Source organism: Pristis pectinata, chromosome 13, assembly GCF_009764475.1.
Source record: "Pristis pectinata isolate sPriPec2 chromosome 13, sPriPec2.1.pri, whole genome shotgun sequence".
Classification (NCBI taxonomy): Eukaryota; Metazoa; Chordata; class Chondrichthyes; order Rhinopristiformes; family Pristidae; genus Pristis; species Pristis pectinata.
Window position 1 is genome coordinate 38,689,081 of NC_067417.1, and position 66,231 is coordinate 38,755,311.

Sequence of the window (66,231 nt, forward strand, 5' to 3'; positions counted from 1 at the left end):
TACAATGTACTTTACATATTGTTTTGAACCTTCTATATGTGTTATTTTTCCTTTTTGAGGAGCTTTGTGCTGCTCCTGACCATATAGTTGATATGTAGGTCGAGGCCCCTTTCTCTTTTGAATTTCTTTAATTGAAAATCAAAAAACTGCAGATTCTGAAAATCTGAAGTAAGAATAGAAAAAGTCAGGCAGCATCTCTGGAGGGAGAAATAGAACACAGAACATTACAGCACAGCACAGGCCCTTCAGCCCACGATGTTGTGCTGACATTTTACCCTGCTCTAATATCTATCTAACCTTCCCTCCCACATAGCCCTCTATTTCTTTATCATTTCTTTATAGTCAATGTTTTAGGTCAATGAGCCTTCATCAGAACTGGGAAAGTGGGGAAACATGTGTTTTAAGTTACAGGAAAAGCAGGTCTCGGAGAGAACAAAGGGAATGTCTGTGACAAGGTGGAGACCAAGATTGTCCGGGTGACACAATTGCTTCCAGCGGTCATTGAGGAGGGAAAAGAATGTTTGTAAACTGTAGCACCAAATGAAAAACACTAAATTAGAAGAAGTGCAAGTGAATTGCAACTTCACCTGGTAGTTGAAAAGGAACAAGGTCAAAGATAGGGAATTGTGTAGTGCTCACAATGTAGTGTCCTCTCCACTGGAAAAACTAAACACAGAGCGGTGACTGCTTTGCAGAAAACTACATTCAGTCCACAAGGGTGACCCTGAGCTTCCAGCTATTTGTTAGTTTAATTCTACTTATGTGACATCTTTGTCCTTGACCTCCTATACTGTTATATCAAAGCCCAATATAAGCTGGAGGGTCAGCGCCTCATGTTCTATCTAAGTACATCACACAGCCCCTTGGGACTCAACAACTTCAGCTAACCAGCCTTTCCTGTTTTGTTAGAAATGGCCAATTCTAATGTAAGATCATTCACCTGTAACATTAACTTGGCTTATCTCTCTCTAAGGAAGCCAAGGTCAAAGCCAAAGTAGTTTATTGTCATATGCACAAGTCCATGTGTGCACAGGTGCAATGAAAAACTTACTTGCAGCAGCATCACAGGCACATAGAATTATATGAGCAGCATTCACAAGAAAAACAAATTAACCATAAATTATGGACAGTTCTTATAAGAAAGAACACAATTAGAACAAGAAAACCAAAGTCCTGATGTGCTGTGTGCTTGCAGCTTTTTTAATTTCAGATTTCCCGCAACTGCTTTGTTCTACATGTCACAGTTCCAGAATGTTTTCTCCCTCTCTACTGCCCTCACTCACCTTCCTTTACTTGCACTCCACCAGACAGACCGGTGATTAATTACAAATATTTCCCTTTGCTTGATAGCCACTGAAAACCACTGCCACGGACAACCTTAGTATCCTTCATATTGCAGAGATTCCCCTTTATTTACTCCAACCCTCCACCTTTCTTCAGTTTTAAAACACACTTGATTTCTCACCTCCAATTCTAATGAAGTGTCATCGACCTGAAATGTTAACTTTGTCTTTTCTCTACAGAGGCTGTTCTGACCTGCTGCATATCTCTGAATTTTGTGCTCTTGTTTTGAAATTCTCTAAATAGACACAGCAATGTTCCCATCCTAAACCATGAATGGCCTTTTTTCTGACCACGCCCATGATTCATTATAACTTCTCCTGTAGTTTTCAATTTGTTTACTACATCGTGCTCTTCCAAATCATCCCTTTCATTGTCTCACTTAGTAGCACAACGTCACTTGGTTTGTCGCTTATTCATTCAATTGTAAGCACAACCTTTTAGCAATGTCTTTCCTTCAATTCCATTTCTGGAGTCTCCAGAGATCCTTAACATATTTCTCTTGGTTGTTTTATGTGTTTCCCAAGGTGACATCCATCTGCAGACTGGGATTTAATTTCTGCTTATTCATTACCACACAGTTCTGAATATCTTGGACTTCTCTCCAGCTTTGGAAAACTAAATATGTTGTCCTCTGTCCTGTCTTAAATGAATACCCCAGAGAGCAATTCCATCTCCTGTCTGGTCTCTGCCTTAGTTTGAGTCTAATGGTCTGTCACAATGGCATTCACTTTGCCCCTGTGTCCTTCCCATTGTAAAGATAAACTAATCTATTATGGCACCACATTCACCTCAAACATCTATAGCTACGACTCTCAGCCACGTCTTTGTCAATGCTTGACTTGATTATTCGAATGCTCTTCTCAGTGCCTCTCCACTCCTGTAAATGCCATCTCATCCTATCTCACTATAAGTTCTGCTCATACACCATTCCTGTTCTCACAGATCTAAAATAGCTTCTCTTCCCTCAATATCTCAGTACTAAAATCTCGTTCCTGTGTTCAGGTCTCATCATGGCCTCGTCACTCCCTTTCACTGTAACTTCTATACTTACCCTTTATTCCTCTAATTATAACCTCTTGTGCCTCTTCCTTCTTTCTTTAAAAGCTACTTCTTTGGTCAAGCTTTTGGTCAACTCCCCTCATCTCTCAAAGTGTCTGCTTTTGTGAAGCAACTTCCATGTATGTTCTGTCTTAAAAGGCACTGTAAACACAAAGAGTTTTTGTTGCACCTATTTCTAATGGAGGGGCCTGGTAATGGGAAGGGAGTTCAATAACTGAGCAGAAAGAGGGCAGAGTTATTTAGAATCAGAATCAGATTTATTATCACTGACTTATATGATGTGATATTTGTTGTTTTGCGGCAGCAGTACAGTGCAAAGACATAAAAATTACTATAAATTACAAAATAAATAAATAGTGCAAAAAAAGGGATAACGAGGTAGTATTCAGAAATCTGACGGTGGAGGGGAAGAAGCTGTTCATAAATTTTCGGGTGTGGGTCTTCAGGCTCCTGTACCTCCTCCCTGATGGTAGTAATGAGAAGAGGGCATGTCCTCAACTTCCTTATTGGGAGACCACAGTCAGTGGGTATTAGTAGTAACATCTTCTCCTCATTTGGCTAGGCACAGCTCAAACACCATGTATAAATTCGCCAATGACACCACTGTTGTTGGTAGAATCTCAGATGATGAGGAGGCGTACAGGAGTGAGATAGATTGGTTGGTTGAGAGGTGTCATAACAACAACCTCGCACTCAACATCAGCAAGATCAAGGAATTGATTGCAGACTTCAGGAAGGGGAGGTCAGGAGAACACACACCAGTTCTCATTGAGGGGTCAGTGGTGGAAAGGGTGAGCAGCTTCAAGTTCCTGAGTGCCAACATCTCAGAGGATCTATCTTGGGCCCAACACATTGAAGCAATCACGAAAAAGGCACACCAGCAGCCCTACTTCATTAAGAGTTTGAGGAGATTTGGTATGTCACCAAAGACTCTTGCAAATTTCTGCAGATGTACGGTGGAGAGCATTCTGACTGGTTGCATCACCACCTGGTATGGAGGCTCCAATGTGCAGGATCGAAAGAGGCTGCCGAGGGTCGTTGACTCAGCCAGCTCCATCAGGGGCACAACCCTCGCCACCATCGAGGACATTTACATGAGGTGGTGCCTCAAGAAGGTGGCATCCATCATTAAGGACCCTGGCCATATGGGACGTGCCCTCTTCACGTTACTACCATCAAGGAGGAGGCACAGGATCCTGAAGACCCACACTCAACGTTTCAGGAACAGCTTCCTCCCCTCCACCATCAGATTTCTGAACAGTCCATGAACCCATGAACACCACCTCATTATTCCTCTTTTGCACTATTTATTTATTTTTGTAACTTTAAGTAATTTTTATGTCTTTATGTCCTGCACTGAACTGCTGCTGCAAAACAACAAATTTCACGATATATGTCAGTGATAATCAACCTGATTCTGATATTTTGATTCTGTCCTGGATGGTGAGGGTCTTTAGTGATGGATGCCGCCTTCTTGAGGCAACGCCTCCTGAAGGTGTCCTTGATGGTGGGGAGGGTTGTGCCTGTGATGGAGCTGGCTGAGTCTACAACCCGCTGCAGCCTCTTTCGATCCTGCACATTGGAGCCTCCATACCAGGCGGTGATGCAACCAGTCAGAATGCTCTCCACTGTACATCTGCAGAAATTTGCAAGAGTCTTTGGTGACATAGCAAATCCTCTCAACTGTGTCGGATCTGCAGACATGTAGGACAGGATGGGCCAGGGGTTGTTAGGGCAGTGCTGGGTACGTGGTGCTGAGATAGTCTGTCTCCTTGTGTTTCCCATTTATTATCGTCAAAGATTATACCCTTGTGGGAAAAGGGATGGTATCATTGCAAGGGATGGCAGAGAGCAGAGGGGGTTGTGCTGTTGGGTGGGGGAGGTTGATTGAGAATTCACCAGTCTTGGAATAAAAATTTACCAAAGCTGTTTCTTTCTTTCTTTCTTTTTCAATCTTTTTATTAGTTTTCAAATTAATACAGATTGATATATAGCATCAATATTTATACATGTAATACAAAGAGATCAGGATAACAATCATAGCATATATAATCATAAAGAACAATAAAATATCAAAAAAATCTGTAGATCCAACGATCTCTTAGTAAATGAATATAGTATAAAAGAAAGGAAAGAAAAAGATTTATTACATAAATTAAAAAAAAACCCAAATCAATAAAAAAAATTATAAACAATATAAACTAAACAAAAAAAAACTTTTCAAAAGAAAAACAAACAACAAAAAAAGGGGAAGAAAAAACTGGGCTAAAATTTCTCGGTAGAAACAGAGCAATATTATGTCATCAAGTCCGTTCCTCCAAGGTGGAAAGTTATTGAAAGGGGATCTACATCATGTGAAAATATTGAATAAATAGACTCCAAACATCTTTAAATTTAAGCGAAGGATCAACAGTACCACTCCTAATTTTTTCCAAGTTTAAACATGATATAGTTTGAGAAAACCATTGAAAAGTAGTAGGGGGTATTGGATCTTTCTATTTAAGCAAAATGGATCGTTTGGCCATTAATGTAACAAAAGCAATCATACGGTTAGCGGAAGGAGATAAATGGCCAGACTCTATCCTTGGTAATCCAAAAATTGCAGTGATAGGGTGAGGTTGTAAATCAGTCTTCAATACGTTTGAAATAATATTAAAAATGTCTTCCAGAAGAGGACAGGACCAAAACATATGTGTCAAAGAAGCCACATTCGATTTACATCTATCACATATAGGATTTATATGGTTATAGAAACGAGCTAACTTATCTTTGGACATATGGGTCCTGTGGACTACCTTAAACTGTATCAAAGAGTGTCTGGCACACATTGAAGATGTATTGACTAAATGAAGAATTTTCTGCCAAGTCTCTGTAGGTAAAGATGTCTGCAGTTCGCTCTCCCATTCATTCTTAATTTTGTCTAATGATTCTAGAGGTATTTTCATAACTAAATCATAAATTATCGCTATCAAGCCCTTCTGATAAGGATTAAGACCTAAAATTTTTTCCGTAGTTTCAATTTTGTAAGGTGTCGGAAAAGAGGGTATAGTAGTTTTTTAAAAATTTCTAATCTGCAAATATCGAAAAAAGTGTGATCTAGGCAAATTATATTTATTAGACAATTGTTCAAAAGATGAAAAACACTTATCACTAAATAGATCCCGAAAACATACTATTCCCTTCCTTTTCCATATGGAAAAAGCTGAGTCAACTCTAGATGGATGGAAGAAAAAATTAGATTGAATGGGACTTGACAAATTAAATTTATTCAATCCAAAAAATTTAGAAATTGAAACCATATTCGTATTGTATGTTTAACAATTGGGTTAATCATATGTTTACTTAACTTGGTAAGTGCAAAAGGGAGTGAAGCTCCTAAAATAGAAACTAATGAAAAGTCAGGAACTGATTGTTGCTCAAGGCATACCCATTTGGGGCATTGAATTACATCAGAATCTTGTATCCAAAAAATTAAATATCTAATATTAATTGCCCAATAGTATAATCTAAAGTTAAGCAAGGCCAAACCACCATCCTTTTTTGATTTTTGTAAATATTTCTTACTTAACCTTGGGTTTTTATTCTGCCAAATATATGAACGAATTTTAGAATCAATTGTGTCAAAAAAAGATTTTGGGACAAAAATTGGAATCGCTTGAAATAAATATAAAAATTTTGGTAAAATATTCATCTTAATCGCATTAATTTGGCCTACCAATGATAAAGACAGTGGAGACCACTTAGTAAATAATTGTTTAACATAGTCAATTAAAGGCAATAGATTAGCTTTAAATAAGTCCTTATGTTTCTTGGTAATTTTAACACCTAAATACATAAAATAGTCAGTTACCAATCTAAAAGGTAATTGGCGATAAATTGGGGTTTGCATATTCAATGGAAAAAGTTCGCTCTTATTAAGATTTAATCTATAGCCAGAAAAAACACTAAACTGATCTAGTAGTGATAGTACTGCGGGGATAGATTCATCCGGATTAGAAATATAAAGTAACAGGTCATCGGTGTAGAGAGATACCTTATGAATCATCTGTCAGCGAGTAATGCCACATACATTTGAAGAGTCCCGAAGTGCAATAGCCAAGGGTTCTAAAGCAATATCAAATAATAAAGGGCTTAATGGGCAACCTTGTCTAGTACCTCAAAAAAGCCTAAACAAAGGAGATCTTTGATTATCAGTAAGTATTGAAGCCATAGGTGTATAATAAATCATCTTAATCGCAGATATAAATTTAGGGCTAAAATTAAATTTTTGAAGTGTAGTGAATAGATATTCCCATTCGACTCTGTCAAACGCCTTTTCAGCATCTAGTGAAACAACACATTCTGGAATTTGGGATGAAGGAGTATATATAATATTCATTAATCTCCTGATATTAAAATGTAAATAACGATTCTGAATAAATCCTGTCTGATCTTCAGAGATAATTTGTGGGAGAACCTTTTCCAGTCTAAAGGCCAATATTTTGGAAAATATTTTTGAATCTACATTTAATAAAGAAATAGGTCTATAAGATGCACAATCAGTGGGATCTTTATCTTTTTTAAGAATTAAAGAAATAGTTGTTTCATAGAAAGGTTGTGGTAGTTTACCCACTGATAGGGCATCTTTAAAAATTTTGGCTAGCCAGGGAACAAGAATATCAGAAAAGGATTTAAAAAATTCAGCTGTATATCCGTCAGGGCCGGGTGCTTTACCCGAGTTCATTGAAAATATTACTTTCTTTATTTCTTCCTCCGAAATGGGAGCATCTAATGTAGAACGTTCATTTAAAGATAGTTGGGGAATCTTCAGATCTCTTAAAAATTCATACATTGATGTAGGATCCTCAGGGGATTCTGATTGGTATAAAGAAGAATAAAATTCTTGAAAGGATTTGTTGATTTGAACAGGATCTATCGTGTAAGTACAATCTGGTTTACAAATTTTATTAACCTGACGTTTAGATAAGGTAGCTTTCAATTGGTTGGCCAATAATTTACCGGATTTGTCACCATGTATATAAAATTGACTCTTGTTTTTAAGTAGTAGATTTTCAATTGAAGACGTTAATAATAAACTATGTTGTAATTGGAGTTCTGTAGCTGTTTCTTGAAAAGGGACTTTTTTGCTTTATTCTAGAACCAAAGATGCCGGAGTGATTGGAGAGGAGGGTGGATGGGGAAGGGTTGGTGAGGAGTGGTGGTGTTGGTGGGTACATGTTCGGGGTCACATCAGGAGGTCCAAATCCTTGTGCCTAAATGGTTTGAGCTTCTAATTAAGGACAAATTTGGAGGCGACTGGAACATTAATAACTGCTTGCAAATGTTAAATGCGTTAACATTTTCGGAAGGTGGCAGCCGCCAGTTGTCACTTCAGCAATGTGCTCAGGAGTTTGAGAACTTGCATTGGTGCAGAGCCACCTGGTGGCTAGAGCATGGCACTGTAGCCAATGGGATGAAAATCATTGCAAACAGCAGAGGACTTCATTTGAGAAACTCTGTTCCAAAGTCACCAGCAGGTATCTCAGAGTATTAAACACACGGGGATGTGGACAGAGTTTACATGGACATCTCCAAAAGGAAATACCAAGATGGATTTCCACTTACAGGGACTTATTTGGCTGACCCCTAGGCCTTTAAAACTTGGCGCAGACACACCTCCATGTCAGGTGTGTACAGTGGTTCCTCAGTTTACAATGGGAATTCATTCCTGGAAAATAATTCCTTGAGAAAAATTTTGTAAATTGAAAATGATGGCTGAAATGCACACTGGGTGTTTCCATACAGTGTATGCGCAGAAAGTGGAGCACTATTCATTATAGCAAAAAATACCTTTGTGAGTCGAAGACGCATATCCAAAGAATCGATGATGTTGTGGAGAAAATATATAAACTGAATATTTGTAAATCAAGTAATTTCTCTATGCGTGGCTCTGTGCTTGCTTCCTTTGTGACTGTGACATAGATAGTCTATGTTTCCTTGTGTTCCCCATTTATTGGCTGCCTTAGGCACAACTGACTCCCCTGTCCTCCTCCAAAGCCTCTCCATTATCCACCAGTAGGTAGAACTAATATAAATGACTGGTTAGGTCACAGCCAGAGCACTATGTGTGGTCCAGGTGACCACACTATTGGAAGGACATGATTACACTGGAGAAATTGCAGAGAAGATTCACCAGGATGTCAACACAAGAGATTCTGCAGATGCTGGAATCTGAAGCAATGCACAAAACGCCAGGGGAACTCAGCAGGTCAGGCAGCATCTACGGAGGGAAATGGACAGCTGGCATTTTGGGCTGAGACTGCCTGGGATGGAGTGTTTCAGTTATGAGGAGAGACAAGATAGGCTGGGTTTGTTTTTCTTGGAGGAAAAGAGGCTGATAGAGGTACATAAAATTACAAGGAGTATAGATAAGGCAGATATTAAGGGAATCGAGGGATGTGGTTTAAATCAGGAAAGTGATGCCAGTGTAAAAGATTAGTCACAATCTTATTGAAAGGTGGAGCATGCATGAATGGGCTGAATGGCCTACTCTTGTCTCTTACATTCTTATATTTCCAACCCTGGTGTTATATTTAACCCTAAAGTGAGATTTGCGCCATCACCAAGTCTGATTATATTCATCTCTTTAACTCTGGCCCTCCCTCACTTCATCTCCCGTTGAAATCCTCATCCATACCTTTGCTGCCTTGGGATTCAAATATCCCAGTGATTTCCTGGCTGGCCTCACATTTTCCTCCTCTACGAACTTGAGGTTATCCAAACTCTGCCGACCATGTCCTAACTCACACCAAGTTCTCCACCCACAGATTCTTCTTCTAAAGCAGACCCTTGCAGCTGAAACAATTTGTTTCTGCCGTCCTGTTCTGTGGGTTCTGAGGTGACTGAAGAATTCCATGTAGGAGCTGCAGATTCTGCTATGGGGGCTGGGAGGGGTGTGGTTTACGTAGTGTTTGATGGGGCAGCTAAGTAGGTAGTTTGGGATGTTGTGTTGTGTAGTCCTTCAGCAGTGGAGTCTTAGAATCATAGAGTGATATGGTACAGGAACAGTGCCTTTGGCCCAGCAAGTCAAATATATACAAAGGAAGAAACGGTGCAAATACAAAACCTTAACATTTGTTACATTCAGCAGTGTACGTTTTAAAGGGAAAAACACACAAATGTAGCAGCATTGCCACTGATGTGGCTCTCTGAGGTGATATCCCTTTCATTGTTCGAGGGGCTTCCCCACCCAACTCTGCCTCTCCGTGTGCAGTAGGGGAAAGAGCCCAGACTGTGGTCCTTCCCCACAGAGCCTTAGCATTGGCTGCACCAAGCTTCAGTGCGTCCCTCAGCACGTACTCCTGTGCCAGTCTGCAGCATTCCCTTACAGACGTATCACTGTACTGGAAGACCAACAACTTTCGGGCAGACCAAAGGGCGTCCTTCACTGAGTTGATGACCTTCAAGCAGCACTTAATGTCTGTCTCAGTGTGTGTCCCTGGGATCAACGACAACCTTCAGGCACCATCAAGCAATTTGTTGTTGGTCAATTGCTTCCATCTGCCCCTATCCTGGAGACTCAATGTTCTGAGTGCCTCCTTTAACTAATGATGAGATAAATTTTAGCCCTTCCTTAAAGGTCAGTTTTGGTATGAGCAACCCTTGCCAGACATGGACCTCATACTTGCAGAAGAATATGAAGTGAGTGACATCAAAAACGCATTATGCACCAGCTGACATCGTGCTTGTACCCGGTGTCTATGCATATATGCATCATGTACGGAGGAGCCAGAACAGGTTTCTAAGTACATGGTCATGTTCAGTGGAGGGGTTTTGACAAAATTTGATTGTTTAGCAAACAAAAATATTGCACTATGCAATAGAATTTCTAGACCCAACTATTTTTGTTATTGTAATTGAAACGATGCTATCTTTCATGGTAAATAATTCTTTATTTTTGTGTTGCAGTTCTTCTTGTAACCACAGCAACATAATTTATGGGAGACCCATGGTTTATAGATAATCATTACTGCAGTGTAATCAGTAACAAATTTATTAATTTGTCTGACTCACATCCTTTGGACCTAAAGATACAAATAAAGTCTGCAGTGAACAAATCAAACAATCTTTGTGGTACAATTTTTCCAGTGAGTACAAAGTATTTGTAAAATGTGTAACAGATAAATATTGTGTTAACTAAGTAGTTAAGTTAAAAGTTTCATCTTTCATTCATTTATACTTCTGTTCATTTAGTCCTTTGAAAAATGTAGCGTTATTTATTGCACTAACCCTAACTATGCTCCTGTTGCGCCAGACATATCACTTTCCCTCCACACATCTTTGAGCTTAATACCATGGTCCCAGCTCCAGTACTCTGTGCCAGTTTGTTGTACTGAAATAAACATCTTTTGATTCACATGTATTTTCAGTATTAAAGGATATGCAACATATATTTTCTGGTGCAAGTTAACAAGAAGTTGCTGAAGGAAGTACTGTGTCCAGTCTGGTCACTTCATTATAGGAAGGATGTGGAAGTGTTGGAAAGGGTGCAGAGGAGATTTACCAGGATGCTGCCTGGTTGGGAGAGTATGCATTATGAGGAGAGACTAAGGGAGCTAGGGCTTTACTCTTTGGAGAGGAGGAGGATGAGGGGAGACATGATAGATGTATACAAAATATTAAGAGGAATAGATAGAGTAGACAGCTAGCGCCTCTTTCTTAGGGCACCAATGCTCAATACAAGAGGGCATGGCTTTAAAGTAATGGGTGGGAAGTTCAAAGGAGATATCAGAGGGAGGTTTTTCACCCAGAGAGTGGTTGGGGCATGGAATGCGCTGCCTGGGGTGGTGGTGGAGGCAGGTACATTGGTCAAATTCAAGAGATTGTTAGATAAGCATATGGAGGAATTTAAATAGGGGGATATGTGGGAGGAGGGGGTTAGATAGTCTTAGGTGTGGTTTAAAGGCCGGCATAACATGGTGGGCCGAAGGGCCTGTATTGTGCTGTACCGTTCTATGGTTCTATGGAAGTGAAGGAGACGGAAGGAAGGAAAGAAAATCTTTGATGGAAGATTACAGGTTTTGTTGAGATGTTAAAAAGACCAGCCTAGAAATTGATCCTTACCATTTTTTTGAGTGTTTAAACAATGTTGTTGATTATCCTGAAACTGTTTGTAAAAATGGCATAGAAAGCAAGAACTACAGTTGCGAGGTTAACAGAGCAGCATTAAATTTTGTGTATATTGTTACACTGGATTTGTTGGTAGATTTCGGCATGGCTCTTTCTGTTGGCGTGTTGCAAATTCTCACAGCTTTCAGCATGTGGTATAGCAGGTGTGATTTTTGCAGACAGTTCTAAAAGAGACATCCACAACATGAGCAACACTCTTCCAGCTCCCGGGGAATGATGCTGCTGAATAAACAGATAATGCAATAATAGTGGTGGGATGGGAGAGTGTTCCAAGGAGGTCAGAGGGACTTGGATATGCTGGTGAAGACAAGAGACATGTGCTTTATATGTGGAGTCATTGAGACCATCCAGGACAGCAGTGTAATATGCTGACAGGGGTTGCCAGTAAGGACATAATTGGAGTCCGTAAATGCTTGCACTTCGGAGAAACCTGCAATAAAGAAAAATAGTTTACTCTGCCTACTCCTGGCCTGAAGGAAAAGCAGATTAATTCTCTTCTCATTGAATATGGAGTTTGGGTGACCTTCCTATAGTGGGTCAGTGAACAGTACTGTGAGATGTGGCAGAGATCAACAGCAACAGCTCAGAATTACCCTGAGACTGGGAAGCTGAGAGTGACCATGACCTGACCTCCATGGCTGAACAGTCAAGGCAAAATTGTGAGGTTGTATTTGAGGTCACAGGAGGTCACAGATCTTAATGAGGACACAGAATGCAGTTTGAGTGTTGGTTCTTTAAACAGCAGCTTCAAGATAATGGCATTGATAGAAACTGTTCTGTGAGTAAATAAGAACTATTGTTTTTCAGACCAGTGAAGTTGAAATTCTCACAGCAGATGTATTTTGCAAGTTGCACAACTGTTGACATCATTCGGGGAGTTATACACTAAAAAAAGTGCGAGGGAGAATTAAAATCCTGCCAAAAAAAGAAATGAATTTTGTGACATGCACTAAATTGGCCCAAAATACGTACAAAATTGCTCTAATCTGAGTTTAAGCCAATTTTCAACAGCATGGTATCATTTTTTTGTAGTTGTCTGAACAAACTTCCATCTCACTGTATTTTTTAATGAACTGATATATGGAAAGTTTAACTTCATAAAGTATATGGGAAGGGGACTCTCCACAGCCTCTGGGCACCCCACCAATTCCACTCCCACCCAACCCACACAATGAACTGGTTTGATTGTGTCCTGTGGAGGCACAAGAGAATCAATACCACTGAGTTCCTCCAGCACTTTTTGTGTTGCTCCAGCAGTCCAGATGAAGGGTCTTGACCTGAAACGTCAACTGTCCATTTCCCTCCATAGATGGTGGCTGACCCACTGAGTTCCTCTAGCACTTTTTGTGTTGATTGTCTCAGAATCAGAATCAGGTTTATTATCACTGACTTGTATGTCATGAAATTTGTTGTTTTGTGACAGCAGTACAGTGCAAAGACATACAAATCACTATAAATTAATAAATTTATAATGAAATAAATAAATAGTGCAAACAAAAGAAATAAGGAGGTAGTGTTCATGGACCGTTCAGAAATCTGATGGCGGGAGGGAAGAAGCTGTTCCTAAATCTTTGTGTGTGGGTCTTCAGGCTCCTGTACCTGCTCCTAGTAGCAAGAAGAGGGAATGTCCTGGATGGTGAGGGGCCTTTGTGATGGATGCCGCCGTCTTGAAGTACCGCCTGTTGATAGTGGGGAGGGTTGTGCCCGTGATGGAGCTGGCTGAGTCTACAACCCTCTGCAGCCTCTTGTAATCCTGTGCATTGGAGCCTCTGTACTAGGCTGTGATGCAACCAGTCAGAATGCTCTCCACCTTACATCTGCAAGTCTTTGGTGAGATATAATGACAGGACACTTGGAAAGCATTATTGGGATTAAATCTTGGGAATGAGGACAGATTGAGTTGACTGGGCCTATATTCGCTCAAATTTATAACAGAGAGGTAGAGATAGTTCTATGGACTTCGCAAACGCAGCAGTGAGGTAAGCATAGTATCCAAAATCTGGAAAGGTGAATAAATGGTTTCAAAAACTGTCATTTTCATCTTTATGTGCAATGCTGTGCCAGGAACTACATACAATGAATAAACTTTAATCATCCGATGAAATGTGCACTGATTCCGAAAAGATGCTGGAGGCAGTCGGCAGCTGAGGCAGCCTCTGTGCAGAAGGCACAGCTCTGTTGATATTTCAGGTGGATGGCCCTTCACTGAAAAAAACAGATGGACTATATTTAAGAAGGAATAGGCGAGGGAAAGGGTGACACACAATACATCAAATACAAATACATCAAAAAAGACATAAAATTACATGCAAAGTGCTACAGTGCTGAGTAGGAAATAGTTAAATAACATAGATGATATCTAAATGAGAAGTCCTCTGTTGGTTTACACAATAAAACGGCATCTTACATGGTACCTACCTGTGGTGCCTACGTGGTACCTGCTCTGCTTGGTGTCATTTAAAAACAATCGTTAGCTTTTGTGAATCTTGTTTGTACTCTTGCAATTACATAACCAGGCAATTGTGTAACTTTCCAAGCCAGTTGTTTTGGGATTGACTGCATAGTTTGCAGGTATTGTTAGAAGTTTCTTCCCACAACCAAACATTTTTATCTCTCAGGTGAAACATTTGCAAATGAAATATGAAAAAAACAACACTGAGCAAATTTAAAATGATCTTTCCTGTTCTGCTTCTTTTCTGACATGACGTTCACGCCTTGACCCTGCGGGTCGGGGACGATCAGCCATCCCGCTGATGGACGGGGACGAGCGCGTCACGGCCCTGGAGCGCGTTCTCGCGCCTCCCCGCGGGCACGCGGCGCAGCCGGGCCCGGCCGGTGCCTGACGGGAAGTGACGTCGGTCGGCGCGGCGCCTGAGTTCAGGGAAAGTTCGCGACGGTTCTGTGGTTTTTCGAGCGGGGCTGCGCGGCGATGAGCGTCGCCGGGGCCGGGACCGGGACTGGGGCCCCGACTCTGGGATGTCGCGCTCGGCGCTGGCGGTGACCGCGACGGGGAGAGCGGCCGGCCGCGTTTGTGAGGAGGGTTTTCGGCGGAGTCAGGTGGGCTGGGCGGGGGTCTGTGGGGCGTCGGGCTGAGTTGTGTGAGGCCGGGGCCGGGTAGGACAGCATCGGGAGGGCTGGGCAGAGGAGGGTCGGGGAGGGCCAGGCCCGGGAGGGCAGGGCCGGGGAGGGGAGGGCCAGGCTGGGGAGGGAGGGGAGGGCCAGGCTGGGAGGGGAGGGGAGGGCCAGGCTGGGGGGGGAGGGCCGGGCAGGGCTGGGCCGTGCCGGGCCGGACTGGGTGGGGAGGGGAGGGGAGGGTCGGGCCGGGCCAGACTGGGTGGGGAGGGGAGGGGAGGGTCGGACTGGGTGGGGGGGGGGGGAGAGGAGGGGCGGGCGGGACTGGGTGGGGAGGGGAGGGTCGGGCGGGACTGGGTGGGGGGGGGGGGGGGGGAGGGTCGGGCCGGGCGGGACTGGGTGGGGGGAGGGGAGGGTCGGGCCGGACTGGACTGGGTGGGGTGGGGGGGGGGAGGGGAGGGGAGGGTCGGGCCGGACTGGGTGGGGGGGGGAGGGGAGGGTCGGGCCGGACTGGACTGGACTGGGTGGGGGGGGGGAGGGGGGGAGGGTCGGGCCGGACTGGGTGGTGGGGGGGGGGGAGGGGAGGGTCGGGCCGGACTGGGTGGTGGGGGGGGGGGGGAGGGGAGGGTCGGGCCGGACTGGTGGGGGGGGGGGGGGGGGGGGGGGGGTGGGGGGGGGGGGGGAGGGGAGGGGAGGTCGGGCCGGACTGGGTGTGGGGGGGGGGGAGGGGAGGGGAGGGCGGGCCGGACTGGGTGGTGGGGGGGGAGGGGAGGGGAGGGCCGGGCCGGACTGGGTGGGGGGGGGGAGGGGAGGGGAGGGCCGGACCGGGTGGGAGGGGAGGGGAGGGCCGGGCCGGGTGGGGGGGGAGGGGAGGGGAGGGCCGGACCGGGTAGGGGGGGAGGGGAGGGTCGGGCCCGACTGGGGAGGGGAGGGTACGGCCGGGCTGGCAGTGGGCTTGGGAGGGGGCTGTTCAGACAATGAAGCAGGGCAGGGGCGGAGGTTCAGCTCCTCAATCTTTAGCCCTCTTTCGTGGACGAGGGATTGAGAATTTTATCAGTTTCTTGCGTACTGCAGATTTTGTTTTAAATCATTTTGTGAAATCCATTTAAATGCTAACCTGGAAGAATGTTTATATCCTTCAGGGAACTCATTTGCAAGTATGGTATTGGACACATTTTGAAACTTGTACTGTCCTTGCAGAGGAAGGATCAAAGTGCAAGTCGACAAGGAGCCGGATGATGACAAAGGGATGAAATGATTTCTTGGCTCAGTAACAGCAAAAAGTAATGGGCTGCGGGACAAGCAAAGTGCTGCCCGAGCCATCTAAAAACTTCCATTTGGATCTCGTCAAAACTGTGGAGCCATACACTGGCCAAAATGGAGATAAATACAAGCACTTTATTAAAGACAATACCATCAAGAATCGGAACAAGAACGATGCACCCCCACCTCATCAGACTAATGCCTACCAACAGAGTGGCCATTGGGACCAGCAAAATGATCCTAGGAGGAATAAAGTGGCCAAATATCGTGCCAAATTTGACCCCAGAGTGACTGCAAAGTATGACATCAAGGCATTGATTGGTAGAGGGAGTTTCAGTCGCGTAGTCAGAGTGGAACACAAAAGCACCAAACAGCCTTATGCAATAAAACTGATTGAGACAAAATACAAGGAAGGCAGGGAAGTATGCGAGTCTGAGCTCAATGTCCTCCGGAGAGTAAGGCATACAAATGTCATACAACTCATTGAAGTATTTGAGACGCAAGAGCGAGTATATATGGTAATGGAGCTTGCTACTGGAGGTGAACTTTTTGACAGGATCATAGCCAAAGGTTCCTTTACTGAACGTGATGCCACAAAAGTGTTGCAAATGGTTCTTGATGGAGTTAAATATTTGCACATACTGGGCATCACACACAGAGACCTGAAACCTGAAAACTTGCTGTATTATCACCCAGGTGCTGATTCTAAAATTATGATCACAGATTTTGGATTGGCAAGCACTCGAAAGAAAGGTGATGACTGTCTCATGAAGACGACCTGTGGCACCCCGGAATATATTGCTCCTGAAATCCTTGTGAGGAAGCCTTACACAAATTCTGTTGACATGTGGGCATTGGGTGTAGTTTCTTATATTTTGTTAAGTGGAACTATGCCCTTTGAAGATGATAATCGCACTCGATTATACAGGCAAATATTGAAGGGAAAATATAGTTACTCGGGAGAGGTAAGTGATTAGTGTTAAAATAAGGCATTTTGTATCAAAAATACTGGAATTAAGCAATCACATTATTTGAATATGTTCATTACATGAGCATTTACTTGATTAATTCCAGTGTATAGGAGTAAATTTGCAGTCACAGCAATGTTAACTTTGTATATAATATTTTGTATGTCATTTTGCATTTGTTTAGTGAGTTACATTTCAAAATGAAGCAAACTAACCTTACTGATAGTCATAAATATTTAACATGTCAAAAGATATAGTATGCTCAGTGGGTATTCTCAGTGTCCTTGTCTCAAGGAAAACCTGCATTGACTTCCATCCCCAACTATACTTCTGATGCTGTACCTGTTGTTTCCCCTCTGGTCTTAGATGTACAGATCAATGCACCTGACGTGTAATTGGTCATCAATATCTCAGGTGCCTTGACTTAAAGCTCCATCAGAACTTGCTATTCTACAAAATTCTGTCTTCTATCACCACAACAATAATCCTAAATTCTTTTTCTGTAACACTGGATACTACTTTGCTGTATACTCTACCTTTTTTTCTAATAAATTTGAAGTATTTTGTTTGTTTTTGGCACCAAGTTCAAAACAATTTGTTTAGCTGCTTCCAAAAGCCAGTCACTGCATCCCCTCCCCATTCCCCAACACCCTGGTCCTGAAATTCCATATCTGACCCTCATTGTGTCAGAGTATCCTTTTTCCTGCTTCACTCTTGCTCTCTGATGGATCATCTCAGTATGACTGACCTTTAATCCCAGATACACTCGGCTAAAGTTCTGATTACTCACTGAGTCTGTCTTCTCACTCACGAACCCATTTACTTATAAAAAGCACTATAATTAACACATTTTCAATTCTTCTGCACGCATTTTTGGTCCATCTCCAAACTCTTTCCTTTCCATGTTTCACCTCCTACTTTTATGTCCAGCTGCCCAACAGGTAAAATCTGACTACTTTTCCATGAAACAGCATGAAAATTTCCATTGTCACTAGTGCCATACTGTGACCATGGTGCATTATTTCTTGAAGTCTTCTATGTGATCAACCCCTTCATCCTCTGAAGGCTATCCTTCATTAAGTGGAAGAACCTTTCTTTTACTCTCAACATTTTATGATCCTTGTGCTTAGTAGCTGCATCTATGGAGGGTGTTTTACTATATGTAAGTAAAAGAAATCTAACAGATTTTCTCAAAATTGCTTATTCAAATGATCTATCAACTGTGAAAACTTTACCAAGCTGCCAACCAACAGCCACACTGAACCTATTACTTACCATCAAATATTGGGACATGCTCTGACAATGAAACAAGCTATTTAAACTTTTGGACATGGTTAATGGAATGTGTTATTCTAACCACTTGTTTGAAAGACATCTACTACTACATTGTTTTGTTGAGAATGCCAAGAATGTTGGGTGCACCACTCAGTTTTGGATGGTGTATCACATTCAGCTCTTCAAATACTAAAGCCGATGCACTATTTATGTCCTGGTATGATGCATGCCTCAGAGTTTAGTGCTGGGGCATTCCTGGTACAAGGACATAGTTAAATTTCCTTTAAGCATCTTAGTTTTTTTACTTGTAGATTTAAAAAGAATTATGTTAATGTAATCTGTACATCTAATATAACAATCCAAAAGAAAAATATGTAATTAGCTGTTTTTACTATACCTGTTTTGGTATTTGTCCTCAACCTCCAGGGTCTTTTATCACTCATTGGTGAGTGTTGCTGTGACTAAACATCAGAATAATTTTTGTCCCAAATGGTATGATGGGAATTTTGCTGTTTGTCAGGCCACTTGTAGAAATCCATTGGTACTTAGTGATTGCTACTGGATTATGTCTTTACCTTAAAGTTATCAAGCTGTTAAAATGGGGGGTGGAAGCAATATGTATATACTTGTGACAAAAAAGTGCAGATCATTAGGTTTCATCACACAGTAAATTATAAACTATTTTTTTAGTTGTGGTGACATAATACCACACTGGTGTGAATTAGATATTTGTTATTGTGAAAATCATGTGCGAATCAGTGTGCTATTATGTGTGGCTCTGTTTTTACTGTTTCCCTAGCAGAAATGCATTAAATCAGGATTTTGTCATCCTTTATTTTTGTACAGTATAAATCTCCATTATGGGAAGATAAAAGCAAGCAGATTTCTTCTAATCATTTAATTCAGCACATGAAAGGAGAAAAATAATTGCTAGACATTATAAAGAATTTTCTTTTAACATTGGTTTGGTTAAATGAATTGTGATAAAGATTGGTTTAATGGCTGTTTCATGCTAATTGTACTACCATAGATTTTGGGTAGATTATGCATTTGGTAAATTGTTTATTATTGTCACTTGTACCTAGATGCAGTGAAAAACTTTGTTTTGCATATCATCCATACAGATCATTTCATCACATCAGTGCATTGAGGTAGTACAAAGGGAAAAACAATAATAAAATGCAGAATACAGTGTTACAGTTACAGAGAAGGTGCGGGCAGACAGTAAGGTGCAAGGCCATAACGAAGTAGATTGTGAGGTCAAGAGACCATCTTACTGTACCAGAGGACCATTCAGTAGTCTTATAACAGCGGGATAGAAGCTGTCCTTGAGCCTGGTGGTATGTGCTTATAGGCTTTTGTATCTTCTGCCCAATGGGAGGGGGGAGAAGGGAGAATGTCAGGGGTGGGTGGTGTCTTTGATTATGTTGGCTGCCTTACCAAGGCAGTGAGAAATGTAGAGAGTCCATGGAGGGGAGGCTGGTTTCCGTGATGTGCTGAGTGTGTTCACAACTCTCTGCAGTTTCTTGCTGTCTCGGACAGAGCAATTGTCATACTAAGCCGTGATGCATCCAGATGGGATGCTTTCAGTGGTGCATCTATAAAAATTGGTGAGGGTTAAAAGGGACATACCAAATTTTTTTTTGTGTCCTAAGGAAGTAAAGATGCTGGTGCGCTTTCTTGGTCATGGTGTCTACGTGGATAGGCTATTGGTGATGTTCACTCCTAGGAACTTGAAGTTCTCAATCCTATTGACCTCAGCATTGTTGATGTAAACAGGAGCATGTCCACAGCAACCCCCTCCCCCTTCCTATAGTCAGTGACCAGGATAATCGTGGTGTAGGTGTTGCTGTCTGTTGGTCAGGAAGTCAGGGATCCATTTGCAAAGGAGGTGTCCAAGGTTGAGTTTGGTGAACATTTGCTATCTATGGACAAGACAGACCATTTGGCCCATTAAGTTTGCTCTGCCATTCAATCATGGCTGATTTATTTTTCCCTCTCAACCCCATTCTCCTGCCTTCTCCCTATAACCTTTGACATGCTTACCTATCAACCTCTGCTTTAAATATACCCAATGACTTGATCTCCACAGCTGTCTGTGGTAATGAATTCCACAGATTCACCACCCTCTGGCTAAAGAAATTCCTCCCTCACCTCTGTTCTAAGGGATGTCCTTTTATTCTGAGGCTGTGCCCTCTGGTCCTAGACTCTTCCCACTACTGGAAACATCCTCTCCACATCCACTCTATCCAGGCCTTTCAATATTCGGTAGATTTCAATGAGATCCCCCCTCATCCTTCTAAACTCCAGCGAGTACAGGCCCAGAGCCATTAAATGCTCCTCAGACGTTAACCATTCATTCCCGGGATCATTCTTGTAAACCCTCCTCTGGACCCCTCCATTGCCAGCACATCCTTCCTTGGCTATGGGCCAAAACTGCTCTTGATACTCCAAATGTGATCTGACCAATGTCTTATAAAGCCTCAGCATTACAGCCTTGCTTTTATATTCTAGTCCTCTCGAAATGAATGCTAACATTGCATTTACCTTCCTTACTACCAACTCAACCTGCAAGTTAACCATGAGGGAATCCTGCACTAGGACTCCCAAGCCCCTTTGCACCTCTGATTTCTGAATTTGCTCCCTGTTTAGAAAATAGTTCTATGCCTTTATTCCTTCTACCAAAGTGCATGATTGTACATTTCCCTACGTTGTATTCCATCTGCCATTTCTTTGCCCCTTTCTCCCAACCTGTCCAAGATATGTGGGTATCTATATTTCTCCATTCTCTTTCACTTATATTTGGCTGTAACTATTTGGATGCAAATTTTCAAGAGAGGTGATTAAAAATAATTGTTATTTTTGTGTTTCTTAATGTTATGTTTTGGACACCCAGCATAAATCCATTTTTAAATAGTAGGCTTGGCTTTACTACGAAAGGAATGTGCCATATTCAATGATTGGGCAGGTATTCACAAAAATCATTGAGGGAGGATTTTTATGGTACCATTTTACCATTGATTTTCTGCAGTGTTTCTGATCCTATTAATGGTTTTGAGGACAGAATGGAATAACTAACATCTCATTTGAGCATGAGCTCTGGGATAGAATCTTAGATAACTGCAAGCTATCTGCCTTTGTGACTGGGAAGACAGTATAGGGTTCAAAAAGAAAAGATATGAACCAAAAAAAGAATTAATGTTGAATATGGGCATCGCACTGGTGTAGCTAGTAACACACAAGAGGCTGGAGGAGCTCAGCGGTTCAGACAGGACTTGTGGAGGCAAATGGACAGACAACTTTTTGGGTTCAGACCCTACATCTGGACCTGAAACGTCAACTGTCCATTTCCCTTCACAGATGCTGCCTGACCTGCTGAGTTTCTCCAGCATCTTGTGTATTGCTCCAGATTCCAGCATCTGCAGTCTCTTGTCTTGGTGTAGCTAGTAAAGCTGGTGCCACATATCTTCAGTGACCTAGGTTCAATCCCGACCTCTGCTGTGTGTGGAGTTTGTGTGTTCTCCGTGACCACAGATGTTTCTCTTGGGTGTTCTGTTTCCTTCTATAGCCAAAAGACGTGGGTTGGTGGATCAGTTGGCTGCCATTAATTGCCCCTCGTGTATTGTGTTCCTTTATTTATGTTCTCTCTAATGCATTTCATTAATCTATTGACTGGATGACACTGTCTACAGCTTATTCCCACAGCAACCCTGTCTTGACCCTATCAGAGAGATTCCCTTCATCCTATCCATTCGTTGCCTACTCTCTCTGCAACTTAAAGCTGGCCTGTTTTCTATCTTTCCAAGTTGTGTCAAAGCGTCTTCACCCCGAAACATTAACTCTGTTTATCTTTCCACGGATGCTGCCTAATTTGTAAATTGTTTCTAGCATTTCTCTTTATTTCAGATTTCTAGCATCTGCATTTTTTTTTGATTTTTCAATTTTTAAGCTGACTTTGTCATCTGTAACCTCTTTCCACAGATTTACTTAATGTAAGTTAGGATCTCTTGATTGGCTGCAGTAATAATGACATGTCCAGTATCTGGACTGAATTGTAAAATCACGTTTTGCTTAATAGGACTGTCTCTAGGGTAAATAAAAAGGAAAGGTTATACTGAATTTTTTTCATTTTTAGAATGCCTTCCAAACTAGTTTAAATTTGGCTAAACATTAAATTTCATATTATTTGCAATTAACTTTTTTCCAGACAAACATTTTGAACTTGTTGGACTGGAAAACATGTTACCAGTTTACTTTGAAATTTGTGTTTTGCTCTGACTTGAGTTAATTACATAAATGTTTGTGAATCTCGTTTTAATTATATGTGCAGAATGTTTGTGTCGTGCTGTAGTATACGTTGGCTCTTTTTTGTACTTTTAACATTTCTGTATGTGAACTCATTCAAAACTCTGCCTGTGTCTTGCATCAAGGTCAGTTTGCCTAACCCCCCAGAACTTGCAGGTTGGCTCTTATTCCAGCAGCACCTCGTTTTTAAAGTTCTTGTCCTTTTTTTTCCTCAGTTCTCTCCATTGCCTATTCCCTTCCCATATCTGTAAACTTCAAGCTCTACAGTGCTATGCGATATCTCCTTATCCATTTTGGATTCAGATTAATTTATTATCATATACACCAGGGTGCAATGAAGTTCCTTGCTTGTGTGAAGCTCGCAGAGTAAACAGTATACATGGTAATAATGTAGCGATGAGCGCAAAACAAAATAGTACAAAGTATAGTAATGCAAACTGAAGTAGTGCAAAAAGAAATGCTGAAGTGACAATTATGGAAGCAGAATTAAGGCAGCACCACTGGGAGGGGGATGTGAAAGAGGTGATTGGTTCAGAAGTTTGATAGCAGAGGGGAAGAAGCTGTTCTTGAGTCTGGTTGTCTCGGCTTTCAATCTGCTGTATCTTCTAGAAGGTAGAAGAGAGAAAAGGGAATGGCTAGGGTGGCAGGCATCCTTGATGATACCATTAGCCTTCTGATGCACTACACCATGAAGATGGACTGGATGGAAAGAAGTGATGACCCTGTGACAGACTGGGTAGTGTTTACCGCTCTCTGCAGGTTCTGCAGTCCAGAGCAGAGCAGTTGCCATACCAAGCTGAGATGTAACCGGTCAGGATGCTTTCTGCAGTGTACTTCTGTAGAAGCTTGAGAGAATCCTAGTGGACAAGCCGAATCTTCTCAGACACCTACGAAAGTACACGTGCCAATGTGCTTTCTTGATCACATCAGTATGGAGGGATCAGGAGAGGTTGTGGTATGATGCCTAGAAACTTGAAGCTGTTGACCATTTCTACAGCAGCTCCATTGATGAGGACTGATTGTGTTCACCCCTGCACTTCCTTGGGTCTTGGTCTTGCTGATGTTAAGGTCTATGTTCTTGTTCTGACGCCATGACACAATGTTCACAATCTCTTTCCTGTTCTCTCTCATCATCGTTGTTGATCCAGTCTATAACAGTGGTGTCATCAGTGAACTTGGAAGATTGAATTGGTGCTGTATCTGGCCACACAATCAATGATACAGAGAGTAGAGCAGGAGACTGGGGAGTGAGCACTGGGGGGAGCCACAGTGATGACGGTCAGGGTGGATGATATATTATGACAAGTGTTTGATGTCTGCTGGTCAGAAAGTCCAGAAGCCAGTTACAGTTGTGGTGGGGGGGCGGGGGGCAGGTCTAATAGTGATGAGCTTATTGGGTATTATGGTGTTGAAGGCAGAGTTCTAATCGGTGACTAAACATCCTGACGTGTATCATTGTCAAGGTGATATGGAGCTGAATGTAGTGCACGGGAGATGGTGTTCTCCATAGGCTTATTTTTCTTGCATGCAAATTGCAGGAAGCTGGCACTGATGTGGGCCTTAACCAATCTCCCAAAACACTTCATTGTGGTTGATGTTAGAGCTACCGGTCGGTAGTTATTGAAACAGGACACTTTTCTTCTTCTGGGGACTGCAGTGATGGAGGTTTCCTTGAAACAGATGGGTTGGTCGACTGTTGAAGTGAGAGGTTGATGTCAACCAAGATGATGGCCAGTTGCTTGGTGCATGATTTCAGAATCTGTCCAGGGATTCCATCTGGGCCCACTGCTTTCCAAGAATTAATCTTAGTGAAAGCAGATCTGAATTCTGCCACTGAGATGTATGGGAAAGAGCCAGCAGGGGATGGGGGGTGATGCACCTTGGTGGAATTTTGCCTGCTCAAAACAGGCATAGAAGGCATTGAGCTAATCCAATTGAAATGTGTATTTGCTAGAGATCGCTCCCAGTTTTGGCTTATAGCCTGTGATGACATTCAGGCCCTGCCACTGTCACCTGGCATCCGCCTGATTGAATTGAGCCTCTAGCTTGCTGTGGTGTTGTCTCTTGGCATCCCTGATTCTGATCACTTGCAGTTCCTGATTTTAATTGTTCCACAATTGGCAACTATCCTTTAACTGCATAGATCTTGTGCTTTGGAACTCCCTCTAAACTTCTCCATCTCACCACCACTCTGTCTTTAGAAGTGGCTTAATGTCAGACTTTGACATTCTTGTCATTCCCCATGGGATATTTTACCATTAAGGACTCCATGGAGCAAGTTCACATAGAAATGGGAAATGCTGAGATCAAGTAAATGATCAGTATGCACAAACCATGTTTATTGACTTCCGTGAGCTATTAAAAATCTTTGTCACAACAGTTTGTCCTTTGCCATAACACATTTGACACATTTTCCTGCCTTTCCCTCAGCCTTACCAAGATTTGTCCCCAAGATGAATAATGCTGTAGCATGCTTCTCCTGGCATCCCCTGGCTCTGCTTCCACTAACCCTGCTGTCCAGAGCACTGTCCATCTGCTGGAGTGATTGCATTGTTGCGGTGGGCAGACATAAATCTCAAAAGGTTTTTCCAGTATTGGTCTAATAAAAAATTACAAGGTTTGAAATAGATGCTGTTTGTATTGTGTATGCATAATGGACTGTTTCAAAATATTTATTTGTAATTTAATGTTCGGGCAACCCTTTCTATCTTTGAGGTTCTCTTTCTTCCTCCTTCCCCCAGCCACATTTCCTTTGAAAAAATTTTTCTCTCCCTCTGCAATTGTATTTAAAAAAATTAAATGGTGCATGTAATGTACTGAACATTTATACATGAAAAGCTTCTTGAATATAATTTTTTAAAAAAATGGATAGTTAAGTTGAGTTATGTTTTCAGTATGTGGAAATATGTTTTTATACATTATTTGAAACTGATAGTGTTACATGTGCAGAGTTAACATTGTAGAATAGTAGGATCCTGTAAACAGGATAAACATTTAGTTGATTTTTGGCTAAGAGTGAAACTTTTCTTTAATTAGTACCACAGTTTTTTTTAATGTCTCAAGTAAAATATTGAAATTTCATCCTGGATTAAATTGCTGTCATGCTAGAGTGAAGTTTAATCTAATTACTTAATGGTAAGAGCTGCCAAGTGAGTCATGCAGATAATAGTTATGCAGTTTTTCCCCTGCCTTCTGGTCCCTGAGTGTCTGATATGAACAATGTGGTCTTTTGCCAGTGTGCAAAGATTGAAAGCCCTTTGCTTTGCCATGTGTTCATGGAAAGACAACACTGATGAATAATCTTGTGCAACACCCTCTTCAAAGTTGATGATGATTACACTTGAGTCCCTGAGAGAACTTGTGTATAGGAATAGTGAGTTCAAAGCAATTGAATACTTAAACAACAGATGGATCAATTAGAATTAAACATTGCAAGAGTATAAATCAACTTGATATACATCTATTCAAGCAATACCATAATGCTCTGCTGTTCAATTATCAGAAGGAATCTTTTTTTTTCAGGTTGTATGCTTGCCTTAGTATTTAGATGACAGTTATTTCACAGCTGATCCTCAGTAAGATGGGGTTGGCTCTATTTATTTTTGGTAGTTGCAGTGTTGGCTGACAAGCCCATTAAGCTTCTGTATTTTTTGTTTCATGAGAATGGGCAGTAAGAATGAAGCGTTGACAGTTTTCCTCTTAAGTTTTTGGTGTTTATTCTTAATTAACCTGATCTTCTGACACCTATATGATGCATGCTGTCAGCAAAGATTATGTTCATGCCACAATATTGATTACAGACAGATTCCTGGATATTAATGTAGAGCTCCATAGTCTGGTCAAGTAATATCCTTGAAGAATCTAATGAATGGACCCAGTTAATGACAAGATAGTTGATGTATATAAGAGTCTTTAACCCTTCAGCATTTACTTAGATTATACCGAACAACTGTTATGAGTGTCCTGTATGTTGGAACATGGATCACAGCCAAACATCACACTATTAAACTGCTAAATCTTCAACATGTTTTTAGACCAGGTGAAATCTTCATTCTGAGTTTCTACTGGTTTTATGATGCTGTAACCATGGAGGATGCAGAACAAGTGGGTGTATTGAGTCTGAAAGCTTTTGATTCATGTGATTATATCCTCCAAAACCAAAATCCCACCCATCTATCCCTGTAGATGTGCATACAGAATTTACGGATTGATCTATAGCTTCTGAATCTAACAGATTGAATCAGTAGCATTAGTGCTGTGTTTTAGATGATGTTGGTGTTGTAGTTCATGTGAAGCACCACATATCTGTACTGTCCTGACATAAAGTTCATTCCTCTAAATCTTCTGATGTAATTGTTTGGTATGTAGATGATGTGTATCATTTGCAGATTGAAGATGACTATAGTGGGTAGATAATTTTAATGAATTTACTAGTCAACTTTGATTGCTTCTGGTAGGACTCGTTTTTTAAAAAAAATTCAGATTGCTAAGTTTTGAATTTGATAGAATGTTTTAGTTTGGCTTAACATGATGCCATGTTAAACTTTTTTAAACTTTGTTTAAAAAAAAGGACTCTATTGTAAGTGGGTTAACTGAAGTGTAACAGTACATACTAGAAACACGTTCATCAGGTCAGGCAGCATCTGTAAAAAGAAACAATTAATATTTCAGGTTGTCAGGCCCTTCAAACTGAAACATTAACTCTGTTCCTCTTTCCACAGAGCTGTCTGACCTGCCAAGTGTTCCTAACATTTTTTGTTTTTATTTAGACTTCCAGTATTTGCTTTTTTTAAATTTTTGAGCAAATGTTAGCTGCTTTCTATTTGAAGCTTGGGTAAAACAATTGTAATTTGCAAGACCTGTTTTGTTCTGTATTAAGTTGTTTTGATTGAGTTTGATGTTTCTATTATTGACTTGGAACATGGAAAGCATGCAAGTTTGCTGTTAGTGTACTTTGTTTTGACAAATTCCATAAATGCTGTGGTGAATTCCTATTAGCTCCTGTTCCAGTAGTTTTAGTGCCTTGGCCTTGAATATTCTGTTAATAATTATTTGGTTGGTACAGGCAAAGGTCAATGTCACTAAGTTCATAACTAAATTGGGGTTTTATATATGATTATGTAAATGCTTTCATTTGTTTAATACCTAATCCTAGAGTTTCAGCTGACCTTCATCTAATGCCAAAGTAATTTAAACAGCTGTTTTGTTTTAAATTCTACATCTTTGAATTGAATGGTTGGAAGAATGAATTAGGGAAGGTTTAGTAAATACATTCACCCATTTTGCCCTTTTTTCTACACTTCAAGGGCTGAATAAATATCTATATAATATCCATATTGTACTGTTAATTTTTTTATGGCTTAATGAAATTGAAGCAAAAATTAAGATGGTTTGAAAGACTGGAAGTTAACATAAGTAACAAGATTTTCGTAAAAACAACATAAAGGAATAGCCTAAAAAATGTAGGGTTCAAAGAAGATAGAGAGCTTCGTGGAATGGTGTCATGACAACAACCTTTCCCTCAATGTCAACAAAACTAAAGAGCTGGTCACTGACTTCAGGAAAGGGGGCGGTTTACATGCACCTGTCTACATCAATGGTGCTGAGGTCGAGAGGGTTGACAGCTTCAAGTTCCTGGGAGTGAACATCACCAACAACCTGTCCTGGACAAACCACGTGGATGCCATGGCCAAGAAAGCTCACCAGCACCTCTACTCCCTCAGGAGGCTAAAGAAATTTGGTTTGTCCCCTTTGACTCTCATCAACTTTTACAGATGTGCCATAGAAAACATCCTATCAGGATGTATCACGGCTTGGTATGGCAACTGCTCTGCCCAAGACCGCAAGAAGCTGCAGAGAGTTGTGGACACAGCCCAGCGTATTATGGACACCAGTCTCCCCTCCTTGGATTCTGTCTTTACCTCTCGTTGTCTTGGTGTAGCAGCCAGCATAATTAAAGACCCCACCCACCCGGGACATTCTCTCTTCTCTCCTCTTCCATCGGGTAGAAGATACAGGAGCCTGAGGGCACGTACCACCAGACTTAAGGACAGCTTCTACCCCACAGTGATAAGACTATTGAACAGTTCCCTTATACAATGAGATGGAATATGACCTATGATCTCATGACCTCACGATCTACCTTGTTGTGACCTTGCACCTTATTGCACTGTACTTTCTCTATAGCTGTGACACTTTACTCTATACTGTTATTGTTTTTTTTACCTGTACTACATCAATGCACTCTGTACTAACTTGATGTAACTGCACTATGTAATGAATTGACCTGTAAGATCGGTTTGTAAGACAAGTTTTTCACTGTACCTCGGTACGTGACAATAATAAACTAATACCAATATTAATAGACAATATACAATTAACCAGCAGGTGAATAAAAACCTTATTAGTTTGTAGGTTAATCATGTAAGGAGGGAAAAAAAACCCTGCACTTGCAGGTTTAACCTTTCCAAGCTGGGTGGGCCCTGCAACTGACAGGAAAGCTTGCAGTTTGGTAATCACCTCCTGTTTTATAGCAGGTTGACTTTGGCCATGGGTGACAACTTGACAACTGGGAGCTTTTCAGGGTTTTTCAGTTGTCTATTGATTACGTCAGGATGCACTGCTTGTACGCACATGTGCATGCATGCTCCCGTGCTTTTGGACTCCATCAGACAGTACAGAAGGAAGGAGGCATTGCTGTTCTTGGTGTCTTGCACCTTCACCTGTACCTGCAACAGCATGGATGTGCTCGGGAAGGCTATTAAGATCATTGGGTCCCATGGAGCATAAATTGATAGCCTTGCACGAAGCCTGCCAGTGATTCCTGCTCCAACTTGTGAACCTGGTGTATCTGCTTGGGCATATCTAGGTGCATGGTCTTTGGGTGGATCTGCATCAAATCCAAGCTGCTAAAGGTGTGCTTGAGTGCAGTGGATGCTGATGTGGATACTGTTGGAGCTGAAGTGTAGCTATGGTCACTGTGGACTGGCTGTTGCTATGGGTACTGGGCTGCTTTGCATTATTTATTTGTATTATCCATGGAAGCAATTGCAGATAAAATTTGAGTAGAGTAGCAATGCAAAATACAAGCTGGAACTTGGTGGGAAAGGTACCATGTTCTTACGGAATGCATGCTGGAATGTGGGGATACATTAAAGAGGGCATTTGAGTGCTCATGAACTGTGAGATAAAATAGGCCAAGCAGCCATTACTATAATTGCCTTGTATCCATTCTATGGATCTGGGCCCTTCTGTGTATAGGCATTGCCATTTTCTCTTGGAGAACTGTAAATGTTTGCAGAGTTTTGATGAATACTAGGATTCTCTGGCAGCTGCTCAATCATCCATGTCTGATAGAGGAAAGCTCATTAATAAAGCAGCAAATGATGGTTGGTCTGAGAGTGCATTCCAGGGTTAAGATGACTAATAAATAACATTCGCTAACTTGGGTTGAGTATGATTGAATGTCTTCCTTTGGTTCTTATTGACCTAAGTTTGGTAGATGTCCCCCTTGTGTAGATGCTGTGTTCAAGTTGATGGCAGGTATTTCTATCTTCTGGTATTTAGCTTGTGTCCACATCTGAATCTTGACTTGTGTCTACAGGTTTTATTTGATTGAAGTGAGCCTTTGGTATGCAAGTTATTAGTGAGTAACTTATTAGTGAATGAAAGTTAACTTGACGGTGAAATGAATGCTTTCCTCCATTATTTCTGAGGAGATGGTGGATGTTAATTGGCATTAGTGGATGTGTACTTTTTTTTTCCTGTGGGTAGGTCACATGAGTGATCCCCATATCACCAGAGTCAGCTATACAAAACATAAGGGCTGGAGAGCAGTTGGGTCAACAGTATCATCACTGTTGTTTGGGCTTTAGCATATTTTATTATTCAGTGGGTTTGCTTTCTCTGCATGGCAGAAATAAAGCAAATCGGTTGCATACTGGAGGTCAGGTAGGATCGTCCACTTTGGAGTTAGAAATTTACAGCCTCACACCATTGTCTCTTGTGTACTCTGAGGTTGAAGATGCTTTATCAAAGTGGGTCTTCCTATTCTCTGGTGTCCACCAGAATTGTTAACTACTTGTGCAAGGTATAGAGCTTTGCAATGATCTTTTGGTTTTAGAGATGGTCAGCTGTCTGTAACCTACTTTTGATATTTAACATGTGAGTAGTCCTGTGTGGTAGCTTCACTAGATTTGTTTCTGAAGCCCTTGGCATTTGCTTCCACTTTCCACACTGAAAACTGGGTCAGTCTACTGTTTGAGAGATACACTGGACCATGAAGCTATAGATTGTGTCAGTTACCATTCTTCACCTTATAGCATAGTGCATCATGAATGCTCAATTATAGGCTGGTAATTGTGTTTTATGTCTATTCTACATAAGTAATATGGTCATACCACACTATACATTAAAAGATGCCCTTATGGTAGAAATGACACCTGCTTCACAATGACTACATTTGTCAGTGTAATGCTATCATGGACGCACATATCTACAGAAAGATAGGTTGGTGGGAACCTGGTTGAGCAGGTTACACATTGGTTTTCTTCACATCTGACCCTGGCACACCTACATCAGTCAGAATCTGACCAGTTTAATTAGTGTTTGCGCATTCAAGGTTGCCTACCTAGAATATGTTTTGTCCCTTTGCTTCCATTATAGCTTCAACCAGGGTTCAGCATGGTCTGTGGTTTAGCAGGCAGGTTGGAGATGCTGGCAAGGAAATGAGATTTGTGGTAAGGTCTGAAGGTCATAATTTTGACCCTGCGAATATTTAACTAGAAGAAAAGAAACTGGAAATGAGATACAAGAATGAAATGAATTCTGCAAACTTTAACTTTGTCCAGAGGTCCAATGTTGAATGAGTTCACAGGGAAACGATGCATGGGGCTGCAGACAAACCAGTGAAGTGCAGCACTGAGAACTCTTTTAACATTTTTGTATCTGCCATTTTTGTGTGTGGCTTCTGTGGCTTAAGAGGTGTATTGAGCCCAGGTATACAAACATTTAAGTACTGTGGTTCTACCATTTACCTACTCTGAGAAGGCTGGGTCTGATCATATTAGCTGAGCAGGCACAGAACCACTTGGCAAGCTGGACATTTATGTGTGCAGGTTGCAATTCTTAATTTCAATATATGGTTTCTAAAATGTTTTAATTGTTTAAAAACATTTATTTCAGGTTTTACCTTGCTGAATGCATGTTTCAGTTTTTACTTTGTGCATAAAATTTAAAATATTAAAATATGTGCATTTTACCTTTTTTGTTTTCTGTTTATGGGAATTCTGATTAGTTGCTCACCCAGCTCAATGACATTACTTGCGAGACACGAGGGATCATGCTGAGCTTTACTTGACAATAGATGCTGTTAGTACAGAAGTTTGTGCCACAGATTGCTAGATCAATATGGTTTGCTTTTTTTGAGGTCAGCAGCAAGTGACGGTATTGTCCTGCTGACTGCAAAATCTAGATGTATTTTTCCTAGAAAAGGCTTGAACTCTTAACTTGACTGAGGCAAAATGAGCCAAGCTGAACATGTCTTCCACCCTTTTGGAACTTTATTCAATAATAATCAGAAGGGGTTAGGTTCAAAATTCAACAATCATTTTAAAAAGGGAAATGGCCATGACCAATCTAACCTTTGTTTTTGCTGCTGAAATCCACAAAATGAATACTTTGACATTTTTCAGAGTACAAACGGTCATTGGGAGATGCTAGTAAAGTTTATTTTTTTTAAAAAGAGTGGGATAATTGTGTGGGATAATTATTTCAATTTTGGTGAAGCAAGCAGAAATCAACTGCTTATGGCATCTTTAATCACTTAAGTCAACAATCCAGTATATATAAAGGAGATGTTTAAAAAAAAATTCTTAGATGTCTCAAGTTTCAGAACCAGGGAAAACATTTGTTGAGCTATAAATGCTACAGACTTGGGAACCAAGCAGCTGCATGATATCATTAGCTGCTTACAAATTCCCTGCCAAATAGTGTGGCAAATTACTTGGAGAATAAATTGAAATTATTATTCTCAAGCCAGGTAATCAAAAAATGCCAATTAAACTGGCTGTTTGAACATCAAGGTTTCTTAATGTCTGATTACAACTGCTAACCCTCAAAAGGTAACAAAAAAAAAGCACTTTTGTGGTGTGGATTTGAACTTTCCTGTTGTTATTTTCATTCTTGAACAAGCTGTTGGGGATCTTTGGCACCCAGTAAAAGTATTGTCAACAAGCAGGATGAACAGCCAATCACCTTATCAAATTCACAACCAGAAAACAGAAGTTAAAAGTTTAGTTTTTAAACACCTTGTAGGGTGAAAAATAAAAATTGGAACATATACTAAGGTGGAAATGTTAAGCTTTATTTTTTAGTTATTTTAAAGTACATGGAATTCTGAAAAGTTGTTCTGTCATAATTAGTTCACATACAGAGTTGGATTCTCGAGGCCAGAGGTGTGATCAGTAACCTAGGCCCAGTGTGCCATTAGAAAAATATGGCTATATAGATATTTAGCAGGTCTTAACTTTTTTGAGGGTTGTTTATTAACAACAAGAATGGTTCATAGAATTTAATATGGACTTCACCTTTGATTGCATCTGTGGAGACACGAGACTGCAGATGCTGGAAAAAAAACAATTTTTTTCAAAATCAAAAAAAAACCAAACTGCTGAAAGAACTCAATGGGTCAGGCAGCATCTGTGGAGGAAAATGAACAGTCAGTGTTTTGGGTTGAGACCCTTCATCTGCCTGACCCACAGTTCTTCCAGCAGTTTTTTTTTGTTTCAGAAGTTGTTGTCGGATTCATGAAGTGATGACGCAAATGCCAACTATTTAATTTTCAATACAAAATTTTGGCCAGTGTGCTTTGTGTAGCTGAAGGTGACTTGTTTAGTACTCGTGTATAATTCACAGAATAAGTGTTAGTGTTTGAGATGTGCACCCCTCATCTCAACTAAAAGTTGGTCTGCATGTAAATAGGAAACAGACCATGCATGTACACACACAAACCTCCCTTTTGTTTTAAAAGGAGTGTTGGATGCAGAATTGGGAGTTGTAAACTCTAAGTTTAGTAAAGTGCTTTACAGCCAATTAAGTGTAGTGAGTATTGTTTTGTAACTCAACACACACACAAATATAAGAATCTCTGGCACTCTTTGTAGACCGAGGGAGTCCTTTAAAGTATGCTCAACATTTATACCATGGATTAGTCTGGTTTAGTTCGATGAGAGCAAGAAGGATTTGAAACTTTTGTTCATAATCTCTTGGTGAATGATTATTTTAAGCTGTAGCAGCTGTGCTAACTGTGGCAGTTTTGCAAAACTTAATATTGGAAAAGTAAATCATTCTTTTGTGTATTTTTTAGCTTCCTCTTTATATATTTATTCTTACATGGAGAAGTAATGCATAGTCCAAACAAATTGGTTCCCAGATTCAATCCTTGATCGATGCTATCTGGCTTCAGATGAGCAGTGTTAATGTGCTACAGATGAATTTTGAGTATCAATAATAAGAAATAAAAATGAACCAGAAATATAGCAAATGCTGGAGATACTCATGTTAGTTTGCATTTGTGAGGAGAGAAACTGAGTTACCGTTACGGGTTGATGACCTTGCATATTTTCATCCAAATGATTTAACATTTCATCCAAATGACAGTGCTTCTGACAGGTTGACACTATTTGGAAGTGCTGCACTAAGTTTTTATGTGTTTCTCATGTGTTATTAACAGATGTATACTGGTTGTGATTGGGGTCAGGGTAATGTTTTGACCTAACAATTAGAAGATGTAGGACCAGAAAAAATTCTTGTGCTTAGCTAGTCTTAAAGCCTAAACTGTTTCTCTTTCAAATGTCCAGCAAAAATTAGCATGGATGTTGCTGAAATTCTTATTTCAGGCCCTGGAATTGAACTTGTAAATATTTCACAATACATGGAAATAAGAAAATTTTTAATGGACAGTTTTGAAAACTGTGTTTGCCAATGCTTTATAAAACTTACAAGGTTTATTTTTGGAGACTTGTTACTTAGAGTACAGATAATATTAGAAATATGCAGAGCAATTTTTTTTTTCTTTCGATGCACATATTTTTTAATTGCTGACTGACAAAATAATCAGTGAGACCAAGAAATTTTATAGAAGATTGCTGATGTACCATGCCAGCATACTTATGTACTGGGCTATGTAACAGATGGTACTGTGTGGGGGGGGGGGGGGGGGGGGGGGAAAGAATTGTATTTATTTACTTTTTTCATATTTCCATGAGAGTGAACTTTATTCCATGTCTCAAACTTTTGGAAAGTGATTTGTGAATTCTGCAAGGGAAAGTTCTATTACTCGAAAGACCATAATGTGGACCTTGTTCTTAATGATGCATACTGTGGAACCAATCCAGTGTGAATTGTGGTTGATGTTGCTAGTTATCTGCCCAATTTAATCTTCCCTTGGACTTGCTGCATGGTCATAGTTTCGTTTAAACTATGTTAGTTGTAAAAACTATGGCAGAAGGCAAGCTCTTTATTCATCTGTGGGCATTGCTGGAAAAATCACCATTGTAACTAATTGTTTTTTTTAGAAGATAAGGGTGAACTGCTACCAGTAAACGTACTCCCATGATGTTAATAGGTAGGAAGCTCCAGGAATTTGACCCAGTGACAATGACTGAGTAGTAACGTAGTTCCAAGTTGGGATGGTTTGTAATTTGGAGGGAAATGGTGTTATCATGCACCTGATCCTGTTGACCATGCTTGTAGATTATGCAGATTTTGGAGGTGCTTTAATTTGGAATGCAGTTACTTGAGTACTTGAGTAACTGCATTGCATTTTCTTAAGTGTTACAATCTCTTTGTTGTGGCAGTAGTGTCTGTTTAGTATATAACCTCCAATCTACTCTTTGTGTTTATATGGCTGTACAGTTGAGTTTCTGGTCAGTGGAATCCCCCACGCTATTAGTGACGAGCTTGTCTTAGAGATTCAGTAGAATTGTAGGTGGTTAGGCTCCTTTTTGGAGATGATCATTGACGTGTTACATGAACACGTTTTGGATTGGGTGCTGTGTAGTGAACCCGAGGTGATTAGGGAACTAAAGGTAAAGGAACCACTGGGAACAAGTGATCACAATATGATTGAGTTTAGTTTCAAGTTTGAGAAGGAGAAGCTGATAACTGGTGTATCGATATTTCAGTGGAATAAGGGAAATTACAAAGGTATGAGAGATGAGTTGGCCCAAATTGATTGGAGGAGTAAGTTAGCTGGAGGGACGGCAGAGGAAAAATGGAAGAAATTTCTACAGGAAATAAGGACAATGCAGGACAGATATATTCCAAGAAAAAAGAAGGTTTTGAATGGAAAAAAGGCACAGATGTGGATAACGAGGGAGGTGAAGGATAAAATAAAAGCAAAAGGGGCGGCGTACAAAGTAGCAAAAATTAGTGGGAAAACAGAAGATTGGAACGATTTTAAAAATCTGCAGAGAGAAACTAAGAAGGTCATTAGGAAAGCAAAGATGAGTTACGAAAGGAAGCTGGCGGACAACATTCGGAAGGATTCTAAGAGTTTTTTTAAATACATAAGGAATAAAAGAGAGACACGGGTTGACATAGGACCAATTGATAACGGTGCAGGAGGTATTATAATGGATGATAGTGAGATGACAAGGGAATTGAATGAATATTTTGCATCGGTCTTCACCGTGGAGGACATAAGCAATGTGCCCATTAGTCAGGAGTCTCACGAATTGGAGCTGAGTTCAATTGAGATTAATAGGGAGAAGGTGCTTGGAAAACTAAAGGGGCTTAAGGCTGATAAGTCTCCCGGACCGGATGAGGTGCATCCCCGGGTTCTGAAGGAGGTGGCTGTGGAGATAGCGGAGGCGTTGGCGATTATTTTTCAGGAATCGATAGATTCTGGCATGGTTCCGGAGGACTGGAGGGTAGCGAATGTAGTTCCGTTATATAAGAAAGGTGGGAGGCAGCACAAAGGCAATTACAGACCTATTAGTCTGACGTCAGTGGTGGGAAAATTATTGGAGTCTATCCTCAAGGAGGAGGTTACCGAATACCTAGAGGCGCAAGGCAAGATAGGACCTAGTCAACATGGTTTTGTGAAGGGGAGGTCCTGTCTGACCAACCTATTGGAGTTTTTTGAAGAAATCACAGGTAGGGTGGATAAGGGAGAGGCGGTAGATGTTGTGTATTTAGACTTTCAAAAGGCCTTTGATAAGGTGCCTCACAAGAGACTGATTAATAAGATGAGAGGTCATGGAATTATGGGCAGGGTAGCAAAATGGGTGGAGAATTGGCTGGTTGGCAGGAAGCAAAGGGTGGAAATAAAAGGATCTCGTTCTGGTTGGTTACCGGTTACTAGTGGTGTGCCGCAAGGGTCGGTGTTGGGGCCTCTCCTTTTTACCTTGTACATCAATGATTTGGATGATGGAATAAATGGTTGTGTGGCTAAGTTTGCGGATGACACCAAGATAAGTGGAGGAGTAGGGAGCATAGAGGAAATAGAAAGAATGCAGAGGGACCTAGACAGTTTAGGAGAATGGGCAAGAAAATGGCAGATGAGATTCAATGTTGAGAAATGTGCAGTTGTACACTTTGGAAGTAGAAATAAGCGGGTAGATTATTATCTAGAAGGAGAGAAGATTGATAGTGCGGTAGTACAAAGGGACTTGGGGGTACTTATACAAGATACCTTAAAAGTTAACCACCAGGTTGGATCGGTGGTTAAGAAAGCGAATGCTATGTTGGCATTCATCTCGAGAGGTATAGTGTATAAAAGTAAGGAAGTGTTGATGAGGCTCTACGGGGCGCTAGTGAGGCCTCATTTGGAATACTGTGCGCAGTTTTGGGCCCCGCATCTTAGGAAGGATGTGCTGACGTTGGAGAGGGTTCAGAGGAGATTTACGAGAATGATTCCAGGAATGAAAGGGCTTAAGTACGATGAGCGTTTGTCGGCTCTTGGACTGTACTCGCTGGAGTACAGAAGGATGAGAGGGGACCTCGTAGCGACATTTAAAATGTTGACAGGTAAGGATAGAGTAGATGTGGCTAGGCTGTTTCCCTTGGTGGGCGTGTCCAGGACCAGAGGGCACAATCTTAGAATTAGAGGGTACAGTTTCAAGACAGAGATGAGGAGAAGTTTCTTTACCCAGAGGGTGGTGAAATTGTGGAACTCCTTGCCACGCACAGCAGTGGAGGCCAGATCAGTGGGGGTGTTCAAGGAGGAGATAGACAGATATCTAAATAGTCAGGGTATCAAGGGATATGGGGATAAGGCTGGCAAATGGGATTAGAATAGTTTTTTTTTTTCTCTCTCTTTTTTTCCCACCCCATTTCTTTTTCCCTTTTCCTTGGAGCAGACTCGATGGGCCGAATGGCCTGCTTCTGCTCCCTTATCTTGTGATCTTGTGATCTTGTGAACATTTTGTGCCTGTAATCAGGCCATGATTGAATGTCCTCTTGAATTTTCTGCATGTGAGCATGGACTGCTTCATTTTCACAAGAGTTAGGAAAGGAATAGAACTTTACCTTGTCATCAGCAGATACTTCTACTACTGGCCTTTGTCATTGACAAAGTGGCTGAAGGTGGTTAAGCCTAGGATATTGCTCTGAGGATCTCCTGCAGAAGTATCCCGGGCCACAGCCTTTTTCTTTTGTGCAAGGCTTGACTCCAAACATTAGAGTGTTTTCCCCTTCATTCCAATTGACTTCACTTTAACTTGGGTCCTTGTTGCCACAACCTATAAAATATTGTATTGATGGATCTGACATTTGAAAAATTCAAATGTTGAAATTAGAATCTGAAGTGTGAACACCAAGAAGAATTGCTTGTTTTAACTTTTGACCTGGAATTTGCGATGGAGGTCTGTTTGGGGATAAAATGTAAGCCCTGTCCTGCACCTGACACCACCACTGCCAATCTAAACCCAGCCTGAGTCTCAAGTATTCATGTTATTCCATTCCCAATCATTGTCATAAACATACCCATCTCAACATGCTATTAATGTATTTGTGGATGAATCACCCCATAAATAAAACGAAAACTCTAACTTCCTTGAAGTTTACTAAGCAAGTAAACCTGACCTGGATTAAGCACTGAGGTGGGCCCATTCCAACCTAAATCTGAATGTTTCATCAGAATATACACCCAATCCAACATGTTTGGTCTATTTAGGCTTGGATAGGTAGCCAGGCTCTAAGTTGCAGTGCAAATAGCAGTGAATTAATCAGCAGGCTTGGTTGTAATGGAGAAAAATTTATGTTGTTGTTAGTTATTCTTTGCTCCCCTGCAGTGTTTCACCACTTCAAATGAAGTGTGACTGAGTTATTAATGCAGTTCTAAGTTACTGCTTAACAACCTCCTTGGACTTAAAGTTGTGTATGTATTCCCTCAATTCAATAGTCTGATGTCTCTTGGGGGAGTCTCTGTATTAGATTTTACTCTGTATTTAATGTTGCTTTGTTTTGAAGCTGATGACGAATATTTATTTTCCCTCTCATAGTTGAGCAGTTTTATTGCAAAATAAAAATGAAATATTTGGAAAAGAATTAGACATTTTAAAAACAGTTTGCCTAATATTTATTGGTTATGTTTTGAATAAGTAACACCATTGTACACTGCCATATTTGAAGTATATTTTTGTAGTTATTTTTGCCTCAATTTTATTAACTGAAATTAAATCAGAAAATGCTGCAGAAAGGTCATCAACCTGAAAAGGTTATCTCTGCTTCTGTCACCACAGATGCTGCCCAATCTTTTAAATAGTTCCAGTATTTACTGTTTTTATTTCAAATTTCTAGTGAAGCTTCTTCATCTTTAACTTGTTTTCTTAAATTTTAACCTCTGCATAAGATGTGCAAATGCACTTTTTGGTGCATGTATTTTACCTTGTTGGGACTAATATCCACATTCCTCAGTATAAAATTGACATCTGAGTGTGTAGAACTAGAAATGAGTTTTGGGATTGCTTTGGTTACAGAGAATTGTACTTTCACCAAGGAGCAATGCAAATTTGTAGCCTCGGCACTTGCATTCAGTCTCATCTAACTCTTAATTAATTTTGTGAAGAGATGCTTGGTGGTCCTAGGGCATGAGAACTTTGATCTGAATCTTTCAGTTATTAGCCTGATTGATTAGTAGGCCATCTCGTAAATTAATATCCAAATGCCAAGTTCATAGACTTTAACATGAAACTCTTGTTGACATCATGGACCAGTATATAGTAAACATATATGAGGAATCAAAATTCACTACATTCCCGCTTGCATTTAGAAATGGAATAAGGATGCCAGAACAATTGTGTTCTTATCACGTAACCGTAAACCTTTGGATTAATGCACTTTATGCAACTTAAGTAGCTGCAATAAAAGGCTGTTCGTTGAAGATACAATGTGGGCTTTGCATAATACTCTTGATTAATTGATGATTTTTTGCTATTGTAGCTCTTTTATGGTACAAAACTTGGAATGAGCTAAACACAGGAAATAGCGGGATCTGTTGCGGAGACGATAATAAATGATCAAAAGTAGAAAACGAGATGTGCAAGATGTGATTGCCACTGTCCTATAGTGTACACTGTTCCAGTGAGGGAGGGTAAAGTGCATTGCCCGCTCCCAGTAAATTGGAGACTTCTGATGTTTATATTTTCTCTGAAAGTGCAGATAAAGTTGTATATTCATATCCAGGTTCCCTGAATGTCTGAGAGAATTGATGCATCACGGAAAAGTTCTGCTTTTTCAGCATTTACATATGCAAAGCAAACACTTGTATTCTTATAGTACCTTGTGTCAGTGTCTTGTAGTGTTTGAGGCAATAAATTGTGTTGAAGGCATGTTATGTAGGCCATTAGGTTCATGGATGTACAGGCAGATGTTTTAGTATAATGTTTCAAACTTGTAATAAAGCCATTCACTGTTTTATCTAACTTCTTTGCTTTTGTGCAATTCTGACAAGTAGTGGTTAGTTTTGCTGTGCAGTCATCAAAATCTTTAAGCAACAGTTTGTCACTGTACTTTGAACAAAGAACTTTAAAAATAAAACCAACCTTCTATATTACTAATGCCCCAAAACTATTGAAGGGAAATACACTTTCTTGTAGTTTACATAATTTAGTTGAGAAATATGAGGCTCAAAATCACAACTCCTAGAATACGGTCCTCAAATACTGTTGTAATTCTGTAGTGATATAGTAATAGTTGTAGTAAGTAAATTTACTTACAATGTCAGAAAAAGCACTGGTAATTGCTTTTTGTATAGGAGTGGATAAAAGCTGCAACAAGGACTTTTGATCTTGAGTATAATGTAAATATTCTTTGCTAAATGAGGAAAAGACTTCAAAATGTAACTTGGGAAGTTTTGCATTTTGATCTATAGAAAAAAATTAACTAATTCCTTTGGGGAGCGGGGGTAGGGGTGAGAAATGGTTTCAGATGGGAGTTTGCTCCTTTACACATACCATTTACCCTATTTATGAATATTTAGTTGTCCCCTTATTTGTGAATTCATCACACTTCATAGGTCTGAAATTGCTAACTGCAATGAGCCACCCATAATGTCCGCTGGCCTGGGTGGTAAGTATATAATTGGATTTTCCAATCTGCTGTTGTCGACTTGCTCTCTAAAACAGTCCTAATCCAAAATGGTGACCCCCCCCCCCCCCCTTTTTTTGCTGGAAAATGAATTGGCAGATATCTAACCCATGCCCCCAGGTGTGGCCAATTATCAAACATGTCAAAAATAATGAATGCTTCAGAATGTCCCTGAAGTGCTTCATTTGTAGCAGGTTCTGTCCCCTGAGGAAATGCAGAAACCTTTTGATTCACTCCTCTCATTTCACCATGCTGCGTCCCTGGTGTTCTTTTCTTTCCACTGTTTTGTTGCCCCTTGCTTTTTTCTTTCATGTTACTCAGTTTGTTTTCATTTTATAAAAATGCTGTTGCTAATTTGATTTTACTTAGACTTTGGAATATAGTTAAGTTGATAATCTCAAAACTTATTATGCACTTGTGAAGATTTGGTGCTTATTTATTTTGTTTCTCATTTTAGCCATGGCCTAGTGTTTCGAACCTAGCCAAGGATTTTATAGATCGTCTTCTTACTGTGGATCCCAGTGAGAGGCTGACTGTGGGCCAAGCCTTAAAACACCCTTGGATAGTAAGCATGGCAGCCTCCTCCTCTATGAAAAATCTGCATCGCTCCATCTCTCAGAACCTTTTGAAGAGAGCTTCATCTCGATGCCAAAGCACCAAGTCAGCCCAGTCCACAAGGTCCAGCAGGTCCACAAAATCCAACAAGTCACGGAGAGTACGAGAGAGGGAACTGCGAGAGCTAAATCTACGGTACCAGCAGCAGTACGAGGGATGAAAAGAGACTTGAAGCTTTCTCACACAATGTTGCCTTTTGCTGTGCACTTTCTATTCATGTAACTCTCAACAGCATGTTGACCATTTTGGATTCAGTGACTTGGTAGCATGGAGAGTTTGGACAAACCACTTTTTTCTAATATACAAGATCCATCAGATCTCTTTTCCACAATTCACTGCTAATTCATGAAAAATAGTTAAATGCTGAGCATTGTTCAAACATGTGGTGAATAATAATTGAGCCAATAAGACTATTTTCCAACTAAATTAGTGTGTATGTAATTGATTAAATGTACTGGCCATTTTACAGGGTAAAATTAGATTGCATATCTGAAATTTGTCTAAAGTGCTGGAAATATTGAACCTCATTGTTCTAGTTACTTTTTATAACTTCCAATTAAGTCCAGTTTTTTTAAAATCTTGTTAGGAATTAAAATGCTGTGTATGTTCCTTTACAATATTGCAATCTGGTAAAATTGTCTTCTACCAGTTTACTTTTGCAAAAGAAAGGCCTTTAGGCCTTGGTTAAATACAAATATAGTAAAAAAACAAAGTTTTGACTTGGTAAATGTGCATAATGGAAACGTTTCTTGCTGAAATGTTAGATGCACAAGGAGCAGATACAAAGGTAATGTGCATAAACTTTTTTCCCCCCAGTATAAAATCTTCACTACTGAAAATATTTCTTTACAATAAATACCGAAATGGCAACTACCTTTCAAATTTTTGGCCTAGCTTTGTGTTACCGATGCAGACTCAGATTTTGCCATTTGAAGTAAAACCTGGTGCCATCACTGATCTCAAGTTGCTAATAAAGCTCTAGTGACCTCTGGAATGAATTCACTTTTCAGAATTGGTTAATTTTTGGAGTATTCTAGCACCTAGCAACAGTGATGTTCATCTAGCAGGCAATCTCTTGCAGGCAGTGAACCTGAGTTAAGGTCTTTGTTAAAATTTCATATTTTACAGAGTACAAAGGTTGGTAAGTACACATAAGATTAAGGTAGAAGTTGAAATTACTGTTTACACAACAATCTTAGGGCCAGAGTGGTGGTTCAGCTGCACATGATTTAAAATTCACTTCCTCCTCATGGAAACTGTAACATTTTTAGAGTTTGTATTTTTTTTACATGAGAAATATTAACAATGACCTAAAATTCTTGTCAGTTCATTGATTATGCAGGAAAAGGGAATCAATTCAACTGTACATATGTTTTTTTTCCCAGAAGCTTCTATAATGTCTTCCACTCTTTGAGTGCTAATAGCCTCATCATTATTTCTCTGCAAATTCCAGAAAATATTCAGTGAGTCATAATTGTGTAAAATTCAAAAATCACAGCTGCTGTATACATTAAATTTATGTGCACTTCAGTTAATCTAGATGTGAACAGTCATTTACATAGTGGATCTAGTTAGTAATCTTGTCCTTAATAACTGTGCTGAAAACAGCAAGAAATAAAAGTGGAATTGGTCTATTTCCAAATGAGCCCAATTTGCTTAATGGAATCCATGGTGGGGGAAGGTGGCCGGGAATGGAAGAGGAGAGTCTTGCTATGTTACTAACAAGTAGAAGTCACATCTGAACTTTATGGTGAAATGTTGTTGTACCAAATATATACAAACAATAATTGCAGTATGAACAAACCCATGTTCTTTCATTTCTCTCTTTAAAACAAATTATTTTCTTCCAAATTCCATTTTCAGTTTAAGTGAATGGGTAAACATATGTCAAACTGCAATTGCTCTGAATCAACTTGTGGTTAATGAACACCATCTGCCCAAGGTACTTTTTTCATTCTTGCATTATCCAGATAGAATAGTACTTTCCTCTCTAATGGCAGTAAAGCTAACATAATGATGGAGTTGTGGATGCAGTCTAATGTCAGAGCAAAATGCATGGTTGATTTGAAGATGCAAGAGATTCTGCAGATGCTGGAATCTGGAGCAACACACACAAAATGCTGGAGGAACTCAGCAGATGAGGCAGCATCTATGGAGAGAAACAGTCGACGTTTCTGGTTGAGACCCTTCATCAGGAGTCCTGATGAAAGGTCTTGACCCGAAACTTCGACTGTTTCTCTCCATAGTTGCTGCCTGACCTGCTGAGTTCCTCCAGCATTTTGTGTGTGGTTGATTTGAAGGATGTTATTTGTCCTATATTTGGTATACTAATTTGCACTGTGCCACATTTTGCTGAGGCACTTGTCTCTGCTATAGGAAGCAAGTCTTTCTGTTATATAAACATAGTTAACATTCCTGTACTAGTTGCTAATCACCCTTTTTATCCCTGACCTTGCTCCCCACATTGACTCTTGCTCCTTCTAAGCCTCCAGTGTAAAATCTTTGTGCTTAATTTCCATAACATTTTATCCCATCTTTAATCTCTTTGGCCCTGCAAACTCCTCGAATTCTTTATTCCTCTGACTCTGGAACATTGGAAAAGTCTCATTATTTCACATAGCTGCTGATTAAAGTGAAAGAAAACAAAAGTGCTGGAAACATCCAGCAGGTCAGGCACCACCTGTGGAAAGATGAAGGGTCTATGACTTGTTAACTCTTTCTCTTTGCACAAATGCTGCCTGCCTGACTGGATTTACCATTCTATTTTGGATTTTCAGTATCTGCAGTTTTTTTTGATTTTCATGGATAGCAATGTCTTCAGTTGACTATCCTCATAGACTGGAATTGCTATTAATCTGTCATGTCTGCCTAAATCACTACTATTAATGGTTACGCAGCTTGTTTTGGAAATGTGGAATGCATTGGCTGAAAGTAGATTATAACCCGCAGGTGGAAGTTGGCTAAATACTTGAAGGAAGAGTGTGTGGATCTTTAGGGGAAAAAGCAGGGGTGTGGTATTATTGGATAGCTTTCAGAGTATTGGCACTGGGCTGATTGGGCAAATGGTCTTCTGTGGTATACGGTTCTATGGCTTAATTTTCCTTAAAACCCACTACTTTAACCAAATTTTTGGTTTAAGCAACTGTTCTTGTCTGAACACACTGAAAGATCATGAGTAATCTTTTTATGTTAAAGGCACTATATAAATGCATGTTGTTGAAAATAACTAATGAATAAGGGCTTTTGCTCTTCATTAAAACAGTGCAGCCTGCAGTTTTCTTTTCTCCTAAATGGCACTGGTAGCTGCTGCTTGTTGACTACCTTGAATCCCTTTGAAGTACATTGCAATGTGGAGACCCTTATGATCAAGAAAAATATCTGCTCACAATATTTTGATTGTCTTTTCACTTCTACAGTATAATATTTGTGATTATCAGCAATTTTTGGCAATAATGTTCACAGTGGTAGTAATCCTTTCAAATGCCTTAAAAACCAGTCATTTCATACATTTGTTAGAATGGTCTTCTAAAGCTAGACACTTTTTTGAGAGGAATCTATTGCTTTTATGAGAAGACATGTTTGGTTACACATGTGAAGCAAGTTGTGGCAAGGTAGGTGGTTTCTGGGGCCACAATTTATAAATTCTGAGTAAATGAGAGCAGTACTGTGTGAACTGTCAAAAGGAATTACTATACCTGAGGAATCTGCCACCATTAATAACTGTAATCATGGTTACTATTTACTGAAAGTAGCACCTTTTGATTATTTTCCAAGTGTAGTAATACTTGTCCTTGTCAGCTACCATGTGTATTATGATGATTGTAATTCAGTTGGCAGCAGCCAGGCAGAGAAAATGCATCTTCGTTGCAGGATATGGAGATTGGTTAGACCTATATGGATATCATGTATCTGTGGTTCATGTTTTAATGTCTGTTTGCCTGCTTTTTCTTACCAATGGAAAGCCAATAATCTGTTGAGACCAAACATTGAAAAATTATTGCTCAGTTAAAAATCTTGTTAATAAACATTGTTTGCCTACTTGAGTTGCTGGGTTTAGTACAAGTTTGATAAGGTGCCATATTTAAAATCCAGCTCCTTTCTATAGTGAACAAGGCTGTAAAATTAAATATTATGATTACTACTTCATGCTTTCAGAACCTAATTCACTGTAAACAATCAAACTTTATATTGTCATTGTTCACCTTTGGTACTTTGTAATGGTCAATTACTGAGGATGATAAGCTGCATAACTAACTATACGGATTTCCATATGGATGAGTAGTTCATGGTGTATAATTGGCGATGTGCAGGTCTGCTTCTGACAGAGGACATTTTGTAGTCAGCTCTCAGTCTAGGTTGAAAACCAGAACCAAAATTCAATTGAAATAAAGTTGGCTGATGGTAACTTTTACTTTTAAGTGAATTTTGGTGTTTCATTGCTACTGTCAATGTATATCGAGATCTAAGTTTTAACCAATGTGGAAATGATGTTCTGGAAATAAAAATATTTTAAAAATGAGACGTAGTATAAGCTTAACACAGTTTAATAGGCAAGATCAAAATAATAGATAACCTTATGCCATCCAATGTGTGTTCAGTGCACTACATTAATTTTTTGATCTTTTGGTAATTAATTTTATCTTGTGTTACTATGAAATTAATTGGGAGAAGTATAATTTTTCCCGCTGAAATTGTATTTTAATGAAAGAAAAGCTGCTGTGTTTTCCAAGCAGTCCTAGATTGTTACCTTTTTCATTAATGGCCTCTTCACTCTTAATTCTAAACAAGTTATACCTGAAAATTTTGAGTAGAGATGTACACTAATTCTAGACTCCATGACATTCCTGAATTTAGAATTCATGGCTGTATTCCAAAAGATTATGGATTTATTATACCATTGAATAATTGAAATTGCTACTTCTGTCTTTATTGAAATTTGCTAGCTCCAGATATGAAATGTTTAGAATATTAGTGATTTAGTATAACCTTGCTGTGTCAACTGTGCAAATTATCCAAAAGATTCTATCTGTCCTGTAGGCCATTAAAAAAAATTCTTGAAATGAATGGGAGTTTAAAGTTGTAGAATTTCCACAATTCACTTGTCTTTTTTTAAGATCGTCCAGTATATGTTGCTTCAGTGATTGAATTAATATTTCATACCTTTTATTAATTGCAAGTATTATTTTGAGCTTTTAATTTGAATTACTGTTAATTTGTACAGAATTGTGTTTCACGTCTTTTGGCTTGTTGATCTTTAATCTGACAAACCTGCTTATTAACCTAAACTGGAATTGTGGTTTAAAATAATTGACCTATTGTAGGCAAAATGTGTATGTACTTCTAACAAAATACATTTAAATGATAATCCAGAGCAAGTAGCTACTTGTTTGGAATTAAAATGCATGTCAACCTGCACAGAACCAGTATTTGTCAAAATTATTCATAACTGGATCTGTTCAAAATTTATTTTTCATTATTATGCTATATCAGTTTTGTATTTTCACGTGCAATTGTGATTGTAAAGAGATTCTGTACCAATACATTTGTGTCATGTTGGTATTGGTGCCTTTTTTATTTTATTCACTTAAAGCATTTCTCTATACTCAGAATAGTAATGCAGTCAATGCTATTTCAAGGTTTAATTAGCTATTGGTATTAGTGCACTGTGAGGAGAATTTCATGAACCAATACAATGTTATGCAATACAATTTGTCATCTGAACCTCAAATATCAGCAATTCCTATGATATGAGACTCAGAATGCATTCTTCAGACACATCCATATCTGGAAGAATATAATTATTGTATGGGATGAAAAATTCTCATCCCTCATGCTTTACTGAAATCCTAGTGATGCATTGCCTGCAGCAACATGGATTACTTGAACTATTAAAAATGAATGTGAAATGAAAGTTTGGATTTTCTCCAATTCTGGTTAGTTCTGTGTAAACTTCAATTATTTTAGCAGATGAATAATTCTGAGAATTTATTGCTGTTGATTCTCCTAACCTGAAAGAACACTAGAGCAAGGGCATCCAAACCTTGGCCTATAGCAGTTCTTGGACTGGCTTACTTAAAAGGAGGCTCTAATACTCGACTGTACTTGAGGTCCATGATGTTGTTCGTACATGCAGTAGAATATGCCTTTCCTGTGATCTCCCAGCACTGGTTTTCTCTGGAAGGTAATTGGGTGGGTTGGTTTGGGGGGTGGGGTGAAGAGGGAAAGAGTAGAACAAGTCAGTTTGAGGGATCAATAGGTGTTGGAGAAATGATCAGTGGGGCTGGAATGGGAGTTTTAGTGGTAGGATTGCTAGGGACAGGCTAGGGAATGGGTGAAGAAAAAGTGGTGGGGAGGAGATGCCTAGAGGTTGTTGGGAGAGTCAAATGATGCATAGGTTTCCATCAGGAAGACGATGGAGCAAAGGCTGAACCCTGAATTTGGTGGGGGGGGGGGGGGGGGGGGGGGGGGGGGGGGGGGGGGGGGGGGGGGGGAGGTTATTTGTGGTTGAGTGTACAGTTGAGTACGTGATTGTGTAGGAGATAGCTGAACACAATTGGTGCGGATAGTGGTCAGGTAGATAATGTGGGATTGGGGAAAGCTAAGGAGATAGATAGCAAGTGGGGAGGGGATGAATAATCAGTAACAATAGAAAGTTAAAGGCAATAACTAATGAAGAACATGGATGCTTCAGACTCTGGCAGTGGCACAAGCAGAGGTGACCTTCAATGTTCTCTTGCAATTGTCACCAAAAAAAAAGCATTTACATGCCCAGCTGCGTCTGTACATTATTGCATCATGAAAGCATGTGCCAGCAACATATGCAGATCAATTTTCCATTCTGACCTGAAAATTACACAAGCCCAAAGTTTGGACACTCTGCGCTAGAGCATTGTATTTGCACAAGATTAATCAGAATCATTATTAAAATGAAATCATTGCGCTGTTGGTATTATGTAATGTTCCAGAACTTAAAATGTTACTTAAACTTGTGAAAAAGATAAGGTAAGTACTGTAGACAGTTGTTTCCACTTTGAGCAAATGGCAAGGAGGGTGGGAGGTGAGCAGTTTTGAAGTTCAGTGAGACCTGCTCAGTGCTGTACTAAAACAGGGCAGTGTAACAGGTTTATCTACGTGAATGACTGCAGAAAAGCTCTTGTGAAGTATCAACTAATTTTTGCAATGTTGCTGCATAAAACTTAATGTCTCCTGACAAACTTTACTGTGGATGGAATACTCTGTACAAAGTGTTAATTTAGAGTGGCCCATCTTTTGTAATATACTGTTTATGGGGGAAAAAATGAAGGCTGCTTTACTTCCCACTGGGACCAAACATTAAGACTGCAATGTGGTATACTCTGTGGGTCAACTGACCCCCTTTTTGCCAAATTCAATCTCTTGCTGGTTCTCAATTTTTTTTAAGATGTGCTGTTTTTAAACCACTGTGTTCAGTTTTACTCCCTTTTTGTGGTTTCTTCATTGGTTGTTTTTATACGTAAAGTCAGTATATATTATTTGTAGATCATTGCTGAGCATTAATCTGTAACTCAAAGTTTAAAAATTTGCAGAAATTATTTATTTTATGAATTCTGTCAATATCTATGTAATGGTGTCTCCATTGTATTACAATAGTTTTCATCCACTTTATCTTTTTATCCTTGAATTTACTGTATAGTAAACTTTTTTTGTATTTCCTCTTGTCCATTAAAAAGATAAAACCTCTCATCTGAGTTATCTCATTCTTGAATGTTGGAACATTAAGTCTTCATATTTAATGGTCCTTCCACATTTCTTCTTAGTAAGGCAGTCTGGAAACATTTCTTGTAAATTCAGCTTTATGCTATGCTATGACAGTAAAAAAACAAATGCACACTGAGTTCCTTGGTACATGACACCAATAGTATGATTTTTACCCATTACATAGAAGTGCCATTTGCAAGCATTCTGCATTTGCTTGCTCCCAGCAGGTTTGGTAGTTGTCCATGGATATGAAAAATTTGTGATCTATTTAATATTTTCCATTTAAAATGATGGGCCAATGATCCTTCTGCTAGAAAAATGTTTATTTAATAAAAACAAGAAAATGGCTAGAAATACTCAGCAGTTTGGGTAACTTCAATGGAGAGAAACAGTGCTTCAAGTCAATGCCCTTTAAGGTTTGGAAGAAAGTTCATTTTTCTTTATACATTTCTGTCAACATCACTATTACCCATCCCTACTTGCCCTCAAAAGTAACAGTGAACTCCTTTAACTGCTGTAGTCATTCTGGTAGAAGTACTCAGACAGTGCTGTAGGCAGAGTGTTCCAGGATTTAGATCCAGTGAAGGATCAGCCATACATTTCTAAGTCTGGATGGTGCGTGACTTAGATGGGCATCTGCAAATGGTGCTGTTTCCAGGCAGCTGCCCTTGTCCTCAGTGAAGAAGACGTTACAGGAGTAAAGATGTCCCGCTACAAATATATAGGGCCTTGGTAAGATCACATCTGGAGTATTGTGTACAGTGACCTGAAAAAGACTGAGTCTAGGACAGAGGGGTATAGTTTCAGAACTGGGACAAATAGGATAGAAATGAGAAAATTTTCCTTGCAGAGGGTGGTGAATTTTTGGAATTCTCTGCTTCAGTCTTAGAGTTGTTCAGCACAGAACTGGGCCTTTGGATCCACCATGTCCATAGTGATCTCTTTGCCCATCTACAATAATCCCATTTGCCTGCATTAGGACTGTATCCTTTTAAACCTTGCAAAAGATTGTGGAGGCCCAGACATTTAGTTCATTCAAAGCAGAGATTGATAGATTTCTGGATATGGGAGAATCAAGCATGTGTGGATAGTGCTGGAAAATGAGATTGAGGTAGAAGATCAGCCATGATCTCAATGAATGGCAGAGCAGACTCGAAGGGCTAAACTGCGTACTGCAGTGGTTTCTTATGCCCTTCGTCATCTCCGAGTCTACTCAATTAAAACAAGAATCTAAGAAATAGGAGTAGGACCTGGCCATACAACCTCTTTGTGATACAATAAGATCTTGCCTGATTTGGTCTTGGCCTTAGCTCCGTTTTCCTGCCAGTTCCCCAGGATGCATAGACCAAAAGGTGTCTGTCTTGTTTACGAAAGTATTCGAATTCCACAGCTCTTGAGGGTAGTAAATCCCAAAGATTCACAACTTTGAGATGAAATTCCTTCTCGTCTCTGTATGGGACCCCCTTATTCTAATCCTGGTCTGGACTTCCCCACGGGGAATCATGGGCTAACATTTTCCTACATATGTTTGTGTGTGTATATATGTGTGTGTGTATATATATGTGTGTGTGTATATGTAAGAATAATCCAAAAGAGGACTTGGGAGAAATTTTTTTATCCTAAGAATGGTTAGAATGTGGAAGTTGCTGTCACCAAGACCCATTGAGACAACTAAAAGGCCTTTAAAAGAAAATGAGGAAAAACTCAAGCATGAAAGGAAATGATATGTTGATGGTGTCACACAAAGGTAGATGTAGAGTGTAAATGCAGGGACAGAACTATTTTGCCAAATGGCTTGCTTCTGTGCAGAAAATGGTGTGTAATAAAACTGGTAAGTTCCATTGTTTTATATTAAAAATTGTATGTTTTGTAGATCTCTGCTTTCTACTAAATAATACAGAGCAGCTTTGAGAACAGGCAAACTTTAATGTGGTCAAATTAACAATTCCATTTGTATCATTTCACACACTGTTCATTTCACGTTTCAGTTTATTGTTTCAGTTTAATGTTTCAGTGTGTGAAACATCATTTCACACACTGTCATCTGACTGATCCATAGCTGAGCTTTGGTCACATGAGTAAGAATCCTGGAATATTTATATAACATGACTGACTTCCACAAGAAACCGTGCCAATTAGGTAGCAGGCATTCCTCTTCTGACAGACGAAGACTACCAGAATCACCCAGCAAAAAAAAAGTCAATTATTCTCACATCCTTTCAATATTTGCTTCTGCGATTTTTTTTTGTTGATCAGGATGTGGGATGTTTGTGTTGGAAATGGAAGTAGTTGTAATACCTGGTATTACCATTTGATGCACTGCATAAATACTTAAGAATAAAGTACATCTGAAGCAAAGTCAAGCTCCTGCTATGCCTCAGCAGCTCACTTCAACTTTGCCCTTAGAAGTTTCTGTATGTTTAGTAATAAAGGCCTCCAAAAAGACTGGTGGGGTATGTTGTTTGCTGGCATGGTAAGTTATTTGTCTTCGTCTGATTGTTAGGGGAAAACGCTGTAGGGAATTGTCTGCTCAGTTGACTGGGAGAGAAAGCAATTAGATGTTAACTAGTGTATGCTGCCCTTGTACATTTCCCAGAAGTTGTTAGAGAAGTATTTTTCTGAACAAGTCAGTTTGTTCTTCTTCATGCCCCTTGTCCATTTAGAAATGTTTTGTTACGCCAGGATCCAGACCTTCATAGAACAGTACAGTATAAATCTTGGCCTGTTGAGTTAATGGTGGCTCTTCTGCAGAATTATTCAGTGAGTCCCACTTCTGCAGTTTTTCCTGACTTGTATTTTAATGGAAGTCCATTTCAAGAGCTGTTGTTGAACCTGTTTTCACCAGTTTAACAGGCAGAGCACTACAAATCCTAACTGCCCCTTGTGTACAGAAGTTAATTCCACATGTTGTTTCTGGTTCCTTTGCCAATTACATTAAATCTTCTGATTGGCAGTGTGTGGAAACAATTCTTTATCTAAGCCCTTGATGATTTTAAATATCTTTTCCTCACCAAGGTTTCTTTGCACTAAGAGGCCAATCCATCTTCTCCAGCCCATCTGCACAATTGCAACCCTTCATCCTCGAAACCTTTCTACTAATTCTGTTCTCTACCCTCAAGTTTACATGCCCATTCAAAAGTGTCGTGGTCAGAAATGGATGTGGTCCTGTAACTAGAGCCAAACTTTTCTTGTACTAGTTTAACGTAACAAATCAAGAAGTTATGTCTCAATTTAAAAAGACCAGTAGCCTATCAAATATGCTTTACTAAATACTTTGACTCTGTCAGTGCAGGTTAACAAAAATTTGTACTTAAACAACCCAGATCGCTCTGTTCCTGAACCATTTATCAGTTCCCATTCTACCAAAATCATCACCTTAAACTCCTCTGCATGGTTTCATTTGCCATGAGTCAGCCCATTCTTTCAGTCTCTCTTTTTCTCTTAAATGAATTATAATAAAATAATTTGTTTCTTCAGTGAAGCTCCAGCTCATAGAGTCACACAGCACAGAACCAGGTCCTTCACCTCACCATGTGCACGCCGATCACCAAATACCCACCTATACTAATTTCAAGTGCTTGTCTAGATACTTAAATGATCTGAGTGCCTGCCTTCATCAGGCAGTGCCTCCAGGTTCCAACCAACCTCTGGGTGAAAAAAAGTTCTTCTGCAGATCCCCTCTAAAGATCTTGTACTTTAACTTAAGCCTCTAGTTTTAGACTCCTCTGCAAAGAGGAAATGTTTCTCGTTATCTACCCTATCATGATCAAGAATACCTCAGCCACGATCCCCCTTTAGCCTTCTCTGCTCCATGGAAAAGATACTCAGCCTATTCCGTCTCTCCTTTTAGCTCAAACACTCAATGGTTTAAGTGGGTTTGCCATCTACTTCCTTATTAAAATATAGAGACACAGAAGCATAGACAGATATACTATTACTAAGCTCTGCACACAGCACTGAAAGTAAAAGAGGATTCTTTGAGCTAAGCAGAAATGCTAGCAATCAACCATGGAGACCCTTGGATTACTGGAACTGAGTTTCTGTCAGTTTTGGACAGACTCAAAGAAATAGAAATACAGGACTTGGGGGCTGATTTATCAAAAATCTACTTTTTTTTTGTCTATGTCATCATTTGTAAGTCTTACTGAGTATTGTCATGACATTTTCTTTAGCACAAAGCCAACGTTACAATTCATCTCAAGCTTCCGGCACAATTCCTGATCCTGCCCAGTTTTGGATTTGAAAAAGGTGCAGTCCAAATTTCCACTCTTGGTCTGACAAATAAACAAGGGCCAACGATCAAACTATTAGAAGTGTTGATATTTGAATCATACTAATCACTCTGTGCCTTCAGCACAAATCACAATCTCAGAAACTGAGTGGTGCCCAGAATTTTTGATGGTCTGCATTTGAAACACTGGGGAGTGTTGACTGATGTGATTTCCTTGGCAGTAAAAGTCCTGAGAAATGTAAAAGAAAATCACATGCTTTTATTTTTGCTAATTTTTTCCCCTCCCTGATTTTTGTCGAGGTACGTTTTCATGGGCCCCAATAATCTCATTAAACTGAGTGTTGCCGAGACCTGTTATCTAACAATGATGGACAATGCTAGTTCACAGTCAAAGCATGAGCACTGCCTGCGTTTTCCCCTCCTACGTACAGGAACTGTTGAGGAAGATATTGATGGCTTGATCACTGTATTGACTGATGTAAAAAAGCAACCTGGGCTATTCCTGCACTTGGAATATTCTTTCTATAAGGCTCAGCCATTCACTTTTCAATTCTCTGTATGAATAAGCCAGCTCAGCTACTTACTGGATTGCACACACTAAGGATACACAGTAAATGAGATTTAAGAGTATTTAAAAATTCAGCAAATATCTGATAACATATTAGATGACTGCAGAAAAAATGATTTAATGGTCAGCTGTCACATTGTGATTCTGGCATCAAAAATTGACCATCAAAGACACTGCCCTTGTTATAAAATTGGCTCGTCAGTGTTTTTCAGTACTGAACTGTCACCCTTATCTGGTGTGTCTTGCAAGCAATCCCAGTTATCTGATTGACTTTTGATGTCCTCAATGAAATGTCACCTTAACCCGAAAAGAACAGTCATATAACTGATTCTGAAAATCTTAAAGGTAAAGTTGACTTGAATTAGTGTTTCAAAATGTGAACGGAATTAAGATTTTTTTGCTATCATTTAGTGTACCTTTGGGATTTGTTAAACTTGAGTCAGTTGTCACACGGAGCATTCCTGGTGAGAAGTCATTGTGACTGAAGAGAGGCTCACTGGGATTATGTGGTAGGTTAGTTTAGTCAGACTTGCCAGCTTCAACAATGCATTGTCATGCTTTAGAGTTTCTGGATTTTAATGTGGATGGGTGATTACCTGTAAAAGTATCAACAGTTTTATTCTAAAACCCAAGAATGTGGTTCCAGACATTATATTGTGTAAATGTCTGCCATTTGAACAGAGCCCTAGAGGTATACCCTTTGGCCCACAGAGACCTGCTGACCATGAAGCACCTTCTTAAGCTAATTCTATAATCATCCTATTTTCTCCACATTCCGATTAACTCCCCCCAGATCCTACCACTCACTTGCAAACCAGGAACAATTTACAGTGACCAATTAACCTGCCAACTTGCACATCTTTGGGATCTGGGAAGAAACTGGGGGAAACTCGCACAGTCACAGGGAAAATGTGCAAACCCCATGCAGACAGCACCGGAGGTCAGGATTGAACTTGGGTCACTGGAGCTATGAGGCAGAAGCTCTACCAGCTGTGCTACCCTATCAAAGTATTCACAAAAGGACCTGAATGTATTTGTTCTGTTATTATTTCATCATATCAAGATCATCGTATCAAAACCAAATTTACATGTAACTTTTAACTTTTTCATTTTACTAATACTTATTCATTTGTATCACATCTGTGTTATGTACAATCTGAGTTTAATTCAACTTTTATTTGGAATGTGATGAGGTTATGGAGCCAAATGTTAATGGGTGGATGCCACATTGAGGGAATGTTAGGAACTGTGATGGGCCAAGTGATATTTTGTTATTCTTCTGTTCAGCTTTATGCTAAATGATTGACCCATACGAAAAAAAGAATTTACCAGAGAATTTAAGCTAATTTGTATCTATTAAGATTAGTCAAGGAAGGACCAGGGACTTTTTGAGGAACTCTGGGTTGCTAAGATGAGGGGTTTGTTCCTCATAGACAAACGAGGACGGGCTGTACTTTTTATTATTTATCTTGTCATCAAGCAAAAGCTTGTTTCCATGGTTGGAGAAATTGCCTTGCAGATCCTACGTACCATGCTGATCTCAATGGCTTGAGCCTCCTCTGCTTTTGACTTTCTGTTGGATGATCCGAAAGGTTACTCCATGGTCATGTACTCTGGAGCAAAACAAGCAGCAGAAAACGTCACCAGGTTCTCTTCTACTTCTAGCAGACTGTAACTGTTCTGCCATTGTGGCTCTTCTAGAACCTCACCACCTAGATGGGTGCAGGGGAACACTATCAGCTCTGAGTTCCCCTTCATGTCATGCATCTCCTCAAATTCACAAATAATAATACCATTTGTGATGTTGGAACTTTTAGTGTAGATATTTGATGAGAGCTTTCATACTTTTATCACCTATATTATTTGGCATCTTAATAATCAGGTACTGTTGATTCAGATTCTTTTTTTTAGAAGTTATAGATAGCATTATACAGATAGCACTGTATTAATACAGCATTAATACACCATGGTGCAGCAGTTAGTGCTGCTGCCTCACAGCCCTAGGGACCTAACCTTGAATATTGTCTATGTGAAGTTTATATGTTCTGTCTGTGGCTGCGTAGGTTTCCTCCCACATCTAAAAGACATACTGGTGGGTTAAAAAATCAGTCCTGATGCAGGGTCTCGACCTGAAATGTCAACGATTCCTTTCCCTCCACAGTTGCCACTCGACTCACTGACTTCCTTCAGCAGTTTGTTTTTTGTACTGGTGGATTAACTGGCTACTGTAATTTCCCCTGACTGTAGGTTAATGGAAAAAAGGATCAAAGGGGAGTTGATAGGCTTGTGAGAGTGAATAAGTTGCAGGGCTACAGGGAAATAAGGAGAGGGAGAATGGGACAGATGGAGCTGGCCTGAACCTTCTGGGCTGAACAGCTTCCTTCTGTGTTATTATGATAGGAAATGTGCTTTGGACCTGGTTATTTTTTTCCCATCACAAATAAGAATACATTTGGAAGTTTGGGAGACATGGTGGGTAACATATTGTTTACTACTAAATGGAGTATGGCTGTGAAGGAATGGAGATTGGACATGATAAAGTGTCTCTGTAACCTGTGTCAGCAGTGTGCTGAGTGCTTTCCCGAATTGAGGTCGTGTTTTTATTTAAGGGAGTGACTGCTCAAATAACTTTTGGACAAAGGGTGCTATGGCTGGTCTGTAATAATTCAAATTCAGCAAACATGTAGAATAGATTACTGTAAAAGTTGAAAATTTAAATTTTAATGTATTTTTCAGAGGTGCATTTCCCAGATACCTCTGAAAACCCAGCATCAATTTGGTGTTTGTAGCATTTGAATTTTCTCCCTTCAACTTTTCACGCTTTCCTTCCTCCTGTGTAAGGGCAGGAGTGTTGGGAATACTGTGAAAGTTTGGGATGCAAAGCTCGCGTTTTCTTTAGGCAGAATAATTCCTACTGTACAGCAGTAATGGCACTTCAAAATTAAAACTGTAACGGGCTTTGATGCACCCTGCTGTTGTGAAGGAGGTAACAAAGATACATGTCTGTCTTTGTCCCTTTGGGAATTGTGGCATCCAGTCAAATAATGACACCTCTGACAACACAGGAGTGAAATATCTGCCTAGGTTATTATGCTAATATCTCTGGAGGGATTTCAGACTCAAGAGCAAGAGTGCTAACAATTGAGCTACAGCTGACACTGGTGTTTACCAGGTCCAAGCTGTACCTGCAGTGCCACTATTTGCAATATCTCACATTAAAGGTGACATAATAACCATCACAGATTAAAGTCAATTTTGGAAATAGTTTCATGTTGTGCAATCCAATAAAACCAATTTTGGACACTTTGGACATTATTTGGATCTTGCACTTGGGAATGAAGGATGGTGCCCATCACTGACCTTCACAAAAGCTGCTTCAAAGAGTGTTATACCAGCAATGTGCCTTTCTCAATGTGACTTGCTGTCAGTTGTTAGCCGCAGTTGGTCTCTGCCATCCAGTCCAGGGGATAGTAATGATGACTTCTGTTGGACTGGCACAAATCTGCTCCTTTTGTTCTTCTTCAGAGTCATTTGCATTGAGACTGTTGCAGACTGTTGATTGGTCAGCTTAAGTCACAAGGAGTTAATTCTGACATTTGATTGATTGTAACATCAACACTGGAAATGCGACTTTTGTGTGTTGGCTGTCTTTTAGTGGAAGGTGAATCCTCTGCCCCTTTCAGTCAGTGGCCCCTCATCTGCACACCTTGTCTCACTTAGTGCAGCGGTGTTGATGTGATGCATGCAAGTGTTTGTGTATCTGTTCCTGCTCAGGTTGGTCACTGCCCAGATTATGCAGAGTTTGAACGTTGCAGGATGTGGAGCTGAACTTTTGTTTCAAGCCCTGCTTTGGGAGAAATCCCACTGGAGGCTACTGGGCCGAATCAAATATTGTTCCAATGGGTGAGTAGGACACAGATTCAGGGAATTGGAAAAAGAAACAATGGCACAGTGAATCATTATCATCTGGAATGCATTATCAGATGGAGCAGTGGAAGCTAGTTCAATTCTAACTTTGAAAAGGGGAATTGGATAAATACTTCAAGGAGCAAAAATTGCTGATATATGTGGAATGAGCATTTTAACGGGACTCTCTTTCAAAGTCAGCATATGCAAGATGGGCAAATGGCCTCCAGTTCTTTCAGGAAATAAATCTGATGAAAGGAGATAGATATTATATGAACTGTGGTCCATGAAAAATATCTCTAGGATTATGTTTGGATTATGTCTGCAATTTAAATGGGATGACGTGTTATGAAATTCTTTAAATTGCACGACATTGACAATCCATTTCCAATTTATTAGACAGCCTCCTCAGAAATGATGTCCATGAGAGTCCTGTGAGGAATAGTTATTGGAGACCATTAAATCTGAGCTGTGTAAAATCTAAATGTACCTTTGATATAATGGAGGGAAATTGGGTCTTGGCTTTTCTTGTACTTTGACTGTAACCCATAAGTTGAGGACTCAATCAATGTGTACAAGGAGTTAAAACATATTTGGTCATTAGTGTTAGGAAACCCTTCAGTTGTTTCAAACCTCCTGCCTGAAATCAAATATAGGCCCAATGTTTATGCACATAGAGCCACTAGGAGTTTTTTCTGGACTCCTTTGCTAAAATATTCTCTGAACTTTAATCTGTCAGTATTATGGGCTAGAAAGGGGCACCTTGAAGGTGTTACCTAACAGATAAGTTTAAAAATAACATTTTCATGTTCTTATTACATGACAGTCAAATACTTAAACCCAGATTCCTACTCTACCATCTCCAATCTGTCTTGCTGTTTGATCCTAGCCTTTTGAGCTATTTTTCCCATTTCATTGCACATCAGTGAACATTCCTTCTGCCATGTAGGCCTGATGCTCTGCAATTTTCTCCCCAAACCCCTCTGCTCTCCATCTCCCTCATTATTCACTCCACAGAATTCCTACCACCATTTCCCCACATAACCCCTCCCAAGTGGCCTTAAGGCATTGGCAACCTGTAACCCCCAAAGTCCTGCCCGACCCATTGACCAGAATGAAAAAAGTTAAATTACAAACCTTGTGCAAGGGATGGAATAGAATGCCCACTTCACATTTAATGCACTTTCAGGAACTTGCAGCAAAGAAATATCTTGAAGTAATTAAACAAAGGCATACGGAGTTCAACCTTCTATTTGCTAATTATAAATTTTGCCTTCTGCTTGCCAACAATCAAGTGATTCGATTTGCTTCACGAACTATAGACACGTTAAAAATGAGATGGAAAAGCAGATTGATAGACGAGAATGCAGATAGTCTGAGAAATAACAGAAGAGGCTGATTCCAATGAATAAGTTCACACAATGCAGGTTTGGAGAGAAAATGGTTGGAGTTGTTATTACCTGGCGACAAATGAGGAGGTATTTAAGGAAAACAGTGAGTTGATTTGACAGAATTGACACAAATAACTTGGGGTGTTGATATGATGCACCTGTGTTTATATAATGCCTTCTGTAACCATGATGTCCAAAGTGCTTCACAGCTAGTAAGATTCTGATGACTTGTTGTCAGTGTTGCAAAATAGGAAGCCACACTAAGATGAGAATGTACGCAGTGCACTGATCACTACCCAATCCAACAGGTGGCATTCCTCCATTGCCTTCCTCCTATAACAGTTGGGAACTGTTCGCATCTTTCCATTTACAGACTGCTGAAGTGTAAGTATTTGCAGCCGTGGTTCTGACTCTGCAGTTGTGGAATTTATGTTTAATGATATCATTATTTTTCTATGAATAAATATTTGGAATATTGTTTTTTGCCTTAATGCACAATGCATATTTGCAATTCTTTTGCAGTGGAAGTTCTCAGAAGGCAAAGATTTCTGGGAAGTATCCCACTGTAACTGCGGTGACCCTTTGGTTATTACTAACACAGCTCTACTAGATAATTTCCTGGAAATGGTTTTTACCTGAATCAATATCATTGCCTGAAATGGATGTGGAGATTTCCTTGCTAATGCCCGAAGAACCTATGCTCTCCACGTTTTGTGACAGCTAATATTTTCATAAATTTCTTCAAGGGTTTGAATCCTTTACAATCATGCTTCATTTATTGGTTCCACATGATATTATGAAGAAGTTTCTGAAATTAACCGTTAGCTTGGTGTTGCCCATTCAAACCAGCTTTCACTTATCTAACTGTTACATTAGGTTTGGGATTGACACTTACAACAATTTTTATTCAGTTGAACCATGGGTAGACAAGTACCAAGGGTGGCCTGGGCTCATGGGGACGTGGAATGCGGAAGGCTGGTTATCTGATAGGTACAATCATTCAAAAAAATTGATACCTAGAACTGGTGTGGAGCTTTGTAAATACATATTAATGAGTGGCACATGGCAGCCCAATAGATATTTCATTCAGTGGCCCATCACTGCAAAGTTCAGGAGCACCACTGAGAAAGCCTTACAGTCAGAAAGGTCAGCACAAAGACGGCCCTTCGGCCCACCATGCCCATGCTGACCAGTTCCCATCCATACTAATCCCATTTACCAACACTTGGTCTGTAGCCTTCTGTGCCCGGATGATTCAAGTGATCATCTAAGTAGTTCTTAAATGTTATGAAAGTTTCTACCTCCAACAATCTCTGGGTGAAATGTTCTTCCTCAGTTTCCCTCTAAACCTCTTGCCCCTTCCCCTAAACCAATGCCCTCCAGTTTTAAATACCTCTGCAATGGGGAAAAGTTTCCTGCTATCTACACTATCTGTACCCATCTATCAGGTCCCCTGTCAGCCTTAATCTGCTCCAAAGAAAGCAACTCCTGCCTATCTGGTCTCTCCTCATAATTGAGACATTCCAAGTTTGCAGATGATACCACTGTAGTGGGCTGAATCTCAAATAATGGTGAGTCAGAGTACAGGAAGGAGAGAGAGAGAGGGCCTGAGACATGGTGTCATGGCAACAATCTTTCTCTAAATGTCAGCAAAACAGAAGAGGTGGTCATTGACTTCAGGAAGGGGAGGCGGTGCACAAGTTTCACACAGCTTCAAGTTCCTAGGAGTGAACACCACCAATAGCCTGTCATAATCCAACCACGTAGCCAAGAAAGCTCGCCAGTGCCTCTACTTCCTCAGGAGGTTAAAGAAGTTTGGCATGTCCCCTTTGACACTCACCAATTTTTATCAATGCACCATAGAAAGCATCCTATCCAGATGCATCACAGCTTGGTGTGGCAACTGCTCTGCCCATGACCACAAGAAACTGCAGAGAGTTGTGGACACAGCCCAGTGCATCACTGAAACCATCCTCCCCTCCATGGACTCTGTCTGTGCTCCTCGGTAAAGCAGCCAGCATCTTCAAAGACCTCACCCACCCCAGACATTCTCTCCTCCCCCTTCTCATTGGGCAGATAATACAAAAGCCTGAAAGCACGTACCACCAGGCTCAAGGATAAGATAAGATAAATAACATCTTTATTAGTCACATGTACATCGAAACACACAGTGAAAAATGCATCTTTTGCGTAGAGTGTTCTGGGGGCAGCCCGCAAGTGCCGCCACGCTTCCGGCACCAACAAAACATGCTCACAACTTCCTAACCCATATGCCTTTTGGAATGTGAGAGGAAACCAGAGCACCCAGAGGAAACCCACACGGACACGGGGAGAACGTACAAACTCCTTACAGATAGTGGCCGGAATTGAACCGGGGTTGCTGGTGCTGTAATAGCGTTACACTAACCGCTACACTACCGTGCCTGCCACTGGCTTCTATCCCACTGTATATAAGACAATTGAACAGTTCCCTAGTACAATAAGATGGACTTTTGATCTCACAATCTACCTCGTTATGACCTTGCACCTTACTGTCTGCCTGCACTGCACTTTCTCTGTAACTCTAACACTTTATTCTGCATTCTGTTCTTGTTTTACCCTGTACTACCTCAATGCACTGTTGTAATGAAATGATCTGTTTGGATGGTATGTAAGACAAGTTTTTCACTGTACCTCGGTACATGTGACATAATAAACCAATTTACCATGTTGGACAACATACCTGGTGAATCTCCCCTGTACCCTCTCCAATGCATCCCATCCTTGCTATAGTGTGGCAATCAGAACTGAACACAGTAATCAGCTTTGGCCAACATGCTCTGATGCTCTCTGCTCCAGCTAATGTCGTCAAGCAACCCGCATGGCTTTCTTCACTCCCTTATCTCCCTGTGCTGCTATCTTCAGGGATCCGTGGACTTTTACACCTGTAACCCTAACTGGTCCATATTGGTGTTTGTGCTCCACACAAGCCTCCTCTCGCCCTTTTTCTTATAACCCCTTCAGGATAAGCATATCTTTCTACTGTTTTCCCTATGTACTTGTCTAGCTTCCACTTAAAAGTATTTGACGCATCTGCCCCAACTGTACTGTGCAGTAGGAATTCCACTTCTATCTGCTCTTTGGATTTTAATTTTTGGATTCTCACTATTATAACCACTTCCTAAACTTATCCAATTCCTTCAGAAATAGCTGGTGAAATGTAACTTTGGAAATATCGGTGTATATATGCTTCTTTATTTCCTTTGAGCAGTCAATATCTAGTCAACAGAAGGAGATGTCCAATGATATTTATCAGCTTTACTGATGGAGATGGAAACATTATCCTGCTAATCGTGGACCCATCAGGGAGCATTCCCAAGCCAGAACTGAAGGAGACTAGATGTCCTGAGAGATTATGCAGATATGATTAATTCTCTCTGGAGTTTAGAAGAATGAGAGATAGCCTCATTGAAACTTACAAAAGTCTTATAGAGCTTGACAAGGTAAATGTTGAGATGATTCTTCCACCGATTAGGATGTTGTTGTGAGAAATCCACATGGATATCACGTGACAGTAACGACACTGACCCCCGCTGACCGGAGGACAGCATGGCTCCTCTGATTGGAAGTGATACTACTGTCAATCAAGGTGCGCTCCGCCCACCTCTCAGGTGTGAGAGTACCTTTTGCATCTGAACCTGCCTGACCAGTATCCTTTGTCTCTGAACCTGCTTGACCATTGGCTGTGGCAGGAACCTTTGTTTTTGACTCCCACACCATTGGCTCATTCAAACCACAACAGTGAGGCTCCACCCAGCCTCCTAGCACCATAAAAAAGGGCTGCCTCCCCTAGGCCCTTCCTCTTTTGACGACCCCAGGAGTAGTGAGACAATGCTGCAGAGATCAGTGGTAAGAGTGCATCACCACATGGTCAGGGAGCATTTCACTCAGACTCAGGGAGCGTTAAGGGCCAATGCTAGTGTGGGACGGGCATTGAAGTGTTATATCCTGAAGTTGTACATTGTTATTGTGTGCTTGTGTGTATCAGTGTGTGTGTGTGTGTGTGAGTGTATTTTACCCCAGTTGCACTTCCCCACTCGTGTTCGTGGCATCCTGTGCGTGAGTGAGCGTGTGTCTGTTCCCATCCATTCTGTCCCGCGTTTGCCTTGTGATTAAACTAGTTTTGGTCTACAAGGCTCGAGTCCAGGGTCCTTGATCCTTAAGACAGTTAAAAGAACGATTTCACACAACAGATGTCTAGAACCAGGGTCACAGTCTCAAAATAAGGGGTTGACCATCCAACATAGATGAGAAGAAATTTCTTCATCCAGAGGACAATAAATCTTTCAAATTCGCTACCCCAGAGGCTGTGAATGCTCAGCCACTGAATGTATTCACAACAGAGATTGATAGGTTTTTGAGTATTGAGAAAATCAAGGAATATGGGGTTAGTGTAAGAAAGTGGTGCTGCCATAAAAGATCAGTAGGATCCTGTTGAGGGGCAGAGAAGGTGAAAAGGCAAATGGTTTCTTCCTGTTTCTATTTCTTACGTCATGTAACACTTGCAACTGTGAACACAACAGCCAATGGATGATGTAGATGATGCAAAGAGTTGAAACATTTCATTAGAAGAAATCTTCTGCGGTTCAGGCAGAGAAGAGGAAGCCCCCCCATCATTTGGAATAATCAGAAAATCAATATCCCAAACTTGGTATTGATCATTTTGCTGAAAACTGAAAATATTATTGAAAACAGGAAAAAGAACAAAGCAAATTCAAAGCAAAAGAGGGCCATAAAATATATCGGTACTATTGAGTGTTCTGCTTCATTTTATTGATGGCTGATTTATAGAGAGAGTGTCATAAATGATGATCTATCTGGCACATTGGCAGCATTAACAGAGCTTGCTATGGATATGGAAACTTGCCAAGGATAGAATCCTGGGAAGAATTTTTCTCCATTTACAACCAGGGGGAACTAATGGCAACAGGGCTGATGGCTGGAAGCCCACAGCCTAGATTTAATATAGTCAATGTGCAAGCAGCCATGATTTAATGCAATGGGCTTCCAAGAAAAAGTAATGTTAAAATACAAGCTCTCAAATGTAACTTATCTGTCCGCAGGCTGTGCAGAGAATGGTGGAGCAGGAGATGAGCCAGAGAAAAGCCCTGGTTATTGCTTTGAGTTTGGGAATTGTGGTTTAAGGCTTCATATAGTCCAGTAGGCAGCACCACACTTGGCTTTTCCTCTCCACCATTCTTGTACTCTATGCTGTTTACAAAGGCGTTATTTTAAATTCATTTTGATGGCGATGGTGATTTCATCTTCCATTTGGCAGGCTGTGCAAAGCAGTGTCTCCACAGATCTGTGCTAGGACCTCAACTTTTCACTATTTCCATCTGGGCTTTTGGAAGAATGAAGAGCCCCACATCCAAACTTAGTACTGTTCCAAGTTCAGTACATTCACGATGATAGATTAAGAGTGTTGGCAAAACTGTGGCAGATGGAGTTTACTGTCTGTGAGATCATCCACCTTGGACCTTAGAAAATAACTTTCTAACATGTGAGGAAGTAGGAACCATGCAAGAACAAGGTAGACTTAAACATCAATGTACAGAAATCTTCAATGGACAGTGACAAGAAGTATTTGAAAAGGTGAATTGTAATTTTGTACTATGCTGCTCGAGTAATCTGGTTCTGGGCCCTTCAGGAAGAAATTGGTACAACAAAGATTCACCAGAATGATTTTGGTGCTAAAAGTGTTATTTGTAAACACCAGGTTTATCATCCCTCAAGTACACAAAATTAAAGGTTGGTCCTAAATCAGGTGTTTAGAATATTACAGGATTTGACTTGATTGAAAACCATTTCCTTTGGTGTGAGCGTCCCAGGACAGATTGCGTGACCTTAATTTGAGTTAGGCGTGATCTCAGGATGGTCCTCTTCAGCTACAGGAGAAATCAGTCACCTCTCACCAAAACACCATTGGGACTAGGTTACATGAATGTTTCAAAACTAAAACTTTGAGACAGAGATAATACAGGAAAGAAAAGCGGGGTGAAATGGAAGTGAGATAAAATCAAATTGATTTTCTGGTGGATCATTTTATCTTACTTTGTAGAACAGTTTTGAGGAGCTGATGGCCCACTCCCCGTTCCCATGTTCCTGGATAAGTCTGCCTCTGACTGGTGCTCCTCTGTCCATGTGGAACCTCCTTATGTCATGGTTCCGAGTGCTGGTTCTCGATTCTGCCCCTTATCCCCATTGGTGCTGCCTTGTTGTGTAGCACATGGTTTCCATGCACTACTATTTGCCTAATGACACACGCCTGAGTTCCATCAGGAGACTAGTATAAGAACCCCTGGTTTCACAAACACTGGTTGCCAGATTATTGGTCTATCTCTGGGTATGCTTTGTCTCCTGGCTGCTTAGAGCCATTAATTCTAGAGCAGTCCTGGTTTTGCGGTTTCTCTGAGAAAACCCTGTTTCCATGTCAGGACTCCCGTCTTGGAGTCCCGAGGCAAAATTCCTTTGGTTCGTTGTTCTGCGTTCAGTACCGAGAAAGCATCCCGACTCCAGTCTCGTTCTGGCGTTCTGCATTTGGGTTCTCTGTGAGCTCGCTCTTCGTGTGACATTGTGACACCTTATCCTTGGTCAGCTCTCACATGTGACATTGTGGGTTCAGGAACTTTAGGGCGAGGCTTGTGGTGGGAACATTTTGACTTCCCTCCCCATTTGATGGGATATTACTGTGCACCT

At 40.3% G+C, this 66,231-nt stretch overlaps 1 protein-coding gene across 2 annotated transcripts; it reads left to right on the forward strand.

The window, feature by feature from the left end:
- The first annotated feature begins 14,431 nt into the window (after positions 1-14,431).
- Positions 14,432-43,817, forward strand: pskh1 (protein serine kinase H1). Of its 2 annotated transcripts, none has more exons than XM_052027997.1 (3): positions 14,432-14,628; positions 15,786-16,871; positions 41,503-43,817. In XM_052027997.1, the coding sequence occupies exons 2-3, from the start codon at positions 15,930-15,932 to the stop codon at positions 41,818-41,820; spliced, it is 1,260 nt and encodes a 419-aa protein (XP_051883957.1). In that variant the 5' UTR covers positions 14,432-14,628; positions 15,786-15,929; the 3' UTR covers positions 41,821-43,817. The 2 variants fall into 2 exon arrangements, with proteins under 2 accessions (XP_051883957.1, XP_051883958.1); XM_052027998.1 differs by having other exon boundaries at positions 15,844-16,871.
- Positions 43,818-66,231: the final 22,414 nt, after the last annotated feature.

Bases quoted from the DNA above. Each gene is read 5' to 3' on its own strand.
- pskh1 (XM_052027997.1), top strand. From the start codon at position 15,930: ATGGGCTGCGGGACAAGCAAAGTGCTGCCCGAGCCATCTAAAAACTTC. The intron at 16,872-41,502 runs GTAAGTGATTAG...TTCTCATTTTAG, and splicing joins AATATAGTTACTCGGGAGAG to CCATGGCCTAGTGTTTCGAA.